The sequence below is a fragment of the Opisthorchis viverrini genome (assembly GCF_000715545.1).
Source record: "Opisthorchis viverrini unplaced genomic scaffold opera_v5_79, whole genome shotgun sequence".
In the NCBI taxonomy this organism is placed as follows: Eukaryota; Metazoa; Platyhelminthes; class Trematoda; order Opisthorchiida; family Opisthorchiidae; genus Opisthorchis; species Opisthorchis viverrini.
Genome location: NW_008751737.1, coordinates 1152906 through 1209009, shown reverse-complemented (window position 1 = coordinate 1209009; position 56104 = coordinate 1152906). Strand labels below are relative to the sequence as shown.

The 56104-nt window shown below is 44.0% G+C and overlaps 2 protein-coding genes across 2 annotated transcripts; one reads left to right on the top strand and one right to left on the bottom strand.

Annotated features, from left to right (window-relative positions):
* Positions 1 to 36520: 36520 nt before the first annotated feature.
* Positions 36521 to 41672, top strand: T265_13586 (hypothetical protein; the record flags this gene model as incomplete). Its single annotated transcript, XM_009169579.1, has 5 exons — positions 36521 to 36583; positions 37201 to 37335; positions 38274 to 38423; positions 39922 to 40021; positions 41539 to 41672. Coding segments are annotated over 5 exons (582 nt in total), but the record flags the coding sequence as incomplete, so codon positions are not given.
* Positions 41673 to 42086: 414 nt separating this feature from the next.
* Positions 42087 to 52219, bottom strand: T265_04746 (hypothetical protein; the record flags this gene model as incomplete). The annotated part of the gene is made up of 4 exons (XM_009169559.1): positions 42087 to 42264; positions 45166 to 45474; positions 46274 to 46444; positions 51736 to 52219. 4 exons carry the CDS (start codon positions 51949 to 51951, stop codon positions 42118 to 42120), a joined length of 843 nt encoding a protein of 280 aa, XP_009167823.1.
* Positions 52220 to 56104: the final 3885 nt, after the last annotated feature.

Genomic DNA, 56104 nt, shown 5'->3' with positions numbered 1-56104 from the left:
ATTCTGATGAGCTTTCACCCAAAACTGTTGTTGATTAATGTGCTAATTAGTGACTAATCGGAGACCGCTTATTTCAGTTTCCGAGGAATATGCCCACCTGATAAGTTTCAAACAGAATGAAATCCGTCGCTGTTTTTAGGCTGATTTTGAGGAGCTTTACCATACTACTTACAACAAAAATATCAATATGCGGTCAACCACGAGATGTTCCACGGAGTCTCCAGTTCATCCTTTTCAACGTGAATATGAGTTGAAATACTCAAGGTCCTGTTTTCAGATAAAAGGAAACCCACAGACACCTTTGTCCAGTAAAAGCCTGACCAAATGAGGAAGAAGAATGCCTCACTTTGTGCTACAAGTTGATCGAAGCATGAATTACGAGCCGACAAAAAAACGGAATATTTCCTGCCACACTCTGAAGTGTTGTCAGAAAATGATCAGTTATGTGCCAGAAATAAAAATTAGTTCAATCATTCTTTCTGACAGCTTTTTTCAGTGTTTCTATCAGCTCACCTGACGTTTAGCCGATGCTCAACACTGCACTCGTCCCTGGCAGAACGGGAGGATACCGCATTTACTGAAATATGACTGTGTGCTCAAACAGTGAAATCAAAGACGATATGGCTGGCTAAAGCACATCACAAAATAAATTCTGGTTAGAACAGTTTACCAAGAAACTGATGGGACTGAACCCCAAAAGGATGGCTTTCAATATCTATAAAGTTATTTGCACCTGAAAAGAGTGGGGGAAATCAACGTAGCTGTGTACTGAATTCACAATGTTGTGCTCCAAGAAAACCATCAAAAAGTACCCGCTTCGCTCCTGAGAAAAATCACTTTATCAATACAGAGGTTTTCGTTGGATTACAAATAGCTCCCTGCGCCACTTTTTGTGTACTTCATTAAACGCTCGAATATGTTCGTTCCTGATAGGTCAACTATCTGACTGTCTCGGCGGCATATTCGAAAGGCCGATTTTTTCTTGAAGGGATGACAATCCGTTCGGTAGCTCGTGACACGTCTTGCCCTCCTCTGGGCTCATCAGATGGACGCAGTAGCAGAGTCCCCATTAACCTTACTTTCTATTTTGACCCATTTGGGAGTGGTGTTCCGTCAGGAAAACACATTAGGGCGTCACGAGCATCGTCCCAACTAAAACGTACGGTGGTCTTTGTGCAGCATGTTCACGTGGAAGCTATCAAAAACGAGATATCCATCTTGGATTTAGCTGAACCTTCCATTTAAATCAGATAAATGTGCTTCGCAAGTTCAGTACTGATCAAAGCAGAGCGTTGATAACTGGCTAAACACAACCCGCTTTCGCTAATAGTGAAAAGCTAAGAGGGGGCGGTTTCTCAGATCCGTATCAATGCTGATTCATAGTGCCATCAGCTTGTAGAGCGCCTGTCCCGTCTTAGACTCCATGTGGCCTTGTAATCCCGCATACATCAATTTCTCCTCTTTTCCGACAGCAATAGAATTGACAAAATAATGATCACTTGACTCGACTTTCCAGCTTCTCAACGGTCAGCTACCCTTCGTTCCTGAAGCACAGGAGATTACGGCATGTAATCAATCCACAGAGGAATTTTCAGCTTCACCCGTGAATTAGAAGGAAAGTTTCTAATGTTAGATGATATTATCAACCTGAGAACACTTGTAGACTGAGCTAGCAGCACACAGGATGATCTTGCCATTGGAAGGCTCTTCTAATTCAATTGTAATTATCTGGGCTACTGAAGCACCTGTACATAGGCCAAGCGTTGCAGAAATATTTACCGGAATCCCGTGTTCTAAAATGAGATAGCAACCAGTTACTAAACGTACACACAAACAAACAAATCAAATGTTACTGGACATGCGGACAAGAGGGTGCGTTAAAACGAAGCATACCGACGAAAAATAAACTTCCAAAGCTACATGCCAGTAAACGGGGAAAACTGATCGATACTTTCTATAAAATCCCGAGGGATTAAATGCATACACCACTTCGCGGTCTTGATGTATCGCTTCTCTACCACTTTGAGTCTGGTCACGCAATTTCGTGTGCGAAACCGTATGTATGCAACAACAGCACCGGCAACCAGTGAAGTTCTGATGGTATCGAATTACTGCAGCTGATTGCGAAAGCTTTTTCCAACACAAACTCCGGATTACTATACCAATATCGAAGTCCAGCAAGGAGAATTGGCCAACAGTACAACATCCAAAACTGCCCCGGTTTTCTGTGGCTCTTCCCACGATATGCCTCAGGTCATGAACGGTTAACATCTCCCCTTAGCCTTCCGATGACGGTTCACGCATTTCCTACCCGACAGTCAATAAATCCAGTCTTTGGGTATCAAACATCTGTAAGCATTTTATAATGAGACCGCGCTTGGTGAACAGCCGTGTGAATTGAAACTCGGGGTGGCGACAGTCGCCATATGCTGTAAAACAAGCGGTTATAGCGCAACCATTAGTCAGTCTGACGGAACCCCGTGAATACTTTCAAAACATTCTACGTGAAAAGATTTTGGTGTGTTCAATAAGCTACCCCGAAGCTGAGTTCGCCTAGGTTGTACAATATCGTAAGCTACACTGAATAGGGAAATACGTGTTTAAGTGAATGGCGTCGGGGTGAGAGGCAAAATACTGAGTAGAATGCTGGCAAGAATCGGTCTGTCCGTACGTACAGGGCGCTCTTAGAAGTTCGGTATGGTAAGCAATCGGTGGATTTATTGCTGGACAACGTTTCGCTTTTGACACAAAAGCTCCGCCAGGCCAAGTGAGTAAGTAAGCAGGTTGATTGGGTTTTAAGACAATCAGGGAACCAGTCCGTGAGAATTCTTATGCCTAACCGACTTGATCAGTACTGGGTGTTCAGTCTGATGTTCCTGCTTGTTGGTTAGTGGGGTTGACTAACATCTAGCATAGGTTGGTAAGTGGGGAGTTGTCTTCATGTTGAACCCGGATTTTTTAGCCTTGATTTTATTTCCCTTGACTTTCTTGATTTTTATGGAATCGCGCGAGTTGGACTACCACATGACTGCACCTATCAAATGTCAGCTTTGAGGACATTTTCTAAGCTGAGAAACTTTGTAACAACGAAACGAGGAACAAGGGTGCAACCCCTGACTGCACTTGGAAGTGCGTGCTAAGGCACGCATGCTCGCACATCTGGGAACAGTAACTAGTAGCTGGATATACGACGATCACATTGGTGCACGTGACGTCTCTGGCTTAATCACCTCCTGAAAATGGGTTGCTAAGACGAGTTTCTTTAATCCTGCAGGCTATTTTCAAAAACATGCAGCTGACATGAATTAGGGACCGAAACACGAAACACTGTCGGACTTATCCTAGTTCGATCAGTTTGACCTCTGGACAGAGGATTAAAGACCGTCTGCGGCTGGGCATTACAGGGGGGTGCAAGATCAACTTTAGTGATATTCGTTTTCACTGCATTTGATTGCCTTTTATATCACGGCACAACTTTTCTCATGGTGTGTTAACTACTTTCCTGAGAGTCGAGTTAGACTAATCTCGTCTGAAACAGGAAAAGCGCAATACGACGCGATTTTCGGTCTTGCTAGAATTGTGTTCAACCCCTTCTCTAGAAAGCTGTTGGATCGATGATAAGGGAAAGTTGTTTGTGCTCGGCTCCGAATGACATCCATCACATTTTGGGTTTCAAGATGGAGTGAGGTCAGGTACCGGAAAACTTGTTCGCGCAAACGTCGTCGTCTCTATTGAGACTCATCAGGTGAACATAGACCGAATAAGTAAACCGGTGGGTAACAGTTTCAGGCTGCTCATCTCGAGCTTATGCGTCCACCGACCCGTATGTGTAGGCTATCTATAAAGTTGATTTTAGATGCAATTCCTAACTGATAGGGGGCCATATGACTACCGAACACGTATTCCTGCCACTCATGTTTGGGCGTTCCCTCTGTTATCTTGGCGAAGAAGCAAAGTACCAGAATTTTGCTCTTAGTTGAACTCATCAGCAGTGCATGTCATCTAACGTGCCAGGCTACGAATGCCAGAGAGTCAACAAGCAAAGTGAACTTGTTGTCACCGTTACACGGTGGACTTCTGAACGAGCGAACTTGTTCACGCTTAAGGTTTGCGACAGGTTTATCCAGCCCTCTAGATGGCAACCCAGTAACTCTCACCGTTCTGTCCTTTGATCGCAGGATGGCAGAGGATTTGCACTAGTTATGAGCTGTAATAATAGTGAGACTGGAGATCGCTACCTCCCCACATTGATATGGACTATCCAGAATAATTGCATCAGGATAGGAAGAGAAATGTTCAGTGATAACGAAGTGAACACAAGTAAACTACTCACAGGGTTACTGAAAACTTTTCTAAAACCCTCTACCGGTTTCGTCCTTCTTCAGGCTTACCAGGTAGGTCCAGATCCCGAGTTTCCGTCAATCCTGTGTTCTGCTTGAGGACAAATCGTACGAAATTCACGATATACACTCATTTGAGAGTATGCGTGAGGTGAACACAACTTTCACAAGCCTCGCAACCGCCTGCAACCGATCAGAATCTTTCAACTGATTTCAGGTGATTGTGGCGCCGTCTAATTGGAAAGTCTTGACATCTGGTAGAATACCTATCTCTCAGATTGTGTATACTCCCGTCCTCCGTAAAAATGGTGACTAACCAATGATAACATTCTGATATTTACCAGCAGTTAACCCTCCGAGTGCACCAACGGCCGGTTTGACCATGAATCTTACGCGAAAATTTCCATTAGTCAGTTTTTAAAAAAATAAATTCAAAACAGCGTAGGGATTATCTCTGTATGGCTTACTGACCGGTTTATGTCAGCTGTCCGGCTGGTAGGGGAATCTGTTTCCCAGCGCTTCTGAAAAGACCGCGTCTTGGTCGTTCTAACGTGAACATTTTGTTTACGAAAAACCAATTGGAAGTATGTTGTAGTGTAAAGTTGCAGTAAGGATAATCACTCCGGAGAATGCTAATAGTATGACTTGCTCCCTACTGCTAACTGCAATTTCCTTGAATCGAAATCGAAAACAACCAACCGAGAATACAGAGTGGCGACGCAGACAGGGTAGTTGACCAATCATGTGGAGGGAACACCGTCTACTGATGGGACGAACTGTCCAATGATGATCCGGTAGGTGCGCCAAATGATTGATGGTTGAGCCAAATGAAGGCCTACAAGGTATGGTCTCTGTTTGAGGGAATATGCAATCCGGTGGTAACGCGTGATCTCTTATTACATATCGTCTCTGTAACTTACGGAAGCACAGATGGTCTCCGATGCTATGCGCTGAGATAAAAAAGTACACAAGCCTGGCTACCATGTTCAACATGTTTTGAATGGTTTTGTGTTTGTATCTGTCTAGGGGAAAGAAACAGTGACACCGTGAAGCACGCATCACAAAAAATGGAATAATTATACCTCTCCGCATCTTAGGATTGGAATCAACCTAGATTTTCTGTCCGTTTAAATGATGTAACATCAGTCCATAACGGAGTTGGCACTCCAAGTCAGTACATACTCTCTATTGTAAACTCGGCTACCATGAGTCACCTCATTCACGATGCAATTTTCAGCAGTTGTGAACATTTGGCTTCCTTGTTTCTGACCCATCCATATTTGTTTCATATGCAGTCTAATCTTCTAACAGGCCTTCCTCAGGTCCAAACGTGAAGAAACTGAGGACAGTGGCTGGATGTGCCTTACGTTGGGTAACAAGCAAATACAATCAAACACCACCTCCGAACGCCTACATATTTTGAGCTAACTATCTGGTCTTGTCAGAACTACACACTGTCAGCTCATTCAGGTAGATCAACGTTATTTACCCAAATCTACGTTCACCCAAATCATTCGATTCGTTCAAGTGCACTCACGTTTTCTACGCCTACGCGGATGCACAAAACATATAGGTCCTATTTCATTTGTGATTGGCTGTTTTTGACCTTTGCCATTTTTCGTATCATCCTCGCAGCGTTTCAACTGGCTGATTGGTTTACGCTAGTAAGCAAACAAATCTGCTAATATCAAACGGTCCGCATCCTTAGAATAAAGGTGCTCGGTCATACTACTTACCTGAAGCGACCAAGCAAGAAACTGTTCATTAAAATTGTAATATAATTGAGTTCATTTTCACTGTGTGGGATGTTTATTCAACCATTACCTGTCAGCGGTATTCGGGATTTAGATGAATCATGCCGAGGGTGTAACCGGTCGATATGTGCTTACCACTGCAAACATGACCTTGAAACATCGATGGCTGAATCCCCCGGGCCATGTGTACTTCTAGGTTAATTATCCATTTGATCAAGGAAATGCGCAAATGAGGTTTGGAGGGTTCACTATAAAACAAGCAGAAATTGTTCAAATTAATCTTAATGTGTGTTGAGAATGCGTGTCCCAATTTGAACAGCAGCGGAGAGTGTGGAGAAAAAGTTGACCTTAATAGCGTTTCGCACAGTTAACTTCAATGACTTCTCTGGTTTTTCAAGCAGATTCCCCCCTCCCCGGAATGCTCCATGCTTCACTGCCTTGCAGATGAAAAATATATTTGTTGGAGATTGCACGGAATGACAGCGTTACAGGTAGTGTTACTGGTCGATATAAACGAATGAGCTTTTAGCGGAGATGATCTTTTTTTGCCATGTTGATGTTGACTGCGGTTAAGTTTGCCATGATGGTGATGAGCTCCGAAATCTGACTCACATTGAGACAACACGGACTTAATGACAAATGGGTTTGTCCGTCGACAATGTGGTAGGAGATTGATTGAAGTTGCATGAGGTTTCAGCGCGTGAATAGCCTTCCGTGTTTGTGTGTGAGTGCACTGGAGAGCTATGCTCGACTCATTCACACACAGAGACAAACAAATGCGTGATCACAACCACCTATACACCCACACACACACAAATACAAAACTCTCCACAATGCTCTTTTGTATGGGTGGCAGCCTTTTAGACGCATTAAGCCATTTGTCACGTGTACATAAGCGACAGCAGCAGCAACAACAACACGGTTTCATCAAATGATGAGCCCCTTAAATGGTCACCACAGCTGTGAGCACACGCACGCATGCATGTATGCACGCACGCGCGCGCGCAAGCACGCAGAGCAGGCAGTCCACCGAACTAATGAATGAACTTAATGCCCCTATTAATGGTTCAGTAACCTGGCGGTTTTGCCGTGATCAGTGTGCATCTTGTGTTCATCCTGGGACTCACCATGTAAATGTCATGCGTGATGGGCACAGAAGACCTGATCCGAATTCCAGAATTCCTTTTACATGTATACTCCATCCATGGGCAGATTGACAGATACACAAGAATGGCTGTATTGTGGTTTCCGGAAATCGGAGTCTACCGACCTCCAATTGTCCGAATGGAAGCATTAACCTGGTCATTCAGAAAGCTCTGTTCACCGGGACGTTGTTTATCTCCTCTATGAAGTACTTACTCGAATTGCCCATGGTTGCCTGACCCGCATCCATTTTTATATATTTTTTCACCCCCCTCCCCCGCCGGTGAATGAGTTTCATGCTCGTTCAGCAGTTTTTGAGCAGTAGGATTATTTATGTATGATCCAGTGGGAGTCCATGCGAAAATGCGTGGAGGATGATCACTGGAAGCATATTTCTAATTCTCGTTAGACTGGCTGGAAGTGAGATATAACTCAAATTCAAACTTTTTCCTTCCGGATGAGTAGATAAGTCAGTTCGATATTCCAAAGCTTCCCGATTGTCTTGAATAGCATGACATTGTTGAATTCCACGAATAAACATTCCTCTTCGGAAACAGCCAGGCAGCTGCTCGATGAGGAATTGAAGTTTTGAATGGCCACTTTTATCCCCATTATCACTAATAGCGGCGTCTCCTAGGCTGTTATTTCCCCTTTCTTCCTCCCCCTTGTCCGTTTTTCATTTTCTCATCCAGTGCAAATTCTCTGATGACATGCTGATCGGCAATGGCTACCGCATGTCTGAAGCGCACCTGCAGTCATCTAGCGTACTCTGTAAACTTGTTAGCTAGTCCGACGAACGCTCAGCATCTCTCACCACCACTCAATGATACAATGATCTTTTCAGTGGTAGTCAACTATCACTGTTTTAAGGGTCTCTTTTTTATGTTATTGATGGTGAAGTAACTAGGCGTGACCCTACCTAGACGTAATACACTACTAACAAGTTTGTTGAAGACGATTTGACAGCCTACTGATCGGTTCCGTCCTTCCTGGGGTTCATCAGTAGACACAGTTCCCGAGTTTCCTTCAACCCTATATTCTACTTGAACCCAAATTTAGCCCCCCTAAGGTCGACCTGTATTCAGCAGAGTTCGACATCTAGTTTCTTGTGCTATGAAATTGAGGACACTGTTTGTTCAACTCAGTTCCAGCCACATAATTCTTATTGGTTATTCTCTTAATAAACATAAGAATAATCGTTCAGCCATAATACTTCTTCCACCGTTCCACCAGGATAAATCACGAGGACTGAGGCAATGTCAGGTTGCCCAGGCCTAAACAGGAGCAGTCGAGGTGCTGAGTTTTCGAATCGCTAAATCACGAGGACTGAGGCAATGTCAGGTTGCCCAGGCCTAAACAGGAGCAGTCGAGGTGCTGAGTTTGAGTTCGAATCGCAGCCCCTCAGGTCAGTACGTTCATGTCTTAACCGCTGAGTTACCTCTGACCCCATTGTCCGATTCAGAGCAACAGTCTCAAGAACGCGGTGGTTGAGGCGCAGATCCAGTGACTGGGAGGTCTGTGGTTCAAACGCGACCTTGGCTTCTTCATGGCTTCTCTGCTTCCTTCCAGCTGCAAGAAAGCCAAGTTCTAAATAAGTGTCACAATTGAGAGAGTGTATATGAGTCCATTACTAGCCAGCCTACTCAGAGAAGCAATCCCAACCTAAAGGCTTAAAGGGATTTCATTACCATTGTCGTTACACCCGAGACAGAACAGTCTTTTGATGGATGAAATAGACACTGGGACAGATGATGACAAGAAATCTGGAATGAAATCAAGTAGAAACACAGGAACTAAGAAGCCATTGAGATTTTAAGTTTATTTGAAGACTCAAAAGAATGGCAACCCCGATTCGAAAATAAATGAGCTACAAAAACTTTTAACTGAGTTCTCCAAAAACCCCTTCCAGCTGCATGTTTGCTCTATATTACGGTATCAGATTCATCTTCTGGTTACTATCGTTTCCCGATAGTTTAAGACAAGGCTTGCTTCTAAAATAAATTCCCTCTGAGATAATTCTCGTCCATCGGTAGTTTCTTCAACCACGAATGATGCTGTTATAACAAGGTTGGAGGGTTTACTTTCACAAATACAGCATACAAGAACGATGAACATATTGGGGTTTTCTATGAAATGCTATGTGACAATTGCTGTTCGAAACCTATTCTGATCTCAGCGCACCGACTGTCCAAAGCGGACTGTCACCACAAACATGGCATATGATTATCAGGGTGCTTCATCTTTACAAGCCAACTCCATCTGTTAGGGTTAAACGGGGTTTTGTAAAGGCCTGGACAATATGGGGACGATAGAGTTTGTGGGGTTGACTCTGGATTGTTTTTGACGGAACCAGGTGACATTCGGTTGATTCTCCGATATGTCCGCATCAGACAACCACAGCTTGGGCATAACTGAATGTTCACTGGACGTGAGTTATCGATATGGTGAAGCTGGACAATACGGGTGATGCACGCGACCCAGTGGTGCTTTGTGGTTTGGATTTTAGACTCTACGAGGGAATGTCCCTCAGCAAGACACAGAAAGTCAACTTACCAAGTGGATAGGTGCGGAATATGGGGCTCAAAAACTTTGTTCGTTGTGATTCCGCCTTACAGGGTCAGTATTCTTGAAACTCTGGAGAACTACGAGTAATCTTAGCTCAAAGTTTTAGCGATACAGTCGATTGAACCCACAAGCAAATGAGGCTGTCGAACTAGGAATTCATCGTTTCCTACAAAAAAGCATACCACAATTCTTCGCGGAGGTTCTTTCAAAAGGACGGCTTTTTTCATCAAAATCTAGGTATCATTCACGGTACAAATTTGAAACCGTTGGCGTAACATTATTATGTCATCAGTATCCACATGAGCACTAGTCTTCTTTTTTGTGAGAGGGCATAGTAAAAAGGCGTAGAAAGAATTTCATCCTGTGTAGTCATCCTAGCTGCACTCAATAAATCTTTCTTCCTCTTTTCCCAGTAACTTGGGCAGCCGTATTCAACTTTTGAAGGCAGAGGCAGCAAACTAGTTAACACGGTGCATTAACAGTTTGGTTCAATAAGACAGAATGTGGACAGAACTGTCTCCACTGGGAACTAGACTGGCTCCCTCGTACTGGATGGTTTTGTAGAAAAGGCAGGTATTGAAAACAGGTGGTCATTTTTAGCAAAAGACCGCTCGTTGGTAAAAGCGGGTAGACAGGTGTTGTATTGATGGCTTAAGAATAACTGGGATAGCGAGTTAAAACGGAATAGACGAATTTTCGGAAGGTGTTACAAATCACTCTCCTTGAAAAGTCCAGCTGGATTGAATGCTTGAAGGTCACTGGTATAACGTATACAAAGTACTGGTAAGTTGTCTAGCTTTCGTGTACCGAGAACCATGTCAGGAAGCAGATCATCCATCTGAATAGTACTTAGGTAGAAGGATTTATCTATTCGTAGAGAGAAAAGCCCAAGGATATTTGAGGGAAACACATTTATCTGTAAAATTCCCCTTATCCAAAGAGAACACAGTGAACCAAACCAGGGAGTCCGCAGAATCACGTGTACTGCGACGTGCCTTGTGGACCAATCGACAAATTCGGGGGAATATCACGCAACGCCAGTTTTTCCATTATTTTAATGAAATTGGAGAAGCAACCAGACGACCCTTTGGTTACCCTGGGAATGAGCTCAATCCAAAATGTTCTTTACAACTCATGTGCAGAGAAGCTGGATATATAGGACAGCCCCAATTATAGGCTTGACTCATCAGCATAGTACGAAGCAAACGTGGAGATATTACAAGGATTTAAACAAGCACAGCAGGTACGCGCGAGATATCTGGTGGGTACTTCCATCTACAACGTGAATGAAACTGAGAAAGTCTAAGAATCCAGTGAAAGCAGGTGAAAACTTCATGTCTGAGGATTTCAGACCAAAGCGGTGGCCAGTCATACTTACCAAGTTTTCTGTCACAAACGAACAAAGGGGGTATAGCTCTTTACCATTAAGGTCAAGGAAGAGAATTTTTAATAAACGAAATACGCTAGTTTGCGGATTACACTGCTGGCAAAGGGGGACTCAAATGCATCCTTTGTTTGTAATATTCTCCTAATGAACGTGCTGCATAAAGACCACATCATGTTCCACTTACCATGCTATCTGAGGAACCTTAGAGTAGTTTCCTAGCATAACGCACCACACATATCGTAGATGTGAAATGTTTGTTAGCCCACATTCAGTTTCGCCTTAATTGGGACCCATCAAGCAGATGTAATCTCTGAGTTGTCTCAACCTCATTTTCGATTTGATCACAAAGTTTTACGTAACCAACAAATGGGTGTGCTTCATCGATCACCTACAATTCAGTTTTCGCGTTTAGTGAAAACTGAGAGACTACGTATTCCTGATGACGGAAACGGCGGTCAAAGAGTTTTTGGCAATCTTTTGAATGCTGTCCTTCCTTGTTTATTGTACTATTTTCCTGCTGGGTTCATTCATGAAGATACACTTCCCACATGTATCAGCATTTTGAAATGAATGAAGCAAACCAAAGCGTTGAGGGAGAACAACTTTCACAAGAGCAAAAATTGCTTATCGCTGTTTTCCAACACGACCGAAACACCTAGCTGAAGATTTAAACCTACTAGACTTTCTTGAGCTTCCTTTTTACCTGTTCGGTCCGCTACTCAAATATACGGCAACTAAAGCAGATTGTTCAGTCCTGAGGAAATTCTTTCTGGCCCCAGATCTAGCCCAAATGTCATAGCGTCAACTCACGCACATAGACCAACCAAAGTTGTAAACGCCTCCCCAGAGGAATCTTCACATATAATGTCTCGGAAGCAAAGGACCCTAGATGCGGCCTAGATTCATATAGGTGTCCCCTAGCTGAGTGATCATAACACCAGCTCACGCACACTAACGAATAGAAAACCCTAGCTGACATCTAACACTGATTTGGGCCGCGAGTAGGCACTGATCTTGAGCACTGTTTCCTCAGCCAACCATGTCCGGTGATTCTTATGTGTACTGTGTTTTCAATGCTTCTCCGAAACTACGATTTCTCAATCAGTTTCAAGCATTTTACGATTGATTTACTCAAATCTGGTATTCTTGTACACGATCTTAGGAACTGTTTGTCTTACCCCCAATCACAATTTTTCTGCGTAAAGGCCATAAACCCCACCGTAAACTGTAATACTTGCTACAAAACCGAATAAGGCCTTCCGTCAAATTTGTTTCACAACGGAGAATCGATTCTTTTTGGACAAACCATAAGGTAAATCACAGTACTTCCGCATTGTGAAAGAGGTGAGTGGATGGACGGCTGAAAAAAGGGGAGAGGGCTTGGAAGGCTGACTCCCTGCCTATATAAAACCATATCAAACTCAGCCATCTAACCGAACTCAGCTGATGTGGGAAGTGCGTGAGAAACGACAAAACACAGTCTGCGGCTTTCCCTTTGTCCTTCTTTTGTTTTCGCTTTTTGTTCGGGGAAAATCCTTCCTGTAGACGGTCTGTGTCCACGGCAGATTGTCCGCGTGTGTAGGTTGATGCGGATGGACTAAAAAATTTCCGGTCTTCAACATGTGTCTGCGGGTGTGTTTGGAGGAAATCAGACGGGGAGGGTGATGTTGATGATGTTGACTACGACGATGCCGATGGTTTGGTCTGGTGATATCAATAAAACCTCGATTGAATGTGACCACCATCACATGAGATGAGCACAATCGGTTGAAATTCGGCAAAGTTTAATATGGGCTGTGCCATGTGAGTGAGCGGACCGGGTGTGTTGGACAGTGTGTGTGTGTGTGTGTGTGTTGGGACGAGGGACAGGCATTCGACGGCTTGTGCGTGTTGGTGGACAGAAACTGTCAACTTGTCAGTAGGTTCAGTTCCGGTTTTAATGGAATTGCATCGCGTGGTTTTCGATATATGAGGCAGAGAGAGAAGAAAAGCTCTAACGAGCAGGACATGAATAGCGTTCAGGGTGTTTCCCAAGATTTAGTTATTCGATGGATGAAAGTGCTATACTGCACGTCACACGTTTAGCGTCTATTTGTGAAAACGAATCTTCACTGATACACCATGCCAGACGGTGAAAGGAGGGATGGCTAGTAAAGGCGAGGTTACCTTTTCATTTCAAGGGGATTTCTACGAGGTGCGTAGAATCTGCACCTGTCTGATGAACAGTACTCATCATATCCCGGTTAGTGTATACTCAAGCGGGAAATAGTGGACACAGTATTAGACCTCATACCTGGAGCATGTAATCGATCTATCAAGATTCGAACTTCGGAAGTACGACACGGGAGACAAGTACGTTTACACTGTGCCATCACCGCACACTGAACATAACTAAATATTCAGGAATGAGCAAGCACATAAGTTCAAACTTTGAGCGAAATACGTTAGTCTTCACCAAAGTTGAAGATACCTGGCGAGATTCAGTGACAGAAAAGCTCCAGTGAGATGATCTTCCGAGTTTCCGTTTAGCAGACCTGGATAGGTTCCTTTGATTACGACTGCCTGTAAGCTTTCGTCGCAAAACCTCCAGCTCAAGCGACTGCCTTGTCACCTCTCTAAATTGATCAGATGCATTTTGCTGCTTCAACTTTCATTGATGTGTTGTCTTACCTGTAACTGCCTGTAACACACTCACGAAACTCAAGAGAGAGCGAAGTCGACATATCCTCATGCAATAACGCACGAACTAAGCACGGACGAATGATTGGGCTCACTTATGTAGCTTGGATGATCGGAATACCGAACGAACTGCTCAAGTTTTGAAGACGGCTTACCGTAACAGCGGGCCACGTCGTGAATGGTTTTGCGGAGATTCTAAAGGAGTTTTTCCGTGCAACTCTGGACCAGCGTAGAACCACTATAATCTACTCTTGGCAAGAAAAAAATGGTTTTGAACTAAGCAACACAACACGTTTTTTCCTGACTGAAAATATTGCTCGTCAGGCTGGTGAAAGCCCGCAAAACGGTCTATGGGCTTGCCCTTCTTGGGGTCCATGAGATAGGTGTATTTCCTGAGTTTTACTCCAAGATTTTTCGTTAAATTAATGGATGATGTCTTCCATCAGGACCATTTGGTGCGACATTCGAGATATCGCACCAATGAGACACGGGATTGCATCGTCTGTGCAGCAAACTGAACCGATGGAGAATGGTAATAATGAAAGATTCAGTCGCACTTAGTGGAGCTCCGCATTGAAAAAAAAACTATTTGGAAACGAATGCATTTCATCAACTGCGCCCACCTCATGGGTTCAAGGGAAGGCAAAACCCGTCATGAATTGTCAAAAGGCTACCAGAGACCTTAGGAGTAGTATGTTTCATTGAGAAGAATAATAATCTTTGAGCTGTAACACCAAGAAGACAATCTTGCTGAAATGACCACATTAATTTCTGCGAAACTTAAAATTTTTTTGAAGTTCAGGGCATTGTTTTACGTCCGACGCCCCTGTTGCCAATTTACTTACAACCTAACCAACCAAGTACCCGTTCGATCCCGACCAGTGCGACCCACAGCCATTTGAAGTTTGTTCTACCATAGAACTGGATAACGGTCTCATTTCATCTTGGTCATAACCGGTAGCTCCACCAATGAGATGTTTTTGAGCAAAGTGAACAGCTTTTCGACTGGGAAACGTTTAAAAAATGAGTAGTTGTATTAACATATATTGCCAGAACCGTGTTTCTGCAAGCTCTACGAGAGAGACAGGGCTCGAGTTGATAGAGCAAGCAGTCTGTCGAATGGACGGCTTGTGCTCCAAGATTCCCAAAGCTCAATTAGATCAGCGCTCAACAGTTTCCCGCTCCGACTTGGAGAAAGCTTGTTCGAACTAAGACAGCGTATTAGTTGTGCGACCAGTAAAGATGATTAGCACCGGTAACTGGTGTTTTCCAGATCAGACTTCTCATCCTCATACACCCCCTACATTCGTTCTTTTTGCTCTGCAAGGGTGTATGCCAGAACAAAACTTGGTTCTAGTATACGAGATCAGCTACGTTGAGCGCCATGTACCAACACCTGACGTCAACCTTGATATGACGCAGGCTGTAGGTAGTCAAACTAAGGAAACCAATTTGATCCCTTGAATAATGTTTTAGCTTAAGCTGTTGTGTAATTCATCCATTTTAAGAGTGGCATATTACTGAGATACAAATGAGTTTCATACTCTAACATATTACTACAGTGCCCACGTTGAGTTCCTGACAGCCACCAGTATAAAAGCTGTCGTTACTTCGACACGTTCGCAGTGTACTAGGAACTGTCTTCCTGAACTCGGACCCTCGTTTGCAGGTGAGGAGTTTCAAAAACTAACTAAAAAGTGAGAATTCGAGCATTTCGGTGGAAGCCTGTACCATAGCCACGTGAGTGATGAAATAAAGTCGGGCGTTGAAATAGCAGAGCGTATTGTGAGCTTGGCACAGGAATCGGTCCTGATGAAATGGTCGCAGAACAAGTACAGTAATGCCCCTATTGGGGAAGTCTTTCTGTCCAAGCCACTGAATAACGCTATTGTGATCCAGCATTTACAGTCGTGAGGGACAGCTCAGAAGAGTTATTACCTTCAACATACTCGCCGACAACCTTCTGTGGAGGAACAAAGGAGGTGTGGTCAAGGAATTCCTGAAAACCCTAATTTTCGGAAAGGATTAACCACACAGGGTGGATTCTACTTGAAGGATGTGTAAGTTGAATGACCGTAAAGCAAAGCAGCACAGTTTGTTTCGGAAAGGACTACGAGGTGGTGGCAAACCCTAGCCTGGATTCAACTTTCAAGAGTAGAGGTTGAAGAGGACGTAGGAGTAACGAGGGATGCAGAGTACGTGACAAGGTATATCAGAGATAAAAGCATACCAAGGTCATCCAGTAGGAAACGTTGTTTTGTTTAAATCAGTAACCCAAATGAACACCGACCGGCTGACACGACCAACTGAAATGTCACTCATGAAGTGAGCCAATTACAACTGAACGAATGCGGAGTCCGGAACGGCGTCTAGCAAGGCTGGTTGTACAATAGTAAAAAACCACCACTATTTCTAACGAAATGAGACTTTTCTAAGTGCGTTTTCCTCAGCTGATTTCACGCTCACCATTATAATTTGCGGACATCTGTTTACCTCCACCATCCGACATTTAGGCTGCATTATTATTATTATTCCTATACTCGCGTTAAATTATTTTTCCGCCTATTTCTCAGAAAGGTCTGCGATCTACCGCCCTGTGTAACAATACCTTCCTACCTGAGCCAAGTCACCTCGACAACATCTCAATTCCGGTATTTCGTTTGGGTTACAAGACATCTCACAACAAAACAAAACTAAAAAAACAAGGTGCCAGTCACAGTTACAATCAACTGACATATGCAAACAAGCAAAAGGAATTACTATAGAACCTGCAGTAGTGTGATGGTTCTTCTTTTATTGCTGGCCGAACAGAACGCTGTCAACAAATAAAATGGTTGCTTGGCATTGAAGACTGAATCGTTAACACTGGGTTTAAGCTTTGGTGACCTGCCCGAAATCTGAGGGGACCAAAATATGAGAAAATGAGAAACTGGCAGTACAAAGCCCGAGAGTTGAGTTCCAGCCTGATTTGAGTTCCAGAGCCCCCAAGAATATGCAGTGAAGTATAGAACTTGGAAAGTGATGTAGGCAGTGGGTGTGTATTCACATCAGTCTTGTGTGGAAAGCTCTATTCCCATGCTGGTATGCTTATTCTGGTTGATCCAAAACAAAGTGGGAAATCACCCCATATGCTTTTTGGTCCTGTTAAGGTTTACCGACATTGGTGTAACCTCGATCACCTGGAATGCAAGGCTAGTGTGTAAACGGTAGTCCGAATGAATGCGGCATCCGAAGAATCAAGTCCAATTCGACCAACGTTCGTGGTTGAACAAACAAGCAGAATGTGACCATGTGTGTTCCTTACCAAGTTCCATTCTCAGATCACGTTTTGCAGGTGGCTCAAAAGATCCTCATGATTCTCCTTAAATTGGCTGCTACTTAATGCGGTATTGCTTACCAACACCGAGAAACAACCCAGCACTTCGTTCCCCGGGTGTGTCTACATATTGAGGGGTTTCCTGGCTGCCCAGGATCAAAATTAATTTTTACTACTTATAATATGTTAGTAGAACGTGTGAACCAAACCAGGTGAGAGCAACCATCAAGATTTGGACAACAGAGAACGATGAGCTCACCTTCAACAGTTCATCAATAGTACGCGTGTGTATGCGTTACTGAACACTCCTCTATGTTTCTAGGCATATCGAATTATGCTACATCCATTCGTAATGTGCAGTGCTGCCGGATACAAAGACGAACGAAATAGATTGGGAAAGATCCAACCCACCGAAAAGGCTACAGTACCTCAACTAGCGTCTAGTGTAGAATACTTCGGAGGGAGGACACGTGCATCGACGAGACTGCCTCGTTTTTACTTCCAAGTGCATGTGTGCAAAATTTTCCGACGATGGTGATCAGTACTCACTGCGTACATCTGATCAGTCTTTGGGTGCTCACCAGGAGCAGGTATACCGGAGTTCTGAAGACGTAAAACTTCTGCTTGAATTCAGATGAGTTTCATCCTCCTTGCAGCAGGTTAAATGCTACTCATTTACGTATGAATCTTTGTCAGCAGATTAAAATATCGACACAAATGTTACCTGTCCCTGCTACGTGAGCCTGAAAAAATAAGTTTCTTACGTTTCATATTTCGTATTTAAAAAAAAAACTTGTAGAAGCATTTGTAATGTTTTTCAACTTGGAGTAACTTTCAAACCCTTTGTTTCTGAAATAATATGCCTACAGTGTAGAAAGATGAGAGCAGCAGTTAAACTGGGGGATCGCACGCTGTATTTGAAGGCGGATCATCAAATTTGTGGTCAGCGACCAAAGGACTGAGACCATCTGAGCTAATTTACCACCAAGATGAGAAAACACATTAAGGTTCATCGTGTGTCTGCCGACGGTTTGTGTTTCATCCATCCTATTTGGTTCAAAGATGTGATCAGGTGGGGTGTTAGGACTGCGTTGGGAAGGACAAATCACGGTTGGGAATCTTGAGCGCCAAAATGAGATTAGTAGCCTTGCGAAATACATTCATTCGCACACTAATTCGGTTTTAATGAATAAAGCAGCTAAATTCATGCTAAATATCTCGATTATGAGTAATTTTCTCACCGGAAGATTACATTGCGATATCGGGATATCGTACAAACTAAAATGAGAGACCGCCTTTGTGACGCAATTGAAGTGCACGATAAACGAAGGACTCAGCTAGGATTCATTTGGGCCTTTTGTTAAAACAAAAAAGTGTAAAGGTAAGCGTCTTTTACAAGTTTCACACGATTTGGGTACAATTAGAACATAAGGTTGATGGACAACATGATGAACCTGAAGAAGGGCGAATCCGACCGTTGGCTGTCAAAGAGTTTTCAACAACCTCACGTGTAGTTTCCTTCTTTATTGTCATAGTGGATAGCTTAGAAAAGCCATCAACCTACTTCAATCAACTTCCCAAAATCCACAGTGTTGGTGAAAATATGTTCACCTGAGCCAAAATCAATCAAAGCTGCTTGACTTTTTGGGGGTATTGGGACAATCGATTTCCAAATTAAGAAGCAGATTTGTTTCGCTGTGTTATGAAGCATAGTGAAAAATTACTGGTACTAGTACGTTCTCAAAAACACCCTTATATGGATTTCACTACCAAGTCTAGAAGAGTGACCTGATTTGAGATAAATGACTTCTGGAGTAGTCCCCACGAAGTGCTAATCCATCCTGATTTTTTGATCAACTTGCGACAGGTCGGACACAACGAGATAGGCCCTCCACATAGAAGCAAACTGTCCCTATAAACAATCAAAACCACACAATTCCACTCAGGTAGCAGTAATTGCCGTGTGTAACTAGTAACTCTGATCTTCAAACAAGATGCTTCCTTGAGCGAAGTACCCCGGCGGGATAGGCTGATGATTCTGGAATTGTTCTTGTGTTACGAGGACACCTCAACGGACGACCATTCACGCAACGGTCCAGCACTGCAATTTAGCTGCGGTGAGACATTCTTGAGCTGTTACATAATTTCACAGAAAGATCCCTAAGGCATGAGCTCAAAATATCGATCGGTGATGAAAAATCTTTTATTGTATTCGAGAACTACACTAATTTGTAAATCAGTTTGGTTTTCACGAGAGACTCAGCTGAATCTCTCGTTTATGATATTCTTTTGTATTGTATTTTATTGAACAACTGATCCTGATTTGGATGCTTAAACTAGCTGCCAATTCGCAAGTGGAATTTTTCCAGCGCAGTGTCGCACTTTTCTGATACTTCTGGCCGACACCGCACAGTCTTATCGGGGTTCTTCGCCCTGGGATGCATTTATAGACCCTCCAGATTTGGCGCAGTACTGAAGAAAACCTCATTTATAAGTGCAGGCATACAGCGATAGACAAGGCAGAAGGGTCATCTACCCCGACCATGATGGTAACCTCCAGGTAAAATGCAGCGGGTTGACCTTCTCTTTATAGACGGACATCAGTTGCAAGAATATTCTGCTGCATCCAAACGCTGACTCATTAGATTTAATTGCCACGAACGCCTGAATGAATAAAGCCTCATAATGGAAAAGAAACAAGTTGGACAGGGAGGAGAACTGGAGCTAGCAGAGGTGCATACACCTACACTACTCAGTCAGACAATCTGGATATAAGCTGACAGAATCAACGCCGCTGACCTTGGTTAGCCGTCCTATTGTTCATTGTCTTCAGCCAAGCACAAAAAGGGTCACTTGGATCCCATCCTGGAATCCAAAGAGCACTCAAACTCTCCGTAACATCCTTCACTCAATTCCGCCACGCCATATTGTGTCCGCCTGGACAAGACAAGTTAACAGTGCTGTAGATGCATTATGGTGGGCCCCAAAAAAGAGGCGGAGAGTGGTTGAAAATCGTTCTCGTAGGCTGTGATCTGGTCTGACACATTCGAAAGAAGGCCATTCTGGAGACAGACCAAATACACAGTCCATCAGAAATCTTCCAACAAATCAAGTAGGTGTGACATCAATGACTGTTTCGCTCTTGTTTTGTCATCAACAGCCACATACAGGCATGGGACAGGTAAACGAGACGGTCACGAGGAGGGCACCGGTTAAGCGCAATCGCTTGAATTACTCATCAGCCGGCTGACCAGTTGACAAACAAATGGCAATTACAGGGGAAGGACACAGCCACTTAGTCCGGATACCACAAATCGTCACCATAAACGAGTCAGCAGAGTGTTCAGCTCAGCGAACAAACCAAACGACCAGAGTTCCTGATGTTGGAAGCAGAACTCTTCTAACTTTCTGGACCTTATTTGTAGCATTTATGTCCCATGTATGGTAGCTACATTGCATCCTCATGAGTGTTTGTCTCTGCCAAGGTGGTTTTGTCTACTAGTTATATATAGGCTTGACATCAAAAACTATGGGGAAATGACAGGTGTTCGGAATAGTCAGTTTCACATCTTCATATGCTTCGAATCACTCAACCGAAAAGAGCAGTTCTGGTGACGGGTTGTGAAAGTCTGGTCTCTTTTGAGGAACTAACGTTGAAGGGTCTATCTGACCTCTCAACAACTCGCTCAATAGCAACCAAGGAAAAAAATTATTGAAGGCTTTTCCGAGGGCAGGAGTATCACCGGAAAGGTCTTCCTTTTTTGACATCACTGCGTTCGGTCCTCGCCCACAGTTAGCTGTGGATTAATTTGAAAAATTTACGTTTTTTCAAAGATGCAAATTTTCCGCTCAACCCTAACACGCAAAATAAGTGGACAAGTTTAGCTGAGCCCTCGCAATTGACTCGTTGTGTGGTTTTCGTGTGGTCCATCGGTCTACGCTGTTTTTTAATGTTTTGTTGGTCGATTCTATCATGCACACATTTCTGTCGCTTAATTGGTTTCTTCGTTCTGTTGATCATTGTGTTTTGACACACGGTTTCAGAAATATCTTGGACATGTTGGTGGGACCATCATGCCCACACTTCCTCTCGATACTGATAGGGCACCAGCTCGCTAAGAAGGTAAAACATCCAGAAAATGTACTGCGATATCTCGAATATCATTCCAAATTAAACACGAGGCGGTCTTTATGCAACATATTCAGTTGAAAAATGTCGTGAACGAAAGATTCCCCAGGTAAAACCAAATTCGTCGACAAGTGGGCGTAGTTCGCGAACTGCGGCTAATTTGGTTCAAGTAGAACATCAGACTGAAGGTGATGGTGGCCCACGGGAGGGGCAAAACCATGAGTCAGCTCTCGAAGAGTTTTCAGCGTGCTCAAGCTAGGCAGTAAGCTAAAATCCGGCTAGGATTTGCCATTTAGTTTCCACGTATTAGCAATGTTGTGGAATGTAGGCAACTCGGGTGCGCTGCTTGGTTGCTGATCTGTTCTTCAAGCTTGGCACTGACGATGTCACCTCGATTGGTGATGAAGCGTTTGCAATCCAACCGCCAATCTCGGCAAACGGACCAACAACCAAGTGCATGAAAAAAGCAACACTGACCCAGAGGTTGAGATTTCACCTAAGTAATTCAACGGTTTTTTCTAACCCTACATTTGACTGACAACAGTCGCCGCTGATTCCAGTCTAAATTTCGTCCGTCGTAGACTTTTGCAGTAAAATCACTATTCGATAACAATAACAGTCACTTTCCTAATCAATATGCAAGGAGTATGACTTGATGTTCACATTAATGGATTACCTTTACCTTAATAGTGCAATGCAGTTCTTTTTTCTAGTAGGCATTCCACGTTCATCTTTCTTGCTACATGCGATTAACATTCAGTACACGTTTTCGAAACCATATGCTTGCACTGCACTGTACTGAAACAGGGATAGAGCTATTCACAGATGAATGACCTCTTTAAACATGATGCGTCTGCCAACCAGTTGGGTGTCCCAGTCTAAACAAGGACTCCCGCGGGGCATCGGTGAACAAATAGGTCGTTATTCTCTGGTCAAAATCCGTTTGCGCGTAAACTGCCAACGAAAGCTTTGCACTCACTGACTACACCCCACCTCTCATGTGCTTCAGGTTGTTTGGTCGAGCAGTTTAGCTTGGTTTTCGCGGGAGACTCAAATGGATCTCTCGTTTAAGATGTTCTAAAACTGAATGTGCTGCACACAGGCCGCCTCATGATTCAGTTGGCACGATATTCGAGATATCGAAAACGGTCCAATTTGGCTTTAAGTAGAACATAAGATTGACGGAAACTCGGGGGCTGCGCCTACCTGATGAGCCCCAAGAAGGGCGAAACCGGTTGTGGGCTGTCGAGAAATTTTCAGCAACCTTGTGAGTAGTTTTGCTTTATGAATCAGTCAGCCTTCTTACACCAGTACGAGTCAAGATTACTGACGGATTATAGAGAGCCACACTGGTATCTAAGATTAAAGCTTTCGGGGAAGTAGTACATAATCTATTTCCGTGCGCTCAACTCAAGCAATCATAAAATAGCTACCGAACACAACAGGCTATCAAAACAAAGTAAGGTGCATCCAATGGCCTGGGAAGAGTACAACTATATCGTGTGTATTCTTACTAAAGTCACCAAAATTCTCAACTGAACCTGGTCATCCCAACTCAGTTACGAGGTGTTTTGTCCTTTGCAGTAACCAAAAAAATGCCCCTACATATGCCATTAGGGCCAGTTGATCAGCTGTCAGTGGGGTAAGATGTGAAACAATAATAACTGGCCTGCATTTTTTGTGTGCTCGGTCATGCCCATCACAGCAGAACAGTAAATAAATTGGGCCGGAATCAACAAGGTTTCAAGACTTTTGTATCTGCCTAGGTGAGGATTCAAAGTTCAGTTATGCTTAATCCATCCGTACGACGATTTGGGCGGCCTGGTAAACCATCACGCTATCATGGAGAGTCTGATTGATCAACGACACAGTCTCCTGGTCCTCCATTTTAGAAGCTGGAACTTATATGGTGAGTTACTTCTTAAAAGTGTAGGCGGCTCTGGAGATCTTCCACCAACCACCCTGTTCTTGTTAATGGGTTTTTGCGCCAAAGATCTAATTGTCACCTTTTCTAGGCCTGGGGACCATGGCAGTATCCCAGCCCGCGTATAATCATGAAATGTAGGGTAGTGAATTACTAGTATTCTCTTTTAGTTCCGCTGCCAAGGACGAGGGTGGTTGTGGATCAGATGGCTGTTGTTCTGTTCACCGAGCTTTGCAGTTGTCGTACAAGTGCACCTCCACCAAAGGAGAAGGGCATATTAGCAGTGCATGGTTCGGTGCCTTCGACGTATTATCAGACTCATAGCTCGTGTGGGAAACCAAACACTAAGTGAAGTAAAGCCTAGGATTTATCAAACAGTCCAGTCATCACATTGCTATATTAAAATGGCCCGCTGCTCTTCTTCGTAAATAAAGGAAGAGAACAAAATAGTTTACAGGCAAATGGATTGCTTTTTGTCTAATATGCGGACTTTGCTGCCAAGTCTAACAAGGTTGGTCGGCACAACAGTCGACAACAGTGCACCCGTAAGCGGACGATTAGTTCACCAGGAATTAAAAAGAAGTCAGATGAATGCAGAGCTTTACAGGTCTAGAGATCAATTGGATCGCAAAACAAACATGTATTCGCGCCTCGTAATCCAAGTTCTGACCATAAATCAGTGCACAAAGATCGCCCATTCAGTCAGGACTCAGCGAGTAACCCATGTAGTAAAGAAACCATCTCCAAATCCACTGACGGTATAACGATGGATGCTACTGATTAGGCGTGCGAGTTGAATGTGATTATCTCGTAACTTCACCTTGATCTAATGGAAGGTGGGATTTATTACGGAATTCGTGGAACTGATTCGTAGCATTCGTTTACGATTGCGTGATAGCCGATGAATATCCTGCAAAGGAAAAGAAGATGCCTTCACGAAGACGGATAATCAGTTTAAAAAAACGGTGCATGTGTCGAATGGTCTGTAACTGCTTACTTGGTGTTTCCTAATGAACAGGTCCGCGGCGAAGAACTTCCCCCCTTTCAATGGCAGTAACTTTTCACTGGCACCAAACTATCACAAGGCTCGCTAAATCAGGAATTTGAATGCGTCTTACGGAGTGCTTGTCCCTTTTTTTTCAGCCTACAAGAAAATTTGATATTCGTCAGGTCAATATGTTGGGGTTCGTTTCACTCAGGTGCCCACATGCCTCGTCACAGTTACCTAGGGAATTGTACTGTATTTAACAATTCCAGTTGACCCGAAAGTTTTCCTCCATTCCGTATATCCTGATACGTACTGACATTTTTACATCAATAATACGGGTAATATAGACCACAGAATAAGCTGTGTGCACGTGAAAATATCTTTATATCAGAGAGAGGCATGTCGCGCAACTGAATTCCACAGGCCTTTGGTGCGCAACGTATAGCAGTAGACCGCAGGGCGGGTAAACGACTTGCCATATGAATTGACCCACTTCTGAGGTTTTTCAGACGCAACGGAATCAAGACAGACACTAGCTGGCGGTGTAAGGGCGAAGGGACTGTGCCAGAGCGTTGGTAGAATCAACCCCACAAGGTGTCATAACATATCCCGGATAAGGTTACATGACGAAAATGGATGACGCAATGCGCAAACCAGGTAAACAATCGCCAGGAACTTTGTACTGTATGGTCAAAAATATGCGTTTGACAAAATGTCATGTTAATCCATGCCCCCGAAAGAACTCAATGAATTTCACTGTTAAACATGACTGCGTAGATTGACTTCCAGAGGTTTTCTGTAGTGTAGCCCACACAAATGGTCGAATCCGAGTAAAGTGCAAAAGTCAGAAAATACAGGGCAAAAATTCGTTCAGCTGTAGTACCCTTTCGGTGCCAGCTGCCATGCTACCCGAAGGTTGCACGAGAACTGGCTGCCAGCCAGGTTGCCCAAGCTTAAACAGGAGAAGTCGAGATGCATAGGTCGAGTCCGAACCACAGACCTTCCGGTCAGCAAATTCGCTCTCTAACCAGTTGGGCCATCTCGCCCCCCAGGGTGGTAAGCATTCAAGAGGATAAGACAATGGTCCCTCTGACAATTTACCTGACAGATAGCGATTATCCACACAGACCTAGAATAACGGAGGAGGGTAAATGCAATAGCTTCGTATCGTCTGATTAATGTCAATCGCAATGTCAACACAATCGGGTCAGTTGATTCATGATTTGGGAAGAGAATAAGTCAGAGTCTCAGCATCACTTACGGGAGCACACCGTATTGTGTCCCAAGCACTACACTTTCTCACAAAGACCCCAAATCTTTATTAAGACCACGCTGAATAAAGAGCCACATACGATTCGTCCAGTACTTCAGTGTAGAGGACCAGTCACACAGGGCACTTCTTCAAGGAGTATATGTATAGCTCAGTGAAAGAAAAGACTGAAAGCTAAATTTCCATATTGGAGCAGAAATTCACTGCAGCCAAACTCAATGCTCTCATTTGGATTCAGGGGGTTCTGGTATTCTCACCCAATAAAAATCAGCTTATTGAGGACAAATCCTGTGTGACTTAAGAACAAATTATATTGGAAGAAATAATAGATGTTTCACAATGCCAGAACGAGAAACATGCAGTTCTTGGGATTCAGAATTTTCTTCAAAAGAAAAAAAAGCAACTTCACAACAGAGGATATTATAAGCTTTTGCAGCCCAATGGCTTAACAAATGTTGCCGATTTGATCTTAAAAGTATTTGTTATTATCGTTCGGCTGTAACACCACTGCTGTGCATAGCTGTCACGCCACCCGAAGGAAGCAGGAGGACTGAGATGCTGCAATACTAACCAAATTCAGATAGGAGCATTCGAGATGCAGAGTTTGGATTCGAACTAAGGACCATGCGGTCGGTATAGTTGCGGCTTGACCACCAAGCTCGAGTTGACCTGGTCTTATTGTGCACCCCACTATTATACCTTACCATCTGAACTCAGTCTATCGATTACTCGGCGGTGATTGACCTCTCGATGTGCAAGAGTAGACTTAGTCCACCCATTTAGTTATCTATGGTCTTAGGAGGCAAAAGTTCACGAATTTTCCTCGTCCAACTGACCTGTCAAATTTGTAAAAACTGGGTAGACGTTATACTTATCCTTCAGTAACCAGGCCATCCAGACGAAGCCATCAACCGTTTTAAATCGGTGATCACACCTTCGAGATGCTATGCTATTTACAATACGGTTATAAGCGTCACGCTTTGTGCTGCATAAATAAACGTTTTCGACCCTCCCCCAACCCGATGAGTACTATTTACGGTTATGAAGCACATTACTCTCAGTGAGAATCCATTTACGACAATGAGCATTTTATTCAACAGGTTTACTCATCCCAGACGGCTGCGGTTGGATTTTGAATGAGACATTTATATTCACTGCGTTTTTTCGGTGATCATTCAGTTCTCAGTATGGATGAATCAGGCACACCCATTTTGAAGAATCTGCAGTGGATCCTCAGGTATTCATATATCCAACTTGCTCCAGTCTCAGAGTTTACGCGCCAACATCGAACCAAACGATTTTGGTCTGAACACTGTGACCAATTTGTCATCGAGATACATGAGGTTATATTTGGCTTATTTGCCAAACCTGCCTGGTTGGTCCTCATTTCCTCATTTCTAGAAGCCCCACGAAAGTGTATATAAAATATATATATAAAATATAAAGTGTATATAAATTTTGATGAATATATATACATATATAGTCAAATCAAATGGCATAGAAATCAGGGTCCATTCCACTAGCAGTATAATGAGATGTGAGAAGAGACCACCTGGGTGGCACATCACAACGATCTGGTAAGACCCTATTTTGCGCTTGCTGCTTGAAGTGGTGACTCATTCAGCGGTAATTCGTTCACTCGGGGGAAGATGGCTCAATGATTATAGCGCAGATTCACTGACCGGAAGGTCCGTGTTTCGAACCCGACCTCTGACTCTCAACTTCCCCTGTCTAGGCTTGGGCAACCTGACAGTAACCCAGTCCTCGTGCTTCCTTCGGGTGGCATGGCAGTTAGGCACCGAAAGGGTGCTACATACGAACGACTATCTTTCGATTATCTTGTCGTTCACTCATGCAACAGCGTTTGACACTCCAGTTGCGGTAGCCGAATGAGCACAGTCTACGTATACATCAAAAGTTAATTAATTAATTAATTAAAAATTAGTTAAGGACGTATTTTTGGTAGAGTTTGCGCGTCAGTATGCACTGTCTGATCGCATATGATCCATCTTGATACTTTGGACATTCTCGAATATTAGACCCAAATCAATGCTAGAAATGAATTTCTGAAGCCTCTGTCATCCAGATTCGATTGATTTGTTGGCCATTATTTGGGAGCATATTCACAGTCCACTTAATTCCTTCAGGTTTACTTGCGTAAAGGGCTCTGAGTTGGTTGTACAGACGACTCAGCGTATCAGCTGTACTGTATAGGTAAATCCGGAAAGGGATGCAGGCCTGCTATGCGGGACTGAAACATTCGTGAACCTGATTAACCCACGAACCGCAGAAGGCGTTCAGCTTTATCTTTCGATTATCTTGTCGTTCACTCATGCAACAGCGTTTGACACTCCAGTTGCGGTAGCCGAATGAGCACAGTCTACGTATACATCAAAAGTTAATTAATTAATTAATTAAAAATTAGTTAAGGACGTATTTTTGGTAGAGTTTGCGCGTCAGTATGCACTGTCTGATCGCATATGATCCATCTTGATACTTTGGACATTCTCGAATATTAGACCCAAATCAATGCTAGAAATGAATTTCTGAAGCCTCTGTCATCCAGATTCGATTGATTTGTTGGCCATTATTTGGGAGCATATTCACAGTCCACTTAATTCCTTCAGGTTTACTTGCGTAAAGGGCTCTGAGTTGGTTGTACAGACGACTCAGCGTATCAGCTGTACTGTATAGGTAAATCCGGAAAGGGATGCAGGCCTGCTATGCGGGACTGAAACATTCGTGAACCTGATTAACCCACGAACCGCAGAAGGCGCCAGTTCAGCTTTATCCGCTCGTGATTCCCCGTGGAAAGCAATCACGCCCTAGTAAAGGACTGTGAGAGCGCAACAACCGACTGTATTATACCCTCCGAGTGGATGCGTCTGAAATCCAAAGGCCAGATAGCCTGTGAGCAAATCTACAATATCTCCGGCTTCTGTGGTTGTGATCAGTGGAAAATGGCTCAAAACTCGTACGCACTGCAACCTGATATAATTGTCATCAGGATTGGCACAGGTTACTTGGTTCATGGCTCGAAATCTGCGATTGTGCAACATCATTGAGAAATATGATAACCGGTCAAAAAAGCTGAAGAAAGTGAATCTTTTCATTTAACTGATACTTACTTGTACTATTCAAGATGTAAGAAGTCACAAGCAAACAGTGCCTTCAAATGAATTGGGGATTTTCAGCAGAACAGGAAATATTGTTTTTGCTTTTTTGCAGCAATCACAGATGGGAAATTTGCTTTCACCATGAACCTTGGACTTTAGGTCACGAGACGGGTTTCCAAATGGACATGACGTAAACCATAATCATTCAATCGCCCAAATGTTTCGCAACTTTCAAGGAAATCGACATTTTTCCTCAGTGAGGTTGAAAATGAGAACGCAGTATCAAACATGGCACCTTGACACTTCTTACTGATCTACCTGCAAGCCCATGATCCACATAACTAATGCCCAAATGTTTCGCAACTTTCAAGGAAATTGACATTTTTCCTCAGTGAGGTAGAAAATGGGAACGTAATATCAAACATGACACCTTGACACTTCTTACTAATCTACCTGCAAGCCCACGATCCACATAACGAAATTTATTGGGGGAACACTGTCCACATCCGGGAATATCGGTTTCCTTGGTTGGCAGTTCGTCATTGCGATATGATGTCAATGTCCAGACACCAGTTACTATTTCATTACAAAACTATGATGTCATTCGAAGAATGTCCCCTACTGAAGAGTGTCCTTCATCCAAGGTCCCTCAATGAAGCCTTCTTTGTTCTTTAAGATTTAATGGGACGGGTGTTCATGCATTGTACAAATACATGCTTTTGATAAAGATTTCGTCTCTTAAGTGATGCCAGTCTATGTTGAAAAGTGCTCCTCGGCTGTTCAGCATAGAATGACTTCAATTACAGGACGAAATCTCCATCAAAATTCTCAAATCTCCTCATACTATACACATTGTTTTGACTTATCAGGTTTTGTGCTTTGTAGGGTGGTACATGCGAGATGACTGCCTGCATGGTCAGGATTTCGTGAAGACCCTTGTCCCTAATTTTCGCAGCATCATCATAACTTCTTTCAGGAATGGATTACCGCAACGTTGATGTTTACGAAGAATTCACGTCCAGTTTGCAGATTGCACAAATTTTTGGGGGTATTTTCAGTAATTGTGTAAGATTTTTAACCGGAGCAAGACTCATTGCGCCTACCGGAGTCAGGCCAATCCGGTTTTATTAGAAACGAACTGACACTGAGACTTGCGTTGTCCTACGCCGACATGCGACTAGGGAGAGTCGCAGATGGAGAGTCCTTAGAAGGAGAATGGCTGCACATTGTAGAATCGATGGACACCTTTACTTTTTATTGGTCAGTTTCCGCCAACCAATGAAATTAATTGCGCCCGTATGTATCAATAGACCCTAATATCCGGAACAGCCAACGTCTGACATGAGGAACTACTTACGTACAATTGTATTAATCCTCAACACCGTAGCATTTGGGGACAAAACAATACGGTAAGTGATAGAATTCACAGCCTTAGGCATTGAATCAGGATAACAGTGACCAGGAGAGACTGTGGGGCATATTACTGCGGCAACTTGTCAATCGGAAATCCACACCACCACTTTCGAATGCTCTTTGATACAGGATCCTGCTACACTTGGGTTCCGTCAGCGAGGTCCCGGCACCTGAAGAGAGAACATGGGTACAGTAAATATCAGTCTACAACATTTAAAAATCTGGGTGATTGGTTTGGTGTTGAATACGCAAGTTGTCACATCACCGGACACTGGATAAGCGATGATTTTCGGGTAAGTGCCAAAAAGACCACTGCGCGTTGCTTACAAATGACTCCACACAGCTATCTGGTGCGCGTCTCCCCCACATACGATTTGGTTTAGCTCAAAAGTCCCTCAGTGACGCATGCGCCACACGACCGTTTGATGGCATAATAGGAATGTGTCAGGCTGCAGCAAGTCTCAATGGAGAGCTGACGTTACTAAATCAACTAGTGTGCGGTGGCCTTGTGGACAAGCTCATGTTTTCAGTCTGGATCGACCCGTAAGTATTTCCTGTACGATTATTTGCTCTCATTGACACAAAACCACGGCGTCCTCTTCTGTCACATTGTAGGGATCCAAGCTATTCTAGCGAAGGACTGGTAATAATCGGTGGTGTGGACTCAAGTTTATACACTGGTCCCTTGCTTTATGTAAAAACGGCGTCCGATATGTTTTGGCAGATAAAATTAACTGGGTAAGTATTTCTCCGGTTTACAGGATGAATTATTCTGAAAATCTTACCTTGCACTTTCCAAAAGAATGCTCCTCATCTGTGCAGTCCAGCTCAAAAGCTTTCCCTTATTTCCGAATCGCGCAACTATCATGTAGTATTTAGGAATACATTCCTGTCGGCTAAATGGAGGGTACCTAAAGCAAGTTTTTTTCACTTCCATCGACGACAATATCTATTCTTGATATAGAGATCTTGGCCATAACTTCCACTTATTTGATGGTTATCAAAGTTCACTCAAATCGACCTGACAGATGCCTTGCTCTGACCCCATCGAGCCTACTTACATCCCCACGCAGCAATACTGTTTAAAGTTTCAAATGACGGTTGTTTTCGTCAACCTGTGGGGCAGAAAGGAAATTACCCCGAGCGCCTTGGTTTGTTGTCCTGATAAGTGACAGAATTTGAATGAACGAACGTCTAGAGTCAAGGTTGTCTGCATCCAGTTCAATCTATCCCTACCAAATACCCAGAAGCGATTGACCAGTCACAATACACCGAAATGCTCCCATTTAGTGCAGTCAAACAACCACGCATCCATATGATGCCTGAGCAATTTTCGGACAATATCCTTCTATGGAATCCTTTAAGGGTCAAGCAGATTTACCGTGGAACTTTTATGAAAATAAACCTTGGGAGGTTAGATTGGATTGGACTGAGAATCTTATCTGCTTCTGGAAAAGACGTATCCTTCCACAACCCATGGGATTTGAAGATATTTCTGTAGCCTAAGACAATGTTTATTGACCATACTTTGAAAGTAAAGATTTGTTGTCGTTGATCTCGGCTGATAACTGTCTTTCTAAACACGGAGAATAAGTTTCTGTAGTTGTTGGTAATAAAACCAGCCCTCCTCCTGACTTGGTACAACTACTCTGGTCAGACCACGCTAGAGGGTGGAATCATTGGACTCGAGCTTTGCTCTTATTAGAGCTCGCCAGTATTGTTTCATTCGATTTCAACTATTTTCACCCAGAAATTTTTGTTTTGGTCCAGCAACTAATGACACAATAGAAAAAAAGTTTGACACAAGTAAGTTGATGGGTTTTTGGCGCTCTTAATGGTAAGAAAGATGACTGAAAAAAGTTTTTTTTACGGAGACAATGATAGTGCATGCAGGCACATTGCTTAATAAGGTACTATAGAATCGCCCTACAGTGGGCGCTGGTTGGACAGTTCTAGGACGGTCGCTTTGGATGCAGTGGAACTTCGTAGCACAGCATTTGTCACAGAGATACGTGTATCCTATAAAAACATTCGTTTTCTCCCAATAAGTAATAGGAACCGCTCACCCTGATATGTAACGACGCAATCTTTCTAGCTACCCAAAAAGTGAGACTTGGCACTTGCTTTACAAAAGGAACTAGACGGAGGCGAACTGAAGCAACCGATATGGACGGGTAGGTACTGCACAGAGGTTTCAGCCTACTCGTCAGTATGTTTATGTGCTCGATTAAAGAACTGTCCTCAATCGAATGTCTATGAAGTCAACATGATCCTTCTGTGTTGGCTCAATTTGTAGCCGTAATTACAGCAATTCATCCATTTCTTCCCGAATGACTTGAACTATTGGGAGTTTACGAGAAGCTTTCGGTATTCGTTTTTAGTTTGAATTTAGACCTCAGAAAGGAACCTATGGGCATCTACGCCCAATGAAGACCAATTTGTCATTGTAAATTGACTTTGAAAATCCGCTTTTATTAGCTAAACAGATTTCTAGCAGTTTAGCGGTGAGTTATCTACACACACTTAAAAATTCATATGAATTTTCCCAAATCGTAGCTGTATTTATGTCAAGTTTGAACTTTGTTTATGTTAGATTTGATATCGACTTAACGCACCAAAACGTTCTCAAGAACAACGCACTGAAGGAAATAAGGCCGTGATTACTGGCAGACAATGCTGCAAAAGTGGGTGCAATTTCCTGAAAGTGAGGTAGCTGGAAACAGATCAATAAGCTCGAGTTTTGATCGTTTTGTTTGTCTCAAGAACAACGTCTGGCATCGGGACCTTTAATATTCCGGGTTTTGACTGATATGCATATAAAGGGTTTGGACAAAAGAATTTAGACGGGTACTAGTCCCTACCCAGAGGTTTTGGGCCTCGCGAAGTTAAAAGGTTCGTTATGCCCAAGCTTGAAAATCCAGTGAGTTCGACTGATATCTTGACATCTGAACAACCCACAATAGTTTCAAAATAGAGCTATAGTCTAGTAGGAGTATATTTCCCCTCCCGGCCTGTAAAATACACATGAATGGTAGAAAATTGAAAGCTACTGTTGATCCGAAACCGATAGACATTGGCGGCATCTTAGGCCCCTCGTCCACCTTTCTTAAGGCTGTACAAGCGGGTAGAGTTTCAACAACATTTAGTCGAGTAGAAACACTGTACAGTGAATAGTTCAGCCATGCCGTGACAACAGTTCATGTCAAAAAAGTGGATACCCAATGAGCTTAAATAATATTAATAAGAGTATTGTCCATAGTTTCAAGACACAAACAAGACGTGGGTTGGGGGAACATTCAGCTCGTACGAAAGGTGGACCTCCGGAGCGCGTAAAGGGTATGTGATACGTGCAGGACTACAGTAACCCTTAGGAAGAGAACTATCACGATCGTTTCTGGTACAGTTAATGGATTGTCTTGTGGATTAATAGGACTTGCTACTACTTGAGGGAAATTAAGTATACTGATCGAAAGAAGGTTTATTTGAGACAAACAGACAGAATTGGTGATCGGAACATAAACAAACGTCCAAGAAACGCGCATGAATATCGAGCGATATTTGACGACTTGACAATGATAATGCATGCAGTATGCACTAGACAGGACAGACTTAAAAAAGCGGACGTTTAGGAGCCAGAACCAGGATTCACATAACAGTGACTGATGACCAGGGAGGTGTGCGAGCAGGAGTCATTAACAGTAGTGGCTTAGTTCTGAAGTACAAAGGTCAGGTTACAGTCATCATGCGGCGCCCTTCGAACTGGAAGACCAAGAAGCCGAAGCCGATCCGAACGGATGTAAAACTTTTGCTCCTAAGCAATCTGTCGTAAGAATGGCATTGACCAACAGTATACTTAACCGACGTTCTGTGATGATTTCCCTCGTCATTTGTAAAAAAACGAGTCACCCTGACCAGTCCTCCATCTGTTTCGACTAAACTGTGGATATATCCCCCTTGATCAGAAGAAAAATTTGTGTCCAAAGAGCGACACTGTCTACTCTTCTCTTTCTGTTCCAGACTACTTCTTGCCATACCTTGTCGTGGTTTATTGTACCACTTATCGCACCGTATGCCACTTGGTTGAAGCTGCTTTTATCGTTCACCTATATACATCTACAATTGACTTGTCTCAACATTCTTGACATACTGGTGTGTTAAGTCTACGGCATTGTTAGATGTAAGCATCGTTGGAGAAAACAAGATGAATATTAAAGGACTGTTTAACGAATGTGCTCCTTATGATTAGTACAGACAACCAGATCACACTGTGGGTCTCGCCTGTTCAGACGCATTTACTCGGATTAAAATTGTGGACCCCATTCGGAAACACTGATGGCTTTAGAACTGGCCTCTCCCTTCCACCCCAGAGTCATGTTCCACCTCGGGTTTACACCGGATGCATAACGTCCAGGTCGATAGACATCCGGTTCAACGCCTCAACAAACCAGTGGAATAAAGAACACAATAAAGCTCAAACCGCAAACGGGCTGATGAGGTTACTAGTAGGGAGCATACAAACTGCCCAATCATATGAGAGGACACAAGATACTTTTGGAAAACTAAATAAACGCATACGAGTAGGGAGGCAGTACCCAGCCAGTACCCATTCCTCTCCTCAACCGGAGACGAAACTTTTTCAGGTCAATTGCCAAGCTCGGCGAACAAATTAGTGGTCATTTGATCCACCAACAGTGAATTTAGCCCAGCTACCAACAGCTCGCTACACTGATAGCCAAGATCTGTTTCCATTTCACACAGGATTCGCATTAACAATGGAGACCTTCTTGCCCGAGGGTCAGTTGCAGTAATTGACAGTGGAGGGGACGGGATATGGCTACCAGTAAATATGGTTCGTTTGCTCAATGATCGTTTCTTGAAATCCGTCCGTCTGAGCGCCGCCAATGAGGCCATTCACTGTGACCATGTGACAAACCTACCTGTACTGCATTTTCTCATTGGCAGAATATCAGTGTCGTTGGGTCCGGAGTACTATACCAACAGGGTAAGTCTGACATCGCCTTTGACAGTTACTTATCTCCACTAGGTTAAGTTGTACTCCATCCAAAAATAGAAACAGCTAGTAAGAGGCAGTCTTGCACAATCCAGAACGATCCGGTTCATGACGACCGAGTAGATGTATTATAACAAGATTTTCACTTTGAAAATTCACCACCAACAGAGTTGGTGAGGTATCAAACCTTAGTTACTCGCTCTCAAATTAGTTACTTTCATGCCAGTAGGGGGCGATTTCTCAATATTTCCTAGATACGGTTTATATAGGAAAGAAGCGTGACCAGTTGACCAGGCTTGGTGGAACCAAAACGACTTTAGAATGAGTTTCACAACAGCCTCCGCTCCAACTCTAGTCCGTCATACTTTATTCCAACAAAGTAATGTGACTTTGTGTGCAGTGAATCTAGATTTCAAAAGAATCTAGTCATTAGATTTGGTTCCTATCACGAAGAGTTACAATACCACTTTGCCGTCTTAAGTAATGCTATCATAAATGTGCAAACGTTTCTCCTCTTCCTCGAGAATGGTTGGCTTCCGACACTAGACCCTTAAGGCCATTCCTCGCGAATGTTCATTGTTCAAAGATGCTATCGTATTTTACAGAAATTCGAGACCAAATCCATCTTGAATTTTATGTATCACAAATCATGTCACTGCGCACCACAGACATCTACAGTTTCGGCCTGAGAATCTGAGTGTTGCACCTTCATGAGCTCATATCGCGTGAAGCATGTCAATGCCCGGTCTATTTTGGAAGCTTACGATTGTTGGTCTGAGGCGTATGCGAACCTGTGGCTTTTTAGGTCATTCTAACAGTCCGAAATTCATCAATTTGGATGATAAAGATAATCCCATGGTGTTGTAATACACGGACACACAAATGCTTTGACTCCCATTAAAATGAAATGGATTGAAATTCAAGTTACGGATATGATAAAACTAAAAAAATATGGACTTCTATTACACAGTACACGGTACTAAGTCGATTCGGGCAACAGAGTAAATGCTAGTAGTGCGAGGAAGATTTAAAATTTTCAGTTGACTTTCCGTGGAGCAGAGTAGTCGCTGGAAAAGTAATTCAGTGTTCCGCCACACTGGTGAATCTGTACACAGTGGGATGTTGACCAATAAGGCTACTGTGCTACTCAATGCAGTGGGATTCACCTGGCCCACATGGAAGTATGGGATGTTGAAGTTGCAACACACGACTATTCTGGTGAGCTGCTGAGTTAGGCGGAATTTCACACGGATTCCGCTTTAACGCTCGTAGTCAGGTGCTGCTACGACCGAAAAGCCGATCCCACGCAAGACTGGCCAAAGATTCGGGACACTTGTCAGTCCAGCATCAAGCCGAGATCTGATTGATCGAATGTCTGAACTCAACAGCCAATCATGACCCAGTAGTGGCCGATTGCCAGTTGCCAGTTGCGGATCCACAAGGCATCGGAATTTCCAGAAAGGTCTTGCCGCTTGCACTGTATATATGAAGCACTGTGCAAGTGTTCCTGACTTCGTTTTGGGCATTATTATACCTTGTACACCTTTGGTGGTTGCTTTGACGTGTACGCTAGCTTGGGAGGCTCAAACTAAGAACTAAGCTGGGAAAAATACCGTTACTACATGCTGAGTGAAGACAGATGTGGAGGAGACTGAACATTCAACCAAAACCTTTTTGTCAAGTACTGGCCAATTACAACAACCCAGATAAATACTTTCTCGAGCTGGACTGTATCTGGGGTCATAAACATGGACTTCGCAGCTGCACATCCAAGAAGTTCCAGGAATCCTACAGGTGAACGGTAATTTCAATCAAGAATAACGTCCGGCAACATATTGACAGCATGTATGAATGAATACTGAATCCTGAGGAAAAACTTAAGAAACGGAGATGCTAGCCGAGCGGATTGGATAAAGCTATGCCTCAATATTCTGCAGTAAGGGTGATTTAAATGAGAACGTGACTGGAACCGGTGAGTGACTGGCGATGAAAAGAAGCTTCGATAAAACTAAATTAAGTAGTTTGTCTGCAACTCCAGTATCTGATTCATTAGTTATGGATTTTAAGAGGAAATTAAGCACACAGATTCTCATTCTGGGTTGACACAGAACGACCAAATAGAGGGAAACTTTTGGAGATAGAGGAACTTTTTTATTTCATCATAGTTTCTACACATTTGTGATGCATTTTACAATCACATCGTTTACGAATATAGCTCGAATCCATGTCACCGCGTTTCGATTATTTCGTCTAATTGCACGCGTACGTACGCCCTACAGACGACAACAAATGGACAGGAGGTATGTCGTGTTCTGCTCAAAGAATCCACTCATGAACTTGCGGGTTATACGGTCCTGGGAATTCCACTACTGAGGAAATTCTACACAGTATTTGACAAAAGACATCACCAAATCGGATTCGCACGATCCGCTCCTTTTCCAAAAACTTGAAGTACAACAGCGGAAGTAGCAAGAGCCCTGATTCTTCTTTCTCCACCCATATTTTACGGCTGACTTCCAAAAAAGCCATTTTCGAATGTCCGCTTTGATACACACCTCTTTTGTTTCACATAACAGAGAAAGTTGACCCCCTTCCCCCCTCAAACAAGATTCTGAGTTCATTTTCTCTGGTGGGTGACTTTCGCAAATTTACACCTGACTGTTTTGAAACTCCAAAAGGATGTTGAGAAACTGTTTAAGACTTGAAAGTACTTAGAAGTACTTCAAAGTTGAAGTCATACCAGGAAAACGAAGGCTACAGTTTCCTATCCTTCTGTGATGTTAAGTTTTCTCAAGTTGATACAATTTTGCCCAGTGAGAATAAGATAGACGTCCAAGGGAGATCCGTGTATTAGAGCCTCAGTGAGGTCGAAATCATGAACTTTGACAAATTAGGAAACGGAACAATAAAAAACCTTGAGGTAGAGTAGAGCTATATGCTCTAGTTCTGCAGTATTTAGTCTGGGATAACAACTTCACAGACCCACCACTAATAATAACGATTTTAAAAAATAACCATTTCTGGTGGAAACTAGCTACTTAGAAAAGGTACTGGTGAGAAGAAGGCATTCGCTGCGGAGTTGTTTATTAGAAAACGCGAACTGAACAGTTACAGATTATTGGACAGGGGAGCAAAACTCTCACATGCATCTTGTTTGCAAAACTGAATATCCATCTTCTCCTTGAACGCGACTTCCTAAACTTTCCTGGATATCCATTGACTGTTACTCAAATGCAAGCAAATGCTACAAAGCAACTCCACAAATTCCATAACAGATCTCACTCTTCAAGAGACGCGAGGCGGATCTGCGAGAAGACGCTACTCGTATGCCTCATCAGTAGTATCCACCGTTACACTGGTAGTGCTGTACTGCGCTGTCCGACAACGAGTGGATCACACGTCACTAACTGTGTCGCGAGTCAATACATGCCAGCATCAAGAGGTTAGTGCAAGTATCATCGAATAGGCGATTACTGTGAAAATCTTATGTTGGCCTCTCAAAAGAAACTCAACGAGGAACCTAGTCTTAGTTGTCCGTAGTACGAAAAAATTTCAAGTAGTTGCTCTCTATGAAGGCCTTTAAAAATATGATTTACCCATAGGAAGATGCTGTTTTTGGAGGATACTTGGGCCGAATCGCCCAGTTTTGGCGGTCTTCCCAATAGAATCAGTTGCGGACGTTCTGGTCAGTTTTCTTATGTTTATCATTGGGCGTCTCATCTTAGTATGAGTTGTTTGGTTTGCCATCCACACAGTGCTCTGTCACGTGACGAATATCATCCGCGATATAAGTATAAGTATTCAAGTTGCCACACTGTTTGTCCAAACCTGATTAGTCTGCGGGAAGGTCGACCTTCACGTTAGAATAATGCACGCTGACGGACGACACACCGAGATCTCTAGTTTTATTGGAACTCGTCCTGATAGCTGGCAGCTTGGTATTTTTCCATTCCTGGAAATAACTTAGCTCTATTCGTTACACGACCGCTGTAAAAGTGATATTATTAACATGTATCGGTATCAGCAAGTATGACCTGCAATCCCATCTCCTAGAACGGACCATGCTTGCATCGTGGAGTTGCAGTCGAGGGCGCAATAGTCCTCTGAATGCATACGAGTGCTGCTCAAGTGTGCTTCCACAGCCAAGTGATTCACAGCTGTAGACGCCGTTTCGATACCCCTCCCCCAAGGCTTCCTAAATCGGAATATTTCTTTGCGGTAATTCCTTAAAGCAATGCGCCTCACTATACTTGAACGACTGGTAAAGATAGCCTTGGTTCTCACTGGAGAACAAGACATGAGTATTTTCGGAACCTCAAATAAGCTATTTGTCTGGTTATTGGGGCAAACTTTTGTCTTTGTCAAACGTGATACTCCATGAAACATACTCGTAAGATACGGTAGCTTTATGCACCTTCCTGAAATTGACATCCAGGTAAGAGTGCCTAAAGTAACTTTTAAAACCATCGAACGGCCAAGTGTCACTAGCGTTAATGTTGTATTACTCAACCAATTCCCCAAAGACTGTTTGTAACTGGAGACGCACACGGTCTATGGATAAACGTTGAGCAAAACAACTAACGAGAAATCCCATGGCTTCAGTGTGTCCTAACAGTACCGTAACCGTTCAGATGCTTAATTTTAGTAGCTTTATGATAGCTGAATCACTTCTGAATGCCAATCCAGCTATATTTCGGCTTTGATTGCCAAGAGCATTTCTCTCAAGATTTAAGCATCTCTATAGATATGGGTGGATGTGTTGCCTCATTGAGCACGATAGTGTCAACACATTAAATTTCCCTCACATGATTTGTCACATATGAATCACCAATTTGCCATGCTATTCGTCCTCCGGGTCGAGTTTACACCTCGTAAAAAGTATTCAGCTTATTGAATACACCCGCAAATTACATGTGGCATTACTCATCCTGAGCGTTGATTCTCCGACGTTGTTCGATGATTGGAGACAAATACCAACCTGCACTCGTGGGTGCTAACAGGTGTCATACATACGGATGTAATAGAGATTTACCATAGTTCGGTTGTTCTCCCACATCTGTCCAGTACGTGAGATGCGCGAATCGCACCGCACTCGAAGGCTCACATTTCACCTATCTGCAAACTACTGACAACTCGGCAGTAGCGCGTCGACGACAGGATCGTGAACAAAGTTGTCTGAAATGAAACCAACACTTTTGCAAATGTCTTGGTCGAAAGACCCTGGGGCGTTGCCGAGATAAACGACTCCTTTCTATTTGAGGTACCCCTAGCAAACAGGTACTCTCCTGCTTTCAGTTCGACCGTGAAGAATTTAATCGTGGGATAATCAGAAATATATGGGGAACCACGATTCCCCCTGTTTATGAGCAATGTAACTACAGCAAAATGATTAATGAGTGATGCACATAAGGCTGAAATCTTCCACCAATAGGTGAATTAAAGAACTAGTGTGATCAGTATCAATTTGGATGCAAATTGCCTTCCTTTAATTCTGATTGCTACGGTATTGTCGGATTGTTATATCTCAGCAGCCATCGAACGTTTAGAATGCTCCCAGGATAACCCAGTCATGTATCCGGGAACTAAACCAATATTTAAGGAAACACATGGCCGAAAATTGAGATCAGCTGGGATAATCGAAATATATGGGGAACCACGATTCCCCCTGTTTATGAGCAATGTAACTACAGCAAAATGATTAATGAGTGATGCACATAAGGCTGAAATCTTCCACCAATAGGTGAATTAAAGAACTAGTGTGATCAGTATCAATTTGGATGCAAATTGCCTTCCTTTAATTCTGATTGCTACGGTATTGTCGGATTGTTATATCTCAGCAGCCATCGAACGTTTAGAATGCTCCCAGGATAACCCAGTCATGTATCCGGGAACTAAACCAATATTTAAGGAAACACATGGCCGAAAATTGAGATCAGCCATATGAGCCCTCTCTTCTTTACTGAGAGTCGTCAGGTGGAAATATGTGGGGAACGACAGGTGAACTTTGAGCTAACTGCTTGAGACTACCGACCATGAGAGCACATACCCACCGACAGTTGTAATACATGGGGAATCTATGTGGTGTGCCATTCATCGCCTAGTCAGCTGTTGACGTGGCGCACACTGTGTGTGACTGCGAAAAGGAGACGGCAAGATTTTTCAAGGATCACAATATGACGAATCATATCCGATTCATGAAGTGCAGAAGTATACAGCCACTTCAACCACACAAAGAATGCTACACGCTGGCGCTAAATAAATTAGCAGTAACCTGAAAATGCTAGGTGACTGGATGACGATTGGCAAAAAATAAGAGATCATGTATTCTGTTACGATGGTCCATCGCCCCGAAGAGATCATCCGTCTAAAATGGTAGGCCCGTTGGATATCTCATCGAATTTCCAGTTTCTCGAGAAAGCACTTCCTACCGCAGACAACAAATGACTTCTGAGGCATAGTTTGATCATCCCCAACAACTTCGCTTTCCGTAACTCGACGATCAGTGTGCGCTTTTCGCCAGACATTTCTTGGACAAAACGAACGAAATATTTGGATTGTGCAATTGCATGGGTTAACTGCCCATTATTGTACTATCACCGGTTTTCAAGAGAAATTGCTAAATAACCAACGGCATGAAGTATGTGTTACAATGTCCGACAACTCATCAGCCCAGGCCATTCTTTTCTTGCGAGCAGTCTTGATATAGTAAAACTTGGGATAGAATCATTTCGCACTTTTTGGGAGGGGACATAGCAAGATACTCCGTTTCTCAACGAAAGTGACCTATCATAATTCAAGGAATAACACCTAAAATCACACTGCAATTGTTGTCTGGGTTTGCTTATTTAGCAGATAAAAGGCCATGTGATCCCCATACACGCACAAGAAGAGCTCCAACAAGAATCAGAAGCTTCGCGTGATCACTCACCTCGAGATTCAACCATACCACACAGTACACTCACAAATACGGAACAATGACATTCTAAACACTGACGGGGGTTAACCACGCACAAACCCAGAATCCCCAGATCAAAAAGACAGGGCAACAAGATGAAATTTATACAACCAAATGTAGGTGGGTTTCAAACGCGTGGTTTCTTGTCCATTTGTGGTGACGAGGGGAAACTGCCTGGGGCTGGCACATTCGGGGGAAGAACTGTGGGCTTCACTGAGGGTCTCACCATCTGTACGGGTTCACCGGTTGTTGGTTCTTCCTTTATCGTACCGGGCTAGGGAAAAAAATCAGATAGTACATGACACTGGTGAAGATGGGTAATGAGAATTGTAGCTGTAGTGGAATTAAAGCTACNCTGTACGGGTTCACCGGTTGTTGGTTCTTCCTTTATCGTACCGGGCTAGGGAAAGAAATCAGATACTACATGACACTGGTGAAGATGGGTAATGAGAATTGTAGCTGTAGTGGAATTAAAGCTACCGAAACGCTTAATACGGGGCTACGGCAGTGAGGTCTAAGCAAAATCACCAGTGCGAAAGAGGCTAGGCTTTCGGAGAGATGTGTGTAGAGAAGTGAGTAATCAATGGAAGAATGGAAGTGAACCGTAAAAGTGCAAGAAATACTAATCCCATGAGAAAAACCCATCTGAACAAAGCCCCTAATGACGTTTCCTATCAGTCATGACTTAGTGAGAAACAATAAAAGTACCAAGTAATTAGCGCATTCAATGTCCGGTGGCCAAAAGATAATAGGCAGCATGGTTGCTAACATTTCAGTCACTTATTTAAACAGTTCGGGGGTATGGAGGAGAAACTATTGAGTACAGTACCCTCTCTGTCCTCAAAGAAAAATCTGGGGATGCAAAAATGTCCGCTTGAGGGGGGGGGCACCAGTTAGTACATACAGCACGTTCTCCACACTCGGGATAATATTGGATGTTCTAAACAAATTCTCGGGTACGTACAACAGACCAACTACCGTCGGATTCACGGTTGTCGGTAGGTCTCGTGATTCGACGTAACACGCAAGACACGAGGCCAGTCTTTCGTACAGCGTGTTCGGTTATGAAACTCACCAATCAAGTCCAAGAAAATGCGCCAGAGGTAGCGAACATAGCTAAATGTGACGTGGGAACATCCTGGCTTGTCACTGCTGGACAGAGTTCAATTCCTATGCAAAGCAGTGCTCATATTGCTTGATTTTTGAAAAAAAAGAATCCACAGTAGCCTGATTGAAACAAATTGGTGTGGTCTACGTGAAAACAGATGATGAAACACCTAATCTACACAGGCCCATGTAGCACACGAAGGACTTTGACAATTTAGCAGTAAGTGAAAGCCATGCGCCGGTGCTTTTTGAATCCATCACCAGCACCACCATATTGTCAGTAAAGAGGCCAATCGGGCCTTGAAATTCAGCACTCCTAATCTTTTGTCAACCGTATTGATTGAGGAATGCACTGACAAGTGCACTGAACCGGTGACCCATCCGTTCAGTAGGGGAATCTCCATAGGGGTGAACTGTATAACTCGAAGGGTGGTCCCTGAATGTTTTGAAATGTCCAATTCTCAAAGATTCCGGACAGGCAATATCCTTGACTGGCAACAAGATTTCGCTCTCAAAATCATGCACGTTGAAGTACCTGCGAGTGGCGGTCAAACAATGACTTGGCACCGAAGTATGAAAGCCATTATCTGCAAACTCAGCTGCGCTGGTCATTGCCGTCTTCCTGGATGGGGACCCCGAGACGGGCCACATCAGTGGCTAGAGACATTGTCAGACATGGCCAAGTCGCGCCCTCAATGGCGCTCGTGCATCCAAGCGATTGCCTTCAATGCATAGCTCCTTTTCCAGCCCCCCTTCACTTGACAGCCCAGTGGCAGTGCTAGATTTATGCACCAATTTATCAGCTCCCGCCTGCAATGCGCAGCTACCTCCCCTCCCCCCAAATCATCGGTGAACGAAACTGCGGCAGCTACAATCACTGTACGACGAGTACGCGGTTATTACAGCTGGCAATGATGATGATGACGATGATGACCTGCGAGTGGCTACAGATCGCAAAATGTCACTAGAGGAGTTAGACCTGCACGTATCCTCCCACTCTTATCATAGAAATAGAGCGGACTCACCACCTCATGGTGAGATAACTAAATCGAGATTTCAAAGTCTGTCCTCGCTGGATTTCTGGCCGAAAAATGCAGTGCTGCTTGTTTCGAACACTTCGCTCCATCTGTTCGAAGTTGCAGAACACTACCTATATTGAATGTCCATACTAAAAGCTAGTGACTTCGTCTCCTTTCATGACCGTGCGTATCGCTGATAGCACATACGTGGTGAGTTGTTCGTGACTTAAACTTCTTGCTTGATTGAAACTCACACTGTCCCATTTTTTATACTTTATGTCTGAGTATCCAGTGCCGCTGAAAATTGACTCTCGGATGGACAAAGTGTGACGTCGACCAATCAGTTCAGTTTTTCAGCTCACAAAGCATGCGCCGAAGTGTAGTGGTTCCAGCTGCTACAGTTTCTTTCGCAGAGGATAAATGAAATAATGAAATGAGAGTCACGCGCTTGAGGCAACGGTCGAGTCAGTTCATTATCATCGAACGCTTCTGTTTGCCTGATATTGCAGGGATTTGGAGTCATACAGTGAAGGCAATAACTTTGGCACAGAACCACCAGTGGCTGTGTGACACAGCCATATCCGTCAGGGTCACTAACTACCTGTTTTGCCTTGTCCTGCGGCCCCCATCCTGAAACACAGCGTTTGCCAACGCGACTGGGTTGACTGGTAAGGGCTTTCATGCTTCGTTGCCAAGTCATTGAGTCGTCTCCATCCGATACAAGGCCGGGCGAAGAGAACTATACGATGTAAACGGTCCTTTGACATACGAAGCAATTGGACAATAGGTAGGAGCTTAACGACAAATACTACCAAGTATCCTTGATGACGGGTTGAAACGGCTAAATGAAAAATTTACACTTGAGCTGCTGGACACATCCAGCGTACGGCTGTCATAGAACACGAAAGACACACGACGGCTAAAGCACCATCAAGTTCCCAAAGTGTAAACAGAATCGTTTGGAACATCAGACGCGAGTTCGAAATACTAACTGTTCGAGCCATGCCTTCTGAGTCATCTCGAATTTAGTAAAACAACAAGGAACTTACTAAGGAAATAGAATGGGACGTGGTCATCGGCAGCGCCACTGTGCTTGAAGGGAACGATGCCCCACTGACTGCGTTGGCAAAGGCTGGCGACGGAAGAGGGAAGCGATTAGCCCACTCGGCTAGGAGAAAGTCCGCTCGCTGCACTTGGAACAGGTTGGCCGGGGGCTGCTCTGACTTGGATGATTGGCCGGATTTGACTGGACTGACAACACCTTCCGTATCCACATTGGTTAATCCTAACAATGTATTGGGATCATCCCACGAATAGGAACCGTCCGATGGATGGTAGCGGGCACAAGGAGCCAAAGTCTGTGAGCGGAATGAACCTCAACTAAATCACTTAGGTGTGTATGATTCTTCCAAATTACGCCAAAAATTGCATTTTTGGACTACCTCGAACTGCTTTGACGATAAGCGAACAGGATCAGACAGCCAAGAAGTTGAAAGAGCGACAAACACACACAAAGAACAACACCCCCATATGAGACAGATGCTCAGTTTTCCGACAGCATGTAGGTAGGTGTTCGGTCGCACAGGACCAACGACTAGTGCAGCCATCCATGAACGATGGCCTAGCAAAGTGGGAATGAGCTCACAGCAAAATGTGAACGTCATGGCTGCTTCTGCATTTATTAGCATAACAGAGATGAAAGACTGCATTCCCACTTTTTGTGTAGTTCGACTACCCCCTGGCCTAATTCGAAAGGAGTCTCGAATCAAAGATCCGATTTCAGATAAACGAAAATCAAATTCATGTGGGTGGCTACGGTAGTTCACAGAAAGAGCAAGACATGAGTCACCACGAACACCTGCTATCAAAAGAGTACAGGCAATAGCTGTGAGGATACACAACACCATAAACAGCATATGTGTGATGCAGCCTGTAAGGAATTCGAGGGGAAGGGGTTGAGATAGTGTCAGGATTTCCCACTGAAGAGTAACTTTCAACTTCAACTCTGAGCTATCTTAACAAAATCCATGAACCTACATTCAACGTCTTCACAGGTTGCAACGTCAAATCGCAAACAGTTGGACTATTGTGAGAGAACAGAAAGCTCCTGGCGAGGAAGAAGATACGAGTTCAAAGTCAGGTTGTTACATAACTAACCTGTAGGGCCTTGTTCAAACTGTTCACTGTCGTCAGCAACCGCGAACTGAGCAGAGTGGTAAGGTCAGGTGCTTGCAGCACGGTGCCGTTGATGATATAGTAGTAAGCGAGGGGAGTAACTTGTGTGCTGGTAAGCCGCTGTTGTTTCCGAATGATGAACAAAATAGGTTCCTAAATACAAAATAGGAAGCAAAGATGCAGTATGATAATCGCGTCTCCCGTGCTATGCTGATATTCAAATAAAAAAGCATTCTCATCATCCCGGTGAGAACGAACCTCCCATTTGCTGTGTTCATCAGCAGAACGTGAAGTGCAAAGGCCGTCTAGAGGTCCACTCGGATCAACTTCATCTATGTACATTTAAATCAAAGTATTGGGAATGACTCCTAATGCACGGAGGAAAACCCTCCGCCGCAAAGTCGTTTATTAGCAAACACCAACTAAACAGTTACAAACTATTGAACTGAAAAACAAATGTCTCATATGCACCTTGTAAACGCTGCAAAGCGAGGCGGATTTACGAGAAAACCACATACTACTCGCATGTCTCATCAGTAATACCCACGGTTACACTAGTGGGCAACTTAAGAGGAAAAAACCCATCGATTTCGAATCGGCCGTTACCGAACAAAGAAAAATGAGCACTTAGCCGAGCAATGTGTTAGGCTCTTGTGGAACGCATAAATCATTCGCCCTAGATTATCTCGGAAAGGATAGCAAAACATATGGAGTGCGGATAGTCACATATCCAAGTGATTTGTCTTGGTCACCAGGTTACGAATAACATGGGCAGGATGTTTGCGAAGTGAAAATCAATTGCAATGATGAAGTCGAGGGGACAAGATGAACGTTAGTTGGTCACATTAGCGACCGCATACCGGTCACACAGTGGTTCTGTGAGCATCAAGGCTCGGTTGCAGTCTACTGCTGTCCGCATTCAAACAACCTGATGGTGACGTAAAGTGCAGGGTACAGACTGAGTAACGCATCACCAAACAGGTCCACGACTGCAGACCACAAAGGCCTTCCATGAGCGGGGAGCGGCAAGTGCAACTGTGAAATAGTCTTCTACATGCTTTGACGCATGTTATTTCTGCCTGAAGTGGACTAGAATCCGATTATCAACTCCCTGATGACAAAGACTTATCATCACTTCATATTTCACCAGCTGTCAGTTTGACCTGAAATATATCAACGGAAAATTAGTTAATTTGACGACCATACGGAATCATCGAAATCCACTGCAATTAGTTCATCCCATGTGAGATTCAAGATTAGACCAGAAAGCGAAACTTTAGTGAAGCTTAAAAGCCTGTCACAAACGGATGAATGACGCCGCATAGACAGAAGAAAACCTGTGATTAGGCCTTTCACCCTATGCTTATCCACTGGATAAGTCGCCATCCTGCCAAAGGTATCAACGCAGCAGGTTGGAGGCTGACGAGCATGGCCCAATCACTCAGCCAACGGTATTCATGTACCAGAAACATTGTAACTGATGCGAAGTCACCCATGAGCGCCTGAAGGTGTAAGCATCTCAGAATGCTTGCGATAGGCTAGCATAAGGTACCTACCTCATTCACTGTTCTCTCTTTTTACTTTAAGGCTTCAAATATAATTGAATAAACTTCAGTGAAGCATCACTAGTAACACAGAAATTGCAGTCTCTGATAATGATGAGTTGCTCTCTTCCGATTCGCATACTTAAGAAGGAACATTCACGACTGTGCACATCAAAGATGCCGGGTGTCACACCTGACGTTTAACAGCGACATCAATTCCACCAGCACTCTTCGTAGAAATCATGCTATACAGAAAAAAATTGCGCACTTCATGGCTGATGGTGACATCACAGGGAGGGACTGACGAAAACTGGCTCCTCTGTGGAAGTGTCCTAGAATTAATAGACTTCAAGGGAACAACTAATGTAGTATCTCCAGAGGTCAACTGCACACCGTGACTATCTAGCGTAAGCCAGATGTAAATGCGCTCTGAACGACGCGGATGAACCTTCAAAGAGTAAGGCATGTTCCAACAGCTCCAGTAAACTCTGCATGGTCACTGCACACAAGCACAAACCGAACGCCAAGTACACGATTTATTCGAACTACTAGTTGCTGTACAGCAGTTGCCGGTTATTTTCGTTTCGGGCTGTGCAGACAGGTTGGACGGAGGCTTCAGCTTCGGCGAAGCCACGCAGGACAGCTGACCAAAACTTGGCAAAGCACAACTCCACTTATCTAAATACCTTCAGTGTAATGACTCGCACCTAAAGTTCTACCAGCGTTTTTTTACCCGAACGAACTTGCCGTGAACATGATATTCGAGTCAATAGCTATTTCCAGTCCGGTACGCGATTAAATTTTCCGCTAGTTGAGTAACACGGATCGAGCAACGTTGGCGACATAGTCCGAAGTGAGTTCTTCCTCCATAAGTATGGCGAATGAGGTCATTAAGTTTGGGGCAAGTGTACATACGGATACAAGGGCAACGGTCAAAACATGAACGCACATCAGCAAGATGGTGATTCCGCCCTAACATGACTTCGCAAACGTAAAGTCTAACTCCGTCGAATTAGAGCTGAGTAGAAAGGCTAACTTATACCCTATCCTACAATCGCATGGAGGACGAGGCACGATAGGGGAGATCGGCAAAGAGGAACTACTGCACGGTGCTCCAACCTTACAAGGCGTCTCCAAGCGGTTACTGTCCTTGAGAGAGAAGCCCTTTTGCGGCATCACAACTTCTTCGCCTACAAGCTATTACCGGTAATAGAAACTTGGTGACGGAGGGATATTGGTTCGTTGGCAAAAACAAGAGTCGAACATGCACCTTCTCTCAGCAACTTCACGAAGAGGAAACTGGGGCAGCAACAAGCTAGCGAATTGGTTCAGGACCTCAATTGAAAACTGACAACCTATGAAACATACGGAGTCAGACGGAACGGAGTACAAACTGACGAAGGTTGACTGAACCGTGTCGGAAAACTACCTACGATTATCTCTACTAGCAATCTTCCAGAAATGACCTCTACCGCGGACAATTCACTATTTATTGGTGACAACTGCTTGCGAGTGGAGGAAGTCAAATAGTGCTTACAGTGATGATGTCGGATTGATAGGAACTGGCTCCAGTGGACAAAGGGTGAAATGAAAAAAAGACAATGTGTTGCTATACGGTGACCATCTTCCTATTCATATCTGAAGCAGACCGAAATGAACAAGCGCCTCTGTGTGCTGGTTCGAGTGACGGATCAATAAACTGACGACAAAAGACTGGAATGTCATTTGCTGCTCTGTGTTGGGCAAATTCGACCGTAAAAAGGTGTTTCTAGAGTTGTTTTCGGACACTGCCTTGCACTTTTCGAGTGAATAAATTGGTTCCGATGAATTGAAGAAGAATTATAGACGTCATCATTATGATGCCCTATATGAAAAGTTGCAGCTCATATCATACTGACAAACCAAGCTTCTTTCATGAAATTAATGGTTTCATGTGACCACCTCACCAATTAAGGAATATCTCCAAGAAATAAAAGTTTGAAGGGTTCATGGTGTTATTCTCCACTGTGGAAAATCCTTGCTCTTAGAACCAACTCTCCCACTTGATCTAAGTACCGTCCTAGGTACGTCTTCGAATGCTTCACCTCAGGTGATGTGCTTACAGCCCGAAATGACTGAGTGGTTAAAAGGCGAACCTACTGACCAGGTCCATAGGTTGAAACAAGCTCTAACTTTTCTATTTTACCCATTCAGGCTTTGGTGATCTGGTAGTATCCAGGTTTCTTGCTGCCTTCGGGTTGCTGGGCACAGAGTTGTCTTGCCACTGATCTAATCACACAGTAAACTAATCCGTTTATCGGTGGCACCCGTTGGGTGCCTAGCTGCCATACCATACTACCTGAAGGAAGCTAGTATACTGCCAGGCTTCTCAAGCCTAGACAGGAGCCATTAAGATGTCGGGGTTTAGTTCCAACCACAGACCTTCTGATCAGCAAGTTCGCACCTAAACGCCGAGCCATTTCGAGCCCACAGCAAGCTAATAATGAATACTGCCAGGTTCTCAAGCCTAGACAGGAGCCATTAAGATGTCGGGGTTTAGTTCCAACCACAGACCTTCTGATCAGCAAGTTCGCACCTAAACGCCGAGCCATTTCGAGCCCACAGCAAGCTAATAATGAAAAGCAGCTGCGCGACGTAAGGGACAGAGCTATTGAGATCGAAGCAGCTAGGTAAGCTATGCAACTCATATCAACAGATTTTGGCCGCTGATAAGGCGCGGCGCCATCACATTAATTTGGGACTTTTGTTTGTGAATAATATTTGGTAGATCTGTCGTACACTTGAACCTGTGGCTCGGGAATATTGCACGGTATCGATTTTTTCATTGAACTTGATGTGAAATCCTTTGAAAGGAAATGCTTAAGGTCGGATAGACTCTGATTCCAGTCAGTCGTATCAAGATAATCTTGTGAACGCTGTGTACATGACCGGGGATTAGAATGACGCCCACCAGCGGCCACTCTCTGTGAAGTCCCTTCTAGCCGTATCACGACCACGTCCAATGTGAGTGACTTCATGCAGTTTCCTCAAGGTCGTACTGGAGAAGGGGTACTGTAAGTTCAACCTGCGATGAGAGGTAAATACCATAGGAATTGCGACGTGGGACTGTCTTTGCTCGGGATAACATATTTATATATGGACTGTTCGACAGCATAGACACTCTATGGTAAGTAGGAACTCTTACGAGAACAAAATGCCTTCTCACTGAATGGATTCGTTTCGAAGAAGCAAGACGGATTTAGTCGTACCAGAGATGCGACCGTGTCTAGGAACGACGAATGACCTGACACGCATAACCATAGGGGATATATTACGGATAGGTTGGTTACAGGCAGGGTAGTGAGAGGGAGGGAACACTATATATTAGATCAACCATAGGGACAGTGCGCAACGGGATAGTGAATGTGAGCGGTCCTGGATTACTATTCACCGTCACTGACGGTGACACCACAGAACCCTGGTGTTTCAACTGTCGTACGGCCATGTCAAATTGTTTGAATAAGGCTGCACAATGGAAAACGGAAAAATGAGGGAGGGTGGTGGGCCTAGAGCTAGCCTATCACAAATATCCGAGGGGCCTACAACTCCTGCAAGATACAATATACTGTGCGCTTCGCTCTGACTGAGGTTCATCAGGCGGATCCAGCGGGATCGATCGCCTGACGTTTAACTTCAAGTTTTAAGCTATTAACCCCACCGTCAAACACCCACTTTGTGTGCGCGCATGACTTACGAGGTTCAGAGCGATTTTTCTCGAGTTGGCACATCTTCCGTGAGAATGGTGACAGGGTTTGATGCACGCAACTCGACCAGTTCGAAAAACTCGAAAACCCATAACTACATACAAGCCAGGAATAATGACAACCTGAAGAACAATCGTAGTCATCCACTTAAACTCACCTGTGCATGGTGCAAATAGAACTCAACGCCGGTCATGCAAAGTAACTGTTCTGCGCTAAGGCGCTGCATGCGGATAACCTCGTTGTTGCACTGCCGATCGTAGAATGGATTAGATAGGTCACAGAAATAATCCAACACATTGGCTGCGCACAACAGATGACTCCAAGCAGGATTGGACCAGGAAATACCGTAAAGATTCTCCTCCTCCGAAGTCATTCTGCGCAGAATGTTTTCAATTAGTTATTCAGAAGCTGTTCAACCGCCTTCACTTTCCTCTGTAGAAAATCGTGCTTCTTACGGAGATACTTTATACGAAGTATATGGGCGTAGTAGCCACAAACGAAACCGGCACTGAAGACGAGCAAGAGAATTAGGTTGTTCCTGGACATGGAAAGCTAGAAATCCCGGCGCGGAATATTTCCCTCATAAGATAGTGCACGATGATTTTGATGCGTATGTCGTAGTGTACTTTCGTTTGTTCCGCTGTAAGGAGAATAGGAAAATCAACCTCCTCTCGATTGACATATGAGGTGAATAAAACGTTAGATAGTGTTGGGAAATGAACAATTTTATGGTGAACTGAAGATCAAAGCCGGCTAACGAGACTAAAGTGCAGCCTGGTGGCCTAACTTGGCAATACTTTTCTGTAAAAAACAAAATGTTGCACTGCACCCAACTCTGTGGAAACCCGCAAGTTATGATACAAGACCGAACAGCGAAACGTTTCTGGATAGTCACGCTTTTCAATCATGGATACAGTATCATTCTTGTCATTATTAAATGCGGCTTTGAACTAGTAGTAAACAATGGTATCTAACTGCCATACAACCATGGAGGCAAGATAACCTGGTAAAAAGTGAAGTCTAAGGGAAGGATAGATACTTACTCCAAAAGGCTCTACATTCTCAAATCCAAAATAACTACACTGTCGATAGGCACAGTTGAGCATCAGTTAGTTCATCTTACTAGCTATGAAAAATGTACCAAGGGTAAGTTGATTCCAGCCGCTACAGTGGGAGGACTACGAAGATATAGGCAGTAATTGGAGGTGACAGCAAAAGCTATTAAATGCTGTTGAATCTCGTCGTCTGAAGAAATGGGGATCAAGGTGGTTGCGGATTGAGGACGGCAGCCTTGGGGCAGCGTTACTGATAGCGTGACTAAACACCGATCGGCTGAGTCCAAGAGTTCCTATTAGGGAAGACCGTAGTTGCCAACCCACTGGAGCTTAATGATCAGTAAGCAAAAAGAGCTCTACGTACCAAACGATCCGCTGAAATGAAGTACACGCCATAGCCGATGTATTCGAACATTCCATTAAGGGAGAGTCCCTTCTCCGTAAAACCACCAAGTGTACATCGACGTTGATGATCCGATGTTCTCACCAGACCCGGCCAACGCTTCGGAGACCAGCTTTCGTTCTTCGTGTCGATGTCATGTTATCAACCCATGAAGAAATGCCGCAGTATGTGCTTAGCTTATGACAGGCGAGCTAATTCCGTGCAGGAACTATAGGTATCGAAGTTTGAAAAAAGCTGTTTTAGCCCTCCTAATAAGGTCAGCACAACGAAAATAAATCGCTAGCTGTAACACTTTCTGCTCATGGTTACCCCGAAATCCAGAAAGGTAGGACGGCTAAGATATTGACACATCTTTTGACTGATTTGCAAGCAAGACACGTGAGTTTTCTCCCGCCCTGTCTTGAAGCAGAGCTTGACACTTTGCATATAAGGAGTGCATAGCGGACCATGACCCAGAGGTATGCACGGTACTTAGAATGGGTGCTAGCGAACTCGCCAGGAGCATTTCTATCCTCCGACGTTTCGCATACAGGCACATACGTTCCAAACAGCATACCAAATTGAAGAGGAGATAGGGTGGCCACGTCTTACACCACTGGATATGGTGAACTCAAGCGAAAGCTTACTGTATAACAGTACATGCCCACCGGATTTGACATAAATTGCCCTTGCAAGGAAACATCACTATCATCAACACCATCATTCATAGCACAACACCAGAGCTTAACGCTGACGCTTCCCTGCCGATTATAGAAGACTTACTACCAACCCCTAATGCCTGTGAGGTCAAAGTACTCCCAGGGCCTTCGCTCACAAATATCGAATACGCGGAGGACATAGCTCTTCTTGGATCTGACACCGTGGTAATGCAGACAGTATTAAATGACAACAATTGTGTCCCACGGTTTGGCTTGATACCTGGAAAGTGTACAGTGCTGCTGCAAGACTGGGTGAGTTCGAACCCTAACCTCATACTTGCTGATGAGCCGATTGAGGAAGCAGACAAATTTGTTTACCTGGGCAGTTGCAACAGTCCCGGTCTTGTCAAGGATGATATTTACATCCGGATTGGGAAGGTCAGAGCAGCTTTCGTGAACTTGCATCACCTGTGGCGTAGGCGTGACATCAGCTTGTCCGTCAAGAGCCGAGTCTACAATGCTACGGTTCGCTCTAGATTATTATACGAGTCAGAAACCTGGCTGCTGCGCGCCGATAACGTCAAGACTTTTAGTTTTAACCATCGACGTCTTTAGAGCATTGCCTCCGTCTAGTATGGACACCGGATGGTTTTCGGGAGAAACAACTCGTCCATGATAGACGAACTGATCACACTGCGTAGGTTGCGCTAGCTTGGCCATGTGCTCGGTATGTCAGTCGGTCGGCTTCATCGGATGATTTTTTTCGCACAGCCACACAAAGGGTGGAAAGGAGCTAGGAGAGGCCAAACAATGATTTGGCAACGGAGTATGGAAGCCATCGCCCGCAGACTCAATTGTGCTGGTCGTTGCCGTCTTCCTGGGTGGGGACCCCGAGACGGGACGAATCAATTGTTAGAGACACTGACAGAGATGGTCCAGTCGCGCCCTCAATGGCATTTATGCATCCAAAATGTTGCCTTCCACCCCCACCCCCCCAGTTAAAAATCATCATCATCATCGACAGAATGACATCAGTGTTCAACACCGATGCTTCACTGCCTAGTTTAAAGTCCACTGGCAAACCTATATTCAGGCATCAATTATACCAGCCACCGCCTCCAATACGCAGCCAGCTACCACATCTCTCCAAATCATCGGTAAACGAAACTGTTGCAGCTAAAGCCACACCTGATGATGACACCTAATTTGGAAGCAATACCGAAAAAAATTAGCGCTAACCTACTACATCATCCGCAACGGACAGATTGGACCTCAGCATGATGTGAATGGCTGTGTTTGCGTGACGCACTGAACCATGCTGAATGGTGTCCGTGCGGCAATCGCAGTGTCTCATACCTGGTTAGTCAACGGCTAGAGATCTCACTGCGATCGAAATTTGAAGAAACTCCTAGAGGCCTCAAAACGTCACGGTATTACACTTAACCAGAAAGAGCATCGTAGCTACTGCGAAAATACTGTTGCTAGGATACGAATTATCTCATGGTATGATAAAAGCCAGACCCTCAACGTTTTCGAGCCCTACGGGAGTTACCTCGTCTATGTGACATTCGTTCACAACGAAGATTGGTCGGAATGCTGACATACTACGCACACTGGATCCCATATTATTCAGATAAAATTCATCAAATCGTCCACAATCAGATCTCCCCCATTCCAGATAGCGTACAAGCTGCATCGAATAATCTCAAACACGATTTGGGAAAGGCCGCCGGGTTCACCATAGACTACGCTCGTTCACTCGCTGTGGAAACTGATGCTTCCAACATAGCCATTGCGTCCACTCTCAATCAAGACAGGCGCCCGACAGCTTTCTTTTCACGTACTGTCACACAGTGAGCGTTATCATTAAGCACTTGAGAAAGAAGCGTATGCGATTGTTCAGGCACTGAGAAAATGGAGACACTAACTGATTGGCAATCACTGCACACTTATCACGGATCAACGGTCAGTCGCCTTTATCTATTGGCATCCGTTTGGGAAAAGGAGACTGTCTCAGGCAACTGAAGAGAATCGGTGATACTACCCAGATCCAAAAAAGGTCCGTAGTGAGTGCAGTTATTACAGATGGACCAGCTTGACTCGTAACGACTATTGGCATCACTTGTCCCTCGTCACCTTATGGTGACCCATGATGCACTGACTCGAGAGCAACCAAGGGGAATCCGGTCTGCCGGGGTCCCATCAACCAAATCCACACTCTTTTAGGCGCTAGAACGACGCCATACGTATGAACGACCCACAAATTTGGTATTCGTGGACTTACAAATCACGTTAAAACAGGCTGACTGGTCTGGTGTATTTGATACGCTTGCCCAGCAAGGGATGTCCCAAAAGTTTGTGGATAACATAGGTTCTTCGTATTATCAGACTTTCAGCCGTGAGTATACGCAGAGCTCTTCAGAAGTTTCC